The sequence below is a fragment of the Pinus tabuliformis genome, chromosome 1_2 (assembly GCF_031772625.1).
Source record: "Pinus tabuliformis cultivar Carrire ecotype Pingquan chromosome 1_2, CPIR1, whole genome shotgun sequence".
Classification (NCBI taxonomy): domain Eukaryota; kingdom Viridiplantae; phylum Streptophyta; class Pinopsida; order Pinales; family Pinaceae; genus Pinus; species Pinus tabuliformis.
In genome coordinates, this window is record NC_142298.1 from 233,573,073 (window position 1) to 233,645,161 (window position 72,089).

Sequence of the window (72,089 nt, forward strand, 5' to 3'; positions counted from 1 at the left end):
TGTCATGAGAAATAAATGTCTCCCAAGATATGTTGAGGAGACTAAGATGATGAAGCACAATCATCTTGATCAGGGAATAATGATAGAGACTGCTCATCTGCTGAGGGTATGGCTTTTTCTGCACAAAATGGGCCATCTTCTCAATATTCCTGAACAAGAAATAAGGGAGGTTTAACATCTGCACCCTGGTAAAATGCATGAGAAACCTGATGTGGTAGGTGTACAGCCTGTAAAATCTGCTCTCACAAGTGAAATATTTCATGATGATTTTCATCATGGGAGCATACTTGTCCTTAAAGAATCTGAAAGGAAAAAGTATTTTCGCCTCATTTTTATTCCTGGGTTTGATATAAGGCTCATAATAATATTCATCCAGGTCCTGTGCCTTGTACCACTTCTCCCCTGCATTTGGAATCCTAGTCGCATCTACAATGATGGAAGGTGAAACTGTAAATGTTACCCCAGCAAGAGTCACCTTGTTATCCTGAAGATGGGCTACAAAAAGTCTTGTGAGCTTAGGGTAGTGTTGAACTCTCTCTACCTACTCACAGAACTCATAACACCATAGATGTTTGAAGCAAGTGACAGCTAATTGAGAGGCTTGCAATTCTCTGAGGTTTGATGGTTCTTCCCTAATAATTTTGCCTCCTTTGTGTGGTTTTCTCTGATGCCTAGGTCAATCTGTTCAATTGTCACTGCCTGTGTTTTCCTCCTCCTTATAGTCTCGGTCTTCTTTGTCCATGCTTGCAAGGTTCGAGGTTGTACACTCCAAGAAAAGGGATAAAGGGAATGAGCAAGAGTGATTTAGGAGTGAGGGGATGGGAGATGACCTTATGAGGTGTCTTGGTAGACTAGAAAAGGAAGGGAAGGATATGAATTATGAAAGTGAGAGGGAGGGCTTGGTTTGTTTGAGATATTGCTATTTGGGAAGAGGGATAAAGGGATGTGGATGTTATGGAATGATATAGGGAAAGAGTTTAGAGTTTTAGTGATAGGTGATAGGAGGAATAATTGGGGTTTAGGGTTTAGGCATAACCAAGGGAGAATTTAGGGTTTCACATTTTCCATGGGGAATTATGTTTAAAAGTTTGATTGCAAACCAAAAATGTAGTATGGGAGGAAAAATTACTTGTATGAAGGAAGAGAGGACACCTTGGGAAGTTTTTATGAAGTTTGAGGCCTTTTTGGCCCTTCTGCTCAACGCGCAGTGCCAAACCACAGACGCATAGCACAGTGTAAATTTACACTGTGGAAATCTCCAGACGCGTAACGCCGGGCCCAGACGCGCAGCGCCAACTCTCCTTCCTGAAACATGCAGTGCTAGATTGTAGAAGTGCGGCACCACTTCACCATTGCTCCAAATGCGTAGCACCACCCTCCAGAAGCGCGGTGCCACTTCTCCTTTGCCCAAAACTCACTCAACCTTTCCTCTTTTCCTCACTTTTTGACTCCTTGCTTTCCAAATGAGAATGATGAACTTGAAAATGAAATGTGAGACCTTATATAGGAGTAAATTTTGATTTTTTACTTGAAAACCCCACTTTCTAATGTTTCTTAACCTTCATCAAAACTCTGTTTTTAATGCCTTTTCTTCTTTGTTTCTTTTCAGTTGGATAATGCTCAACTTGAACTAGTTTTTGTAGTGTTTCTTTGTCTTTCAGCAAGGAGAGATTCTTTGGTGCAGCTGGGATCATTTATTATATAAAGTGACTTAAAATTACATAAGAAATACAAATTAACTCAAAATGCTCTGTTTTCACCTCAAACACATGTTTTTGAGGTGAAAATTACATTAGTTTAAAAGATAATTATATAGTGACTATGACCTATAAGCCATCATTCTTGAATTATTTATCATCCTCATACCCTTTCTTCCCTTTATTTACACTTTTAAATCATGCTCTTGACCTTGGAAATGAAACCCTAAGACCTAATGAAAACATGCCCTATGACCTAATGAAAGCATGATTGCAAATTGACCATGAAACCATAAATGAAGAAAACCTGAAGAAGGGCCAGCAAGTATACTCTATGAGGGAGAAATTAGATTTTCTGAAGAGAAGACAACCATTAGTGGATCAGTTTGACATGACCTAATGAAATGATGTAAGAAATTTCAGTATGAGACCCCTAAAATGAAAATGCAAAGAGAAAATTTGATCCCTAACCGAAATATGCAGATACTTACACTAACAGGTGCTATGGCAAGCACCATCAGGGAAACCAATGTGGGGAGTTGCAAACATCTGCAAAGCAAGAAATGGATAATAAACAGGAAAGTTGTTTGAAAACTAACACACAAAACCACACTGCACAAAAATGAATGACACACTAATGTACACAAGTAACCATGCAAGATGACCTAAGCATAGTACTTCTTGGGAGAGTCCATGCTGGGACTCGGGTAATCAATCAACACATAAGGACACCGTAGTTTTACCGTTGACATGACGAGTAAGCATAAACTCGGCCAAATAATGGAGTGGAACTCATATAAGTCTTTGCCCCCATGCCCCTTGGGTGAGGGAGGGTTACAAGTCAAATGGAAACCCCATTGCAACAATGGGCAATCAGTAAAAACTCGGGGTGGGAGAAAAATCCTGAATCCATGATGCGATAAATTTGCCCTGAGTTGAAAGATCTTGATCATGTCAGGATAAACTGAAACATCAATAGACAGCGGAGAAGAGAACTCCTCAAGACACATAGACATGGCCACTGGGTGAGGTAGGAATGACAAACAATAAGGAGTATTGGTCCAAGGTGGTTCCTCGAGAGACATGAATTCCATGATACCTTCATTAGCAAGGAAGTTCTTGGCTAAGGGATCAGGTGATTCGAAAGTACCAAGCCACGGGGATTGAGAGTATGTATCAAGAGAGGTCTTTGACATAAAAAAATCAGAGGATGCATAAGTCGAAGCCGAAACAATTTCCACGTAATTGACTTCAGCAGGACTAAGCAGCGTAACCTCACCCCAGGTATCAACAAGATCTGGTGAAGGTATGACCCAAAGATCAGATTGGACTGAGATGATGTTGACAGAGGCAACATTAGGAGGTGGGAGTGGAAAATTTTGCATTAAGGCAGAATCTTTGAAAAGACCTGCCCCCACACACCCATAGGGAGCACCAGTGTGCTTGATGTACGGAACATTGCCATTTGAGGAGGAAGAGGAAAATAAGGATTGTTGGTATATAGTTACAATATTCCCTTCATGGGGAAAATGAATCACACGAAATAAAGAGGAGGCCACGGAATGCATAGCATGGGTCTAGCTTCGGCCGAGTAGAAGATTATAATTGAGATTGGCGTCAACAATTTCTACCTCAACTTGCACTGTCTTGCCTTCTAGATTGGTGGAAAGGTTAGGTAAGACACCAAAGGGTCATGAATCATGCCCATCAAATGCTTCCAAAGTGTTTATAGATTGGTTCAAAGCAAGAGAACCAATAGCCTTCCAACATGTGGTCAACATGATGCAGGTGGAAGCACCTTCATCGATGTCATTCCGGTGGATGGTCTTCTCATTGGTGATTACTCAAATGAGAAAGGAAATCTGATGAGGGAGATGTGGAACATGGTTCTCTAGATCAAAACATATCAAATTGGAATCATTGGGATCGATGCCCTTGATAGATGACAGCAAAGATTTCCACTGCGATGGGCAACTTCAGAGCACCTTGAGAGTTAACATGGCTGACGGCACCTGACCCAAATCCTCAAAAATATTGTAGTGCTGAGCAGCTCGAGCATTGGGATTATATGAGGATTTCCATAGCACACCTCAAGAGGGTAGCCATATAGCGGAATCATAGTTAGGGCACTCAATATGAAGAGGGCCAAACTCAGGGTAGAAGAATAAGGTACGGCTTCTTTGTCTTTCCTAGTTGTTGAAGCAGGATTTTGATAATATTTCGATCTAGTAGTCACATTAATAGGCATACTCATCATGAAAACTTGAGATCCAAAGGAAGAATATTGGGTTTATTCTACCATTTGGGTCTGCTGAGACAGAAACGACTCTTTGAGGACAGCGGGGGTCCCTTTGAGCAAGTGACTAACTTCGGATCGTTAGGGACAATCATTAGTGTAGTGATCTTCCTCGAAAATGAGACAAGGATACTTAAGTTTCTGTTGTGAATATTCACCAACAAATGATTTGGGAGGACCCTATTTTGTGGCATCGGCTTTACCGTTTCCTTTGACATTCTTCTTTCCTTTCGAGGATTTGTCCACTGCAGTAGACTAGACACCGTGGACCTCTGAGGTTTTACCAGGGCTAGGTGGATTCTAGGATGAACTATTAGGAACAAAATTTGAGACCAACTTCTGTTTGGAAGAAGATTTAGCAGGGGTCTAGGATACTGAACCAATAAATCCATCAACAGGAGGTACAGCTTATGACTTTGATGTTGTGGGATCGGTTGATGACTGCGGAGCATCAGGTAATAACTCATACAAAGTGCCAAACTAAGAGTAAACTAGATCCAAGTACTGGGCACAAGCGATGGCTTTCTCTTCAGTGACGCATCCACCCATAGCTATATCGTGAGAAATTGGGGCCACAAATGATTTGGTGAACCATTCAGTGAGAAACTAATTAGAAATCTCAAATTTGATCAGGCGATGTCTACGTCTCCATTCATGGATGTGATTAGAGATGTGTGTCCCAGTATCTTTCTTAAGCGATGTGAGCAAATAGGTTCCAGTTTCGTAGTGAACCAGTAGCTGGAAATGCGTGAGGAAAGCCATGGCTAAAGAGTTAAAGTCATGGTAAGTACTTCGAGGCAGCTCGATGTATCACTTAGCTACAACACCCGTGAGGGTTCGTTGGAAAAGACTGAGACGAATGGAATCGTCAACGTACGAGTTCAAAGAGCACCATAGGTGATATGTCATCACACGAGCCTGAGGATCTTCTTTTTCTTTCCCAATGAACTTTTGACAATCACTTTCTATCTCAGACGGCATCAAAGGCCAGTATGGCGAATGAAGGATTGGATCATTCGTAAGATGAGATACATTTGGAAACTCAAGTGTGGCCAAGAATGGAAATTAGGTGTTAAAAGCCATGGGAGGTTGATAAGCGGGTTTGAACGGAGGAGACCATCCCTGCTAGTAAGGATTTTGGCCCCAAAGTGGGGGATTTTGGCCATATGGCATTTGAGGTTGCCCCCATTGCAGATTACCTTGACCATAGGGAGGATCTTGACCTTGAATACCTTGGAACTGTTTGACCATAGGTTGCTGATAAGCAACCTATGGGTTAAAAGTTTGTTGAGCCTATTGACCTTGGACATATGGATATTGGACCTACTGTCCTTGAACATACAGGTGATGAACCTATTGCCCCTGAACAAGAGGATTTTGGACCTGTTGTCCTTGGGCATAAGGTTGATACACTTATTGCCCTTGGACATAGGTACTTTGTACCTCCTACCCTTGACCAAAAGGATTTTGAACCTGGTGACCTAGGGAATTAGTGTTTTGTACCTGATGCCCTTATTCAGTAGGATTCTAGACTTGCTGACCTAGGACATTAGGATTTTGAGCATGTTGTTGTAGGACTTGACCTTGACGCTGCCCTTGCAAGGGTTGACTCAGTTGATATGTATACAAGTGTTGTTGATGCCCTGGTTGGTTTTACTATTGCAAGGGTTGACCTTGCGGTTGCAAAATTTGTCCCTGAGGCTGCAAAGGTTGGCCCTACGAGGACACGGGATGGGAGGTGTGCAAAGCATACTGCATCTACTGTTGCATGGTTTGTTGCAACTGTTGCAAGGTTGACCTTGCGGTTGCTACAAATGACCTTGTTGCGGGATCATTTTCCTTTACGGCTTCATGAAGAGCCCTTATTGCAACAAAGTTTTCCCTTGCAGTAAAAAAGGTTTCCCTTTTTGTTGTAGAGGTTGTTCTTGTTGTTGCAAGGCTACTTGAACAATGCCCGGGAAATTTCTAAACTGAATCTAGCCATATCCAGGGTGAATTTACTGTCTAGATTGGAGGGTGTAAGGTTGATTGAACATTCCTTGAGAACCATATGGAACATAAGGAGTTTTATATTGGATTGGAGCCCCATAGGGCTACTGATATTGAACATTGCTCAATCCAGATGGACCAACGGAATTCTGAACCTATTGGTACTAGACATTGCCTGATCCAGTAGGATCAACAGGCTTGTGAATAATACCAGAAGAAGGTTGGTTCATACCAAGCATGTGAGCTTGTGAGCCACTCACATTGGTGGCACCTGACACCATAGAAACATTTAGGTTTTTCCCCCCAAGTGGTGGCACAACCTGACCACTAACTAGAGGGATGGAGGAACTGATAGAGACATTCTTCGAAACTACCGGTTTTGCCTAACAGGTAACTGGGATTGATGATACGAGGGTATTCGGAATGGTGGGTTGCACCAGGATTGCGGTAACAGCCTGTTGGGAAGTCGTGTTTGCAATGAACAGACCTGAAGTAAGCATGGCGCTTGAAGCCCAAACAAGGTTATGGCAAAGTGATGAGGCACTAGGTGTACCTGAAACCAACTGTGCCAAAGACACATAGTTGGGTGGAAAACTAGCAGTAATACCCCCTGAATAGGGGAAACCCTCAGGAGGAAAAGGCAGCTCTTCCTTCTAGACAGTGTGTGGAGTAGAAACTTCGAACTCTTTCGAAGAGGTGACTAGAGCATCGCATTCAGGTTCCATGTCTAGAAACAAATGACAATGAATGGCTGAAGAAGTACAAGGGGATAGTTCCAAAGGAACACTCAGCTGGTCATACGGATTGTAAGGAAACAACGGTGATATCACAACAGGGTCAAACATAGGATTCGGAGGGTATATAACTAGTCCAAGCTGATTGTCAATGGTCGGCGAGTTCTCAGCAGTTTGAACGAGATTGTCCGGAGATTTCGAGCCATGATCAGCAGATGACCTAGTATCAAAAATAGGCGGAGGGCGAGATGACAAAGGTTAAATGCTCAGAACAATTCCAAGTTCAACACCTTGGCCCTAGAGTGACTTTGGTAACTTAGGAAAAGTGTCCTCAAACAATCTTTTAGACAGAGGAGAGGAAGAGGAACTGGGTGAACCAAATGGTTCAGCCACGATGACCTTGTCTCAGTCGACAAAAAATTAAATTCAAGGCTTTAAAATTTTATTTAAGGGAAACTCATGATTTGGTCTCAGAAAAGACTAACAAGGTGTTTTCGGATCGTGGGCAATCAATTATTAAGATGCATAAAATATTGTTGCTCTTTCATTTTTTGAGAGTCGAGAAAGAAACAACGATGAATCTATCGCTTTTGATTGGAAACGAGCTCGAAAGGGCAAGTGCTTGAATGATATTTTAAGTTTAATGTGTCAGAAAGATCAAATGACTGCTCTAGATGATCTAGGTAAACAAGATTACCCAGCAACTGTAAACTGCAGAATACCTCCTGACGAACCAAGAAGTACGAGCAGCAATCTCCCATAATGTTGTGTTCAGTGTATCACATTTGCAAGGTGGCTGACTCGGCTTCCTAAGGATAAAGGATTGCAGCCTAGAGGGATCTCCCATTATATACTCGATGGTACAAGGAGCAAAAATCTATACTAGTGTTGTCTAATTCTAAAGCTAACGGCAGTTGCTAGGTTTATTGTCGTTAGCTAGGTTTAAATATGTCGGAACACATCTCTAACCTAGACCTTCTAGATATGATCGTTAAATGTCAAATGTGCCTTAAGTTAATTGAATTCATTTTAAAGTTTATCTTGAGTTATGTTTCAATTTTCAGGTCTTAGCGATGCGACTCAAAAAACCTTAAATGCAACTAAATGAGACAAGACCCTTTCAATTCGATGAAATTCCTACACTAGAGAGGGTAGAAACTAATCATTCAAATGCAAACAACCAAGCAACTGAAAGCGAAATTATCTTTCACTACCATACTTTTTCGAAAAATAAACTAATTAAAGATACATTCCAATTCCTAATTTCCTGATAAGCACATATCTAACAGTCCTTTCGAAAGCACAAGTGTTCCTTTCCTTTTCCAAATGCCAATGCAATTCTAGTCTTTAAGTGATGCAATCTATAGTAGCACAACAATGCAACAAACTAGAATTCCATACTTTTTCATGAAACAATGAAATAAACTTTTCGCATGCAATTCTTCAATGAAAAGGTTTTCGAGACAATAAGCTCTTAAAGCAGATGAAAACATGAAAGGAGAGGCTCATTCAGACTAATGAAACACCGACTTTACCAACGACAAGAAAAGCAATGTGATCCATGCCAGAAAATAAATGTTTAGACAAGCAAACAAAAACTTTTCAAACTTGCGTAATAGAGGTCAAAGTTGTAAAAGGACCAAAAACGAAATGCAAGGAGTAAGTACACCTACAACCTGACTCACTGAGTTCACAAACAGTTGAATGGATGACAATCTAGATGCCCTAGTGTCGTTGACCACCCAATGACTCAAGAAATCAAACAGAAAGATGATAAGCCAACAAGCAAACAAAACCAAATGAAAAGCAACTTTCTAGTCAGGGAGAAAACAATCTAAAAGGCTTACGGGGCCAAAATCATAAGAGCAAAATGCACTGGACAAGATTGGGGACAAACCCTAATCTTCACTTACAGGCACCAAAGTGACTGCCTAACTAACAACAAGCGCCATAGGCTAGTCGGCGTGACTATTCCTCAGCATATCACGCTGATCAACCCGATTGTTAGTGGATTAAGCGCGATGATCGAGGGAGCCAAGAAAAAAATAAAATAAAAGTTGAAACAGATACCAAATCTGCTACTATGAATTTCAAACTCAAGCCAGTAAGCAAGAGAAAAGAAACAGAACCAAAGGGAAAAAGAGGAACTAGAAAAGTTCACATGAAGTCATGAAATCCAAGAAAAACAAAAGGATTGTGTCCCCAGCGGAGTCGCCAATTTGTGGTGAGGTAAAATTATAAGTGTGGACAAAAACAAATTCCTCTAGCCCGATAATGGGTCTAGCCACAACAAATACATTCTATGGAATATTTCCTTATGTTAGAACCAATTAAGAGGGCCTACCAATTAGTACGCTTACCCCATTTGACGATGTCCTTGCTTGCTCACTCCAGCTATCTCTTGCTTCCTTCTTCAAGCACCTGAAACAAGTAAACAACAGCAAACAACAACTGTGATAACAGACAAATTGTAATTCAACCTACTTAACAAGTCAAGAAACATTAATCCATGAATATGTAAGATGACAAATCATGTAGGAAATCAGTCGATAGTTGCATATATATTGATATCAAAAAGAGATTACAACCATTGTCTTGACGTTGTGGTCCTCCTTTGACAAGACCAAGTTCCCACACACTTCTTCTAGAATTCCATTATGGACTCAATCAAAAATAGTTTTAAGGCTCTTACCTTTAGGCTTCACTACAAACCAAATCACACTTCTCCCTCACATAACTAGATAGCTACAAATATGAATAGCTTGTTGTTTACTCCAAACTAAAATAGCACTAACTCACCAACATCAACACTCCAACACTAACAATAGCTTGTGCTTGGGAAAAAGGTAGGTTTATATAGGATGAATGGATGGGCGATGGATCCTCTTCTCATGGGAGAAGGTCTTATCTCTTGAGCTAGTTCCATCATTATAGGGGAAAGTAGCCCAAACTGACATCCTCGACCCCATCTGGCCAAACCATTTACTAGACTTCCATTACAAAGCTTCTAGAGCTGAAAGCTTCGTCTCTTAATTTAAAAAACTTTTCATAATAGGACCGGCGCGACTGGAACACAGCTCAGTCACTCCGGTCGGCGCTAGGGATAGTGCTAATCTCTGCACATCGGTGCGGGGGAGACAAGGGCCATTAGCGTCGGTCTTGTAAACTGGGAAAAACAGAAGTTTCAGGGGAAATGGTGCAAAAGGGAATTGATCTGCTCATGAAGAGGGACATAATGGGAGTTTCTTCATGAAGGAAAAGCATGTGGGGTTCACTATAGAGGTCATCCAGGATCAAGGAACGGGGAGTACAGGATAGTGAAAACATGTTGTGTAACAAAAGTCTATCACAATGGTTCAACCATTTCTAAGTTTCTATTCCAAGTATTTATAGAAAATTCTACATTCTAGATCAGATTTCAAATCAAATACATTTACAAAATAATATATGTTTAAAACACAGATATTTGTAGGAAAAATAGGAAAATCTACTAAAATTTTGTTGCACTATTGAGGCGATGTAGGATTCTAGTGTTGGTTGTTGCGACTTTGCTGGAAATGTTGTTCCTTCAGTTATATTCATTTGATCAATTCTAGGAACCGGTCTCACATTTCTTCACTTGCGATAGAAAATATAACCATATTTCTAACCCTTTTCATCCACCTCTATGTAAGTGTCAAAATTTGGTTTATTTACAAAAAGGTGGTGGACCTCATGTTGTATATTTAAGTCAAACTGAATTCCCTATATGAATGCTTCCCCACTGATCATTCCTATAGCTTTTGCATATTTGGAAGTATCAACACCTATGTTGCATAGTTTTTCTTGATAGTTCTCTAATGGGATCAATTGGCCATTAGAATTACTGAGAGTATGCAAGCCTTTTTCCTATAGCAATGTAAATTTCTTGTTGAACCTTCGAACTTGTAACCCAAGATCTTTGCATTCATTTTCCAAAAGTATCATCATATTCTTCTTGGTCAAGATCCTCTTGACCCCATGATCATTGTTGTTCTATCTAGAATGTTCAAGTCTTCTAGTTCCTCCTTGGCTTTGAAATTCAGCAGCTTGACGACCTTTTGTGCCTCTTCTGGCCTATGCTCCAAATCTACCTTGTATTTTCTATCATTTCCTTAACTCTGTGTACAAGTTCCTCTTGTTCAAAAATGATCTATATTGAAGGCCACATGTCTATTATGTTGACATTTATGTTTTTCCAAATGTTTTTCTTAGCCTTTGCTAACGTTTGAATTACAAAGGACTGGTCTTCATACTTTGGTAGTTGTTGCATGAGTTTGTAATTTTTTTGAAGTTTTGATAAGTATGCATACTCGGTTTTAAGTTTACTTTCCTCCATCTTGGCCAATTTTGCTGACAATTTATATTTTTTTGACTGAACAACTAATAATTCATCTAGAGCTCTAGTAATATCTTCTATAGATTCTGAAACTGTAGTCCTTGTTGAAGTTTTTACCCTGTACCTATGCCCAATGTAGATATTCCTACTGCTTCCCACTATTTTTTTTCTTTCAACATTGTTTCCATGCCCTGCTCCATATTTTGAACCTATGCATTTTGTTCAATTACAATAGAAAAGAGTTTTATTTCTCTGTTTCTAAGTTGGAAACCTCTTTAGCTTGAGTATGTTCTGTGGAGGGCAGCTTCAATTGCTTCCTCAATTCTTGAATGTTTGTTCCTTGTTTTTTATGAGCTATTATGCTACTTTTATATCCTCCAGATCATGTCCTATCTTTATGATAAGATATTAAAGAGATTTGATCATGTTATCCTTAACAAAAGATGACATTTTTTCAATTTTAAACTGAGAATTTATATTATTCAAAAAAGACTGTAATTTGGAAACAGTGAATGTTGAACTAGTGAGTGATGAAAATATCAACTCCCTTGTTTGTTTATGTAAATCAATCAGATCAATTTCATGTATTTTCTTGGTATAAATTGAAAATATAGAGGCTTTATAGTCTTCAACACTCTTGGGGGCTGGCACAAGAGGTTCCATGAAGGCCATCTAGAACTGTCCCTTTTATGAATCAAATGCAAAAAGTAGTCTGTGTTGAGCTTTAGTTGTCTGCTTCCAAAACTTAGAGTAGGTGGAAATAGTTAAAGATTCATTCTTTAAATTTATTTCTTTGTATCTTGATAAGATACTCTTCTGAGTAGAAACCTATGAACTAGATGATACTGGAGATTGGATTGTTTCTTCCACAGTCAGTGATTGTATTGTTTCCTCTACTTCACTAGAAGGAGTGATAAGGGCCCCTGATAAAATCATTGTGGTTGGATTTTTTGTGTTCCCTTCCTCTGGAGTTTCATCCTAAATAGTTATTATTTGAGGCATAAATAGAGGATTAACGGGAGAATCTTATTTTTGAGTAGTATTAGGGTCCTTCTTCTTCATTTTAAAAACAAAAATATCTGGATTATCATAATATGTAGGGGACATATATTATCTCTCTTTTTTTTCTCCTCTTTGGGAATAAGTGTTTGCATGGATGATTGGCTGACAAGTTTTTCTTCAGCTTCTTGTAGAGTACCCTCTGTAAATTCTTCCTGATTGGCATATTGTTCGATCTCAGGCCTTGGTGTGTGTGCATAGGGAGTACTTTTTTGTTCCAATCTGAGCTTGGAAATGATGCCCTGAGGATCATAAGACCAAGAAAAACTGAGTTTGAACTTCATGTGACTCAAGATTTCTTCTATTTCCTTTGTTCAGCTCTAGTGTTGATGATGTATGGCCCTATGTGAGTTTTCATCTTGAATTGTGCTTTCTTCTTATAAGAGACAAAATGCACTTCATCCATATTTAACATTTTCCTAGAGTATTCCAATGCAAAGATCCTAATAGGTACAAAAAATGGTAGCCTATAAGGAGGCAATTCTGATCCATAAACTCTAATCTCAATGTAGTTCTGGTATAAATACCAGTCTCCAACTTTGGCTTGCTCTATTAAGTGTAAAAAATTCTTTATCTCTGAAGAGATTCTTGGGATTACATCACTGCTTAACAAACATAGTGAGGTATATAAAAATTTGTCAACATAATCAGTGAAAGAATACTCCTCTGAGTTATTTCTAACTAGAGAAGTCCAGTGAATGATTGACCAGGGGTTACCTTCGCTATCTGTATTTTGTAAAGGAAATTTAAATTTGTCTAACTAGTAAAATAGCATAAGGTAAACTAGGACTGATTAATACTTAAAGACACCTTCTTCTTTAAAATTTACAAACTGGTCATGGATTGAATTAGCCAAAAACTGACTATAATTGAAAAGGAGGGAGGGTTTCTTGCCAACTGCAAAAGTAGATAGAAAACCTAACACTACCTCGTCTACCCATTGATCACTATGGTATCCGAGCACTCAAGTTACCATATAAATCACCTGTTTGGACATTTCAGGGAAAATTGAAGTTGGATATGGGGGATTGGTCCTAGGTAATTCAGCATTTTCAAGAAGAAAATTCTCAAAAATTTGGTAACTCTGAGGGAATGTGAGTTTGTTATATCATTCCATTAGAATATCAGCAAAAAAAGGGGCATGGGAGGCCTTATATTCAATTTATAAGGATTTGCAGATACTTTCAACGGAGATAAAAAAAATGACGTCATTGTTCTGAGAAATGATTGTACTTTGACTTAGAAAGTATCTTAGGTGGCACCAAACAGAAATCTTAGGAAATAAGTGAGTCTGGGGGGAAAAAAATTGTGGGACAAAGGATTCCCATACACTTAATTCATCGCTTTTATCTATGTACTTCTATTTTTCCTAGTTATGGACCTCATAGAGGTCAAATTCAAACAAGGTTTCTGTAATTTTGTACAGGGTATCTGGTGGGCCCCAGTATTGCAGCAATAATGTTGCAACTCCTGGAACTCCCTTCTTTAATTTTATCAACCCGGTAGTTCGTAACAAACTTGGAAGCGACGGTGTTGTATGCACAAGTACTAGCTCTTGTCGCAGCTGTCACTTGGTCAGCTGGCACAAGTCCACTAGGAGCTTAAGCCAACTTCTATGAGCTCTTAGAAGAAGCTTTTTAACTGATGAATGAAAGCTAACACAAAGAGGTTAATTTACTTGCAGAAAGAAAATGGAAAGCGGAAAGGAAATGCAAACCCTAGCAAACCCTAATTTTACCAGCTAGCCCTACTAATGTGAAAAAGAGGATGCAAGCTACTGAAAGAGATGTCATTGACTTCTAGGAAGGTAAAATGCATGTGTCTAAGTTATCACTATCTGAAGAAAACATCTTTTTGTATTTTTGAATAAGTTGTCATAATTCCATGCATACAATTTAACTGTTTTTTACTGTGCAGAGGTGGATTGGCGAGAGGAAATGCTTGGAAGAGGTCGGGAAGGTTCAGAGAGGGCCTAAGGGGTCCCTAACACCCTTCCAAAGAGTTTCACAAAGTTTGGCTATCAAGAAACCTCATTCGTGAGCTTCTACAGGAAGTCTGCAGGGGTTCTACAGGATGTTTCAGAAATTTCTACAGGATGTTCAGAAATTTCTATAGGATGTTTAAAAATTGGATTTTGGAGGATGGGTGAGTGAGGGAAGATGCATGAATGGATATGGAGGTAGGATATGGGTCTGAAGTGGCCCAGGGACTAGTGGATGGAGTGGTGAGAAGGTGTAGATATCTAAGTTGGCTCAAAGAAGGCTGAAACAATGATGTACAAAAACTAGGGTTATGTGAGCAAATGTGGCAAACGTGAGGTAAGGATTCTAAGTAGAGGTTGGAGTGGATGGTGTTGATGGAGAATAAGCAGATGAAGGAGTGGTATAGGTGCTCTGCAAGTCTTTTTTCCAATCTGAACCAACAAAGACTTGTAAATTCAAAAACCTAGTTACGTTGACCTAATTTGCTAGCTGTCAGTAAAGAGAATGAACAGAAGTGTGACCTGCAATGGAACCATGTATTTTAACTCATGCAACTAAGCAAACGAAAGTCTGAACTTGTAACCAACTTCTACACATGAAGATCAAACACTATTGATTGCATGGCAAAGCAAAATCAGTGTTTTTGTGGGCAGCAAAGTCATCCTAGTCACAGCTCCTGATCTCACTGAGGGAGAGGTGAAACCACAGATGTTTGTTGGCCCTTTTCTTGAAGATTTTTCTGTTAGCAACTGATCAACTAAATCTAAGCATGAAAAGTTAATTTACTCATCAAAAACAACCTAAATAACAAAACAAGATTTAAATCTAAATAGCAGATTTTATTCTAAGAATGCAGCAAAGACACATGAAAGTAAACAAAGGAGGTACTGGGCACTTGAGATGGGCCCAACCCCAAGAGCTACAGCCTCCTAAGAGAGTTTTAGAGCTGGTGCAAACCTGGATTCATCTTTATAGAGCAAGAAATGTTACATTCCAAAAATTGTCCACAAGGAGAACTTGAAAATGTGCTGAGAGCAAAGCTAATCTACTGCCTAAAAATCGAACTACAAACTAGCTAACTTCTGCCTACACCATGACTACAAAATGACTATAAAGTGACTAACTGAAATGAGGCCCTAAGCCCTCTTATTTATACAAATTGAGGACCCCAACAGTCCTCCTAAACTTTAGGGACTCGGCTGCCCAAAACTTGCAGTTAACAACAGTCCTACTTGACTTGCTTGGCTGCCCTTGTGTTAATTGATTTGGTGGCCCTTCAACTCTGAGCTAATGGTGGAGAATTTGAGGTAAGGGCCCATAAATGAAGGGGACACCTTCCTACAAATCCTCTCCACGAATTTGGCTGCCAAGTGCTCATTTCAACCCTTGATTTTGTCTCCAAATTGACCAAAAAGGCTACGCAAAGCACACATTAGACTTGTTGGCATAATGACTAACCCAGTTCACTCTATTAGCATAAATATAATCAAAAACATGCAATAAACTACTGATAATGGTGTATTAATTCGAATTAGGAGGTTGAATGAGCCCAAATAATTATCCATTTTTGGGGCTCATCATCACCCCCCTACTGAAAGTGTTGCTCATCCTCTGAGCAACCAATCTATCTCCTCATCTTTGATGGCCCTGGTGGCCTCCCTGTCATGCCAAGATTCTGAAGTGTTGTCCTCTTCGTGGTCAGGAAACCATGCTTTTCTCTCTGCTTCTTCCCACTGCCTGCTCCATTTCCTAGAGAATTCTCAGCTTTGGTATGATTGTGCAAGTATATTCAATCAGATTGTGGCAATGGTGGTGAAAGGAGATGAAACCAGTGGAGGATGGAAGAAAAGAGTGGTTGCATGCCTCCTCAATAGACTTCAAGCTTCAAATCCCTCTCCATAATTGATTCTGGCCTGCCTAAAGGCTCTACAGGATGTTTTTGGTATAAATACAGAACTTCCTGTAGAAAGTCTTGTAGCTTCCTATAGAAGGTGGAACCATGACTAGATTGTGTCCGAACCCTGAAAAAATGAGTGTTCATGGAGGGGATGGATGTGAGGATGCCTGGGAACTTGGTAGGGACCCTTTTGCTTGTGTTGGGAGGCCCCCTTTCCACATTGTGTTCCTGCAACCTGCAACAATTTCCAGGGATTAAACTTGTTTTTTTTTTCTCTCTGTTTCTTCCTTCTTTTTCTTTCTTGCTTTTCCTCTTGCTTTTCCAGTGGCTTTTCCTGTGATGGTTTGCCCTAGGTTTTCTTTCTCTTAGTTTCCTTACCCTTAGTTTTCTTCTCTGCCTCAATATCTTGCTTCCTCACGCTCTGTTTTGGCTTTTGCACTGATCAGAATGGGAATTATGTATATGGTTTCCTCCCCAGAATGTGGAGGACAGTATCCCTCAAGTGTTTGTTCTTTGCAAACCATTCAACCATTCCTATCATGTTTTTCACTCTATCGAGTCTTGCCATAGAAAAGATAATGGGCTTTTTACGGTCATTCAAAATACACATGTGTTCAGCTGTCTGTTCAAGATTGAACAAGAGTTCCTCAATTGAACCATGTAAAGCAGTAAGACGATGTTGCTTCTCTGTATAAGGGAAATAAATCTGCATGTCTGCTCCAGGAGAAACAATGTTGAATTTGGGATCAAAAACATCAATTCCATGAACCACATGATAAAGACCAGGAAGGGTGAAAGCAGTGTGGCTCTCATACTGTCCAACAGTATCCTTGCTTCCAGCAATCTCTTGATATGTGCTAGTGATAATAAAATCTACATGATTCATTGCAATTAGATCTGCAGTAAACTAGCAAGAGAAATGGTATTTTCCTTCATATTTTTTCCAGTATATGTTTGAATCTGGGTATTTGGTCTTCAAAGCATGGGCTATGTTGCATTGAGTGATTCCTTGTCTATGTGAAATCAGAGATGCAACTAAATTTCCATCACTGTAATTGCCAATGGTCATGTCAGGTTAACCTTTTAGCTCTGTCGTTACTTCATTTAATACATCCTCTGAAAATCACTCTAACTAAGGCCACACATCAAATCGAGAAACCCATTTCCGCAGAACTCCTTTCTATGCTCTAAAGGGTACCCAGAGTATCCTTGAATTTTGTGTTCCACGAATTCTTTCAATTCGTTGATTGCATGGAAGAGTGTTTTTTCCAAGCCCACCTCTCTCAGAACTCCAAACTCGATGAAGAAAAGTCTGGGATTCTCTGCTCCAGAATGTTGTGCCATACTTCCTGTAGAAGACCCCCCCCCCCCCCCGTTCCAGTAGAATGTTATTCTACCTTTGAGTGAGCCCGATATGTGAGAGAATTTCGAAAACAGGTAGAAAAACTCAATGGAGGATGATAGGTTAACCGATTGTGCACACTTCAGTTGAGGATGTGGAAAGTGCAGATGAACAGCAGTTCGTGAGTTTCAGCCAAGCCATCTTTAGTTGCTGCATGATTTGTGGTGAGGTGGAAAAAACATGTGTTGGCCATGCAGATGGAAGTGTTGTCACGAATCATCATGTTTGCTACCTGTGATCACTCCATCAATCGCGTTGAAGGTTAAACAGTCACCATTACTTGTTTCCAAATTTCCTCCTGAGATGGCTGAGTGCGCGTGTCTTATTCACCCACTGAGCACTGTTGAACTGGATGAGGGTGGCCAGTTAGCTCGCCACCGATTTTTGTAATCCCAACCATCTCATTGCTCATGTTGTTTCGGAATTACATTCATGCAATCAGAGGAATGAGTTTTAGTCATGTACCTGAAGTCAAATGGTTGTTGTGAGGTGCTTTTTGCTGCTGCATGCGTTTGTTTCGATGGTTGCATGATGGCTCCTTTGTGCTATAAGCTCTCTGTTGTCTGATGTGTGGTTATTTTTCTTGTGCAGGTATCCTCTGGCCGGATCTAGGCTGCAGGAGTTCATTTCCACGTTCAGATCTGCACCCTCAAGCTGCGCCAGATAAACTTGTGCCTTTTTTACTTTCACAGGGGTCCTCACCCACTCCTTTAGAGACAGAGCAGGCAGGTCCGCAAGTAACATGAACAGGGGGTGCAGGACCGCAGGCAATAGTGAGAGAAAGTGCAGAACCAGAGGTTTATTGATTTTTAAGGTCTTTCTCTCATTTTCAAAGCTGGACATGAAGAGCTGAGGTTTGAGACTTTCTTAGGAGGACAGTATGAATGATGATAGACCCATACTGACTGCAAATAGTCATGGTGACAATATTTTGTGTAACAGATTGCCCCCTAAAGTGTGAAGTCTATAGTAGATGAGGATTTCGTTTATCATCTAGGAAGAGTGAAGTACTTTATCATTTCGAGGATCATCTTGTGGAGAGCCCAGTTGGAACCTGTAAAGACATTCAATGCAAAATATATATATGAGATCATATCATCACTGAGGTAGGCATTCCCATACTCAATCAAAACTGACTAGAAAACTAACTACTGCTCTGATATAGGAATGATCTTGTAATACATCACAAGTATAGACACATGTAGACATAGTATGGACGCAGCCATCTGTTTATGAATAGTCCACTATATAATGAATACAAAATTCCTCGCAGCCTGGATGGTGGAAACTAGATCCAGGGTCTTGATTTCTACTTCCCAAAATAGTACGATTCTAACCATGTGAATGAATGTGTTGAAGTCGAACATGGTAGAAACCACTTGATTACCAGTCAATTATGTAAAATGTTAAAAAGTGTGAGAGAAACCACCAGTAATGTCAATGGCTCTCAAAGTACTCAGTACAATCCATGAGATGTGAATAGATGTGTTGATGTCGAACATGTCACGGAATCCTTTGATCGAAGGTCAATGATGCAACCTATCGTCAAAAGCGAGAAACCTGCCATTGAGGCATGCAGATCCCAAGGTACTGACAATTTCTAGACCATCTTTCTAGATAATGAGCTGAAGTCGATAGAAAGCGATCCGTCGTAGGCAAGCCCGCAACACGAAATCATAGATCAAGTTTGAAGAAATTTAGTTGCAAGGACTGACTCAGGGATGGTCAAGATGGATGACAGATATTTTTCATATGAATGTTTTATTTGCACTGACCTCTTGAACACATAACGACACAGCAGATGGTTTGGTGACAATTGACCCAAAGTTAATACCCAAAAACCGGCTGAAGACTTTCAATATGGTTTGATTAACTGTTAGGCAAAGGATTTCCCAACCCAGGTGAATAAAAAGTGTCGTGTTCAAGAGTGGTTAAATTTTTTTCTGAGACACAAAGTATAAAAAACAGGCTCATTTTTCTCTCTTTTCCCCCACCATTTCTGGCAAGTACCTCTTTATTTTTGACAAGCTTGAGGAGGATAACATCTGCTTGATTATAAGCTCATCCTTCGGATGAGTCCAACTTAGTTTAAATTCGAACCCTAAGAAGGAGTGGTCCGTTCCTGTTTGTAATTGAACAGGTCCTTTACTGTTAAATTTTAATGAGTCTAGTATAGGAGAAACTCGGCGTTTTTCAATTTTAGGGAGTCTGAAAAAACTTAAGAAAACTCCATGGTTGTCCTTTTTCATAAATTTGTGTCTCCCAAGCCCGAAAAAGTATAAAATAATACTTGAGAGAACCACGTGACCATTATGATCAAGGAGTACTTTTCATAATTAGTGGTCCTGATCTAAAAAATTAAAAAAGCAATCAACGACACGTCGTTTTATAACCAATATCGAACTTGAAACGACAAAAGCCCGGCAATCTTTTCACGTTTATATGGTTAGAAAAGAGTTGTAAGTGGACCATCCTTTTAATTCCGTTTTAGAAATTTTAAAAAGGAAAAATTCGGCAATCTTTTCATATTTTACGAGTCAGAAAAGAGCTTAAAGAGGACTCGTCCTAGAGGAACGAGTGGTATAAAGGGTAGCAACTGGTTCCGGCAATGGAGGAACTGCTCAAAACATGTAATGATTAAGAGGCTGGCTAAAAAAACCACTCATAGATGTGGTCCCTCAAGAAGGGTAAACAACCAAGTGAAAGCATATGATCAGCCAAAGAGATGGTGGTGATGGAATGAAAACAACCAAGGCTCATCTAACAGAATTTAACGGATAAAAAAGGAAATCACGAGATGTAAAATGGGTATGGCTTCATTTTTACACAAGCTTGAACCATAGATAGCTTTTCTTGGATTCGGTTTCATGTTTACACAAGCTTGAAACAAAAAACTATGCTTGTTATAAGTTCGCATGCCCCCAGCATAATGACGCAAAACGAGGTACATGCCCCCCAAGCTTCATTGCATTCAACCAGGTGGATGAAATGAAGGTTTACTTTCTAGATCTTGGAAAGACTCGAGGGATTTGTTTCATTTTTTTAGTGAGGTTGACACAGGAAAATAAGTATCCTCAAAACCCTTGTTTCATTTTTCAAACGAGCTTGAGACAAGATAAGGAACTATGCTCATGACTCCTTGTTTCATTTTTTAACGAGCTTGACACAAGACAAGGAACTATGCTCTTAAAATCCTTGATTCATTTTTTAACGAGCTTGACACAAGACAAGGAACTATGCTCTAAAATCCTTGATTCGTTTTTTAACGAGCTTGACACAAGACAAGGAACTATGCTCTAAAATCTTGATTCATTTTTTAACGAGCTTGACACAAGACAAGGAACTATGCTCATGACTACTCTCTACAATCTACCTATATAACCTATCCTTGTTTCATTTTTTAACGAGGTTGACACAAGACAAGGAACTATCCTCGAACCTAATTCATTTTTTAACAAGGTTGACTGAGTAACAAGAACTTTCCTTGAGTCTAACTGATTCATTTTTAACGAGATTGACACAGGAAAAGAACTGTCCTCACACCTGATTCATTTTTTTACGAGGTTGACTCAGTAACAGGAACTATCCTCTGACCAACTGATTCATTTTTTAACGACGTTGACACAAGTAAAAGGAACTTTCCTCGAACAACAGATTCATTTTTTAACGAGGTTGACACAGGAAAAGAACTGTCCTCATATTCACTGATTCATTTTTTAACAAGTTCGACACAGTAAAAGGAACTTTCCACGAAACACCCTGTTTCATTTTTTAACGAGGTTGACACAGGAACAAAACTATCCTCACACTGACTGATTCATTTCTTAACGAGGTCGACACAGTAAAAGGAACTTTCCTCGAAACAACTGATTCCTTTTTTAACGAGGTTGACACAGGAAAAGAACTGTCCTCATGACAGCCTGTTTCATTTTTTAATGAGGTTGATACAGGAAAAAACTATCCTCGCAACACCCTGTTTCATTTTTTAACGAGGTTGACACAGGAACAAAACTATCCTCACAACACCCTGATCATGGCTTCCAATTGGAAGAAAGACATGTCAATGGACACACCTTGATCATGGCTTCAAAGAGGTATTCATCATAAGGAAGAATAGTTCTCTAGAAGTAACACATGTCAAGGGACTCAAAAGGGATAAGAACATCGCATTCAAGTAATCCCATAAAGTTTTCCATGTCAATTACCGGATCTAAATCAAAGGAAGTTGAGCAAACAGTGACAGGCTCACTTACATTGGTAACTGAAAACATGGGACCAGTTGCCACATAATTAACCCATGGTGGGATAGATACCACTTTAGAATCAGGAACACTTAGGGGTGTCATATTATTGGTATTTGAAACAAGACTAGGGAACGAAATCTGGTCTACAGTCACAATATTTCCATTGTGAGGGAAAGACATCATGCAAAAGAGTGTCGATACGACAGCTTTCATTGCATAAACATAGTCTCGCCCAAGGAGTAAATTGAAATCCAAGGGACCTATAACTACCATAAGATCAATATAGATAGTTTTACCTTCCAAGGTAATAGAAAACTTAGGAAGGATCCCTAAAGGTTCACTAATGGTTTTGTTAAAAGCTTTCAGATTCTGCGTAATAGGTGCAAGCTGAGGGGAACCCAAAGCTTTCCAACCAGTTGAGGATAAAATACTAATAGAAGCACCTTCATCTACCTGTGTGCGGTGCATGTCCCTACCACCAACCTTGACAATGATTTGGAAAGGGAAGGAGGAAGGAAGACGAGTTTCTTTCAGTCTATTCCAATCAAAGGAAAAGACCTCGGTACTTGGAGGGGGTTCTGTAGAAACAGGTGAAATGCCCCCCGGTGTAGAAGAATCTGATGTAATAAGAAGAACATGAGTGGTATGAAGTTCACTCTCTAAAGGGAGAGTGGGATCGACCGAATGTGAAATTGAATCGACCACTTGATCAACTAATGGATCATCAACCTGAGTGATATGAGTTTCACTCTTCAATGGAAGAGTGGGATCGACTGTACTTGAAATTAGATCAATCACTCCGTCAGTTGACGGTAGGTTGGGAGAAAGTTCACGGTAACCAGTTGGAAATCCTGGCTGTGGAGCAGTAAGGTTTTCCAACAATTTTGAGGCTTCATCCATGTGAGGGCAAATGTGAGTTTGATGACTCCCTTTGCATAACTTACAAGGAAACCTAACTTTACCCTTTTTCCCAGGAACTTGACTATCACTGGTTGATGGATCAATGGAAAGTTGATGAAATTTTTCTGACCCTACTTCCAAGACCTTTGGAATACCAGGAAAATTGATAAGGAAGTGGTCACCCTTACAAATCCCGCAAGGGTATTTGGGTTTACAATGCATGTCGGAGTTTTCCTCAACATAACTAACACTTACAGTCGTGGTTGGTTGGTTGACTTCTTTCTTATCTTGCGTCTTCTTCTTCTTCTTCTTCTTCTTCTTCTTCTTCTTCCCTTTCTTCTTCTTCTTAGCCACCTGGTTACTAACATCGAGGCTTTTACCAAGTGAAGAGGAAGAAATGGAGGAAGAAAAATTAGGTGAAGAAGGTAAAGGGCCAACAGAAGGTTGGTGATGTTGAGATGGTGAACTCTGTTGAGGTGAAGCATTCGGTTGAGGTGGAACAATTGGAGTATTTGTGGCCAACGAAGTTGAAAATAACCATATCGGTAAACCTATTGTAAATCCAGGTAGTGACAAAGTAGCCATGTAAGGAGGACCAACATTTCCAAAGTAAGGAAAAGTACTAGGATTCTCGTTAAGAGGGGTTCCTTGGTTGGTAAATTCCGGAACATTTTCCATTATATTCAACTTCAGTGAATTTTATTAACAATTTAAAACTAAAATTAACAATTCACAATTCACATTTAACAATTAAAATTCACAATTCACACCTATGGTCTCTAAAAGTAAAAACAAACAAATTAACACGCGCTATCAAATCTAGGAGTCAAACCACACACAAACAGTAACTTTCCGTATCAAAGACACTAGTTGGTGATGAAATCCAACATCGCAGAATTAAATACAGAAATGGCGGTTGGAATAGTTACCCCGACAACCTTCTTAATGAATAGACTGGCTCAAGTTTCTCCACTAAACCATCTCGAGTGAAGAGAACCCCCCAGAAAATCCAAGTGAGTCTAGTCGGCGGCTGCTCCAGGTACATTGGGATCTTCCCTCCACCATCACCTTAGGAAAGAATCCTATAGAACATGGTCACTAAGGTTACCAACGGAAACAAATATACTTGGGGGAACAGTCTACGATCCGATACGCACGAAAGGGCAGAGTAACAAGCTCAATCCTCTTGAAGGCTCCTTGACATAATCCAAGTTTTACCAACAAGTGACCCCAGCCTCCTCGACAATGGTTAATCCGAGGTTTACCTTTTTTAATACGTGAATATCTTCTATCGTTCCCAATGAGGAAGGATTGATTCCCACACTGGTTCAGATATGATTTCGTGCTTCTCCTTTAAGAGGAGCTTTCCCATAGCATAGATGTAACAATTGGAATTTATCTCCTACCGCAAGATACAACTACTTGTTTGTTTTACTATCTTAGAGAGTTAATTAAAACCTATTCCAAGACACTAGGCTAAGCTAGATTGGTGGAAAGAGCCCTAAAAATGTAAATATTACTAGATGAATTTTAATTAAGCGCTGTGTTATTTAGGTTGTTATTACTCAAAAGGATAAATGGATATGAAACCAATGGTGTTATGACCTGACCCAAAACTAAATGCAATCGAATATGATAATGTAATCTTTCAATTCGATGAATCCTAACTAAAGTAAGGAGAGAGTTTCCTTCCACTTCCAACAATGAAAGAAAATTATAACTAAGGGAAAATATAACAAATTCTCTAATGCACTAATTTCATCAAGAAAAACTAATGCAAATCAATTCCAAAAAGTTTTTTTTATTTTTATTTTTGTGTGTTAAAAAGAAGAATGAAAATATGTAAATTCAAATCAAAGAAAGCTGATCTAAATCTACGATTGATTTTTCAGAATGTAAACTATGCAGTTGTAATCTATGCACAATTCATTTGAAAAGTATGCAAATGTAATCTACGCACATTTTTCATTCATATTCTGAAAATGAGAATTCTAATTATGCAAATGTGATCTATGCAAGAGAATTCTCGAACACAAGATGATTCTAATGTAATCTAAGAACCAATCAAGTGCAAGACAAGGAAATCGGGTGAGAGTTCCAAAGATCAAAAAATAAAAACACTCAAAGGCGATTAACACTCATACACAATTTAGCCCCCCCCCCCGCGGCGAATGAGGGGGAAATTGTTTTTTCAAAAACAAAAGCAAAAAGATGAAAAATTGTGAAAAGATTGATACAAACCTCCAAGTAATGACCAAAGGAAATCAAATTAAGAATTTCTCAAAAAAGAGACTCAAAACACCCAATTGATAAAAGCTTAAAACAGGAATGCCAATGGACTTAACCTAAGAAAATTTCCTGACAAGTCACATGCAAATCTGGGCAGAGGCTAAAAACACCTAAACAAATCCTAAGCTGACTGAAAGAGAAAATCTTAAGTTTTTCACAATTTTGACAGGTTCCACAGGCTCCCAGTTTACCCAGGTGCGGGACCGCTCTGTGTGTAAAGCAAAAGTGCGGATAGGTCCGCACTGTGTTACAAGTAGGGGTGCGGTCCTCTCCCAAAAGTATGAAAAACAAAAAATAATTCAAGATCTACTAAACCTACCCATTCCCACACACATCAAGCCAAAAACAGAAAACAAAACACAGTTTCTCAAGTCAAAGTAAAAGAAAATCAAAAATTTAAGTCCCCAGTGGAGTTGCCATTTTGTCACATGGAATGAGTCATTCTTGCGGACAAGACCGACCTCCCTAGTATCTAATGATATCTAGCGACAAGCAATCCAATAAAATTATATATTTCTCTAAATATGCAATTTATAAACAAAGGCAAATAAGTGTTTTAGGCCTACCTTGGGTCCAATGCAAGTTTGTGGAAGGCTCGCTCCATTGATCCAAATGATCTCCCTTGTAGAGAATCTGCAAACACAAACAAGCACACAAATTAAATAGCACCTGAAAAGCCAATATAATAAAGCATACTTATCATGATGATCAAGGAATTCATGAAACAAATGACCTAAGACAATTTGTTGAGAAAAATGAATCTGATTGTATTAATTCAAATCAAAGAAGAACTTTACAACCTGTGCCTTGATGCTGTACAATCTCCTCCGAGGGTCCATCAAGAAGTCTCCTCTACTTTGACAAGTTTCACTCTCTTCCCAATGAAGCCAAAAGATATGTGATCTCTCCTCTTAAGTTTAACTAGGAAGTCTCAATTCCACTAGCATTTACCCTCAAAAATGTTCAGCTTCTAACCTCTCTAGCAACCAGCCCAATGCCTTAATTTATAGTGCAATGGAGGGAAGTTACTAGGTCCACCTTCAAAGGGATAAAGCCCTCCTTCAAAGGGATAGCTCCTCTCATCAAGGGATTAGCTCCTTCACTTTTGGGATGCATGAACCACCTAGGAGCGAACCATCCACATCAAGATTCCTTCTAGAATCATCTAGAATTAACCCAAAGTGAGTTTTTAAGAATAAACTTGCGCCTTTTTGAATTTCACAGTGGTCTGCACCCACTCCTTTAGAGACAGAGTGGGCAGGTCCACAGTAACATGAACAGGGGGTGCGGGACCACATGCAATAGTGAGAGAAAGTGCGGAACTAGAGGTTTATTGATTTTTAAGGTCTTTCTCTCATTTTCAAAGCTTGACATGAAGAGCTGAGGTTTGAGACTTGCTTAGGAGGATAGTATGAATGATGATAGACCCATATTGACTGCAAATAGTCATGGTGACAATATTTTGTGTAACACCTCCCGCAATGGTGACTGAATCCTTTCACCTTTCAGTTCCGCGCTATCATTTTTGGTCCCCGCCTATGTTAGTTACTCCGGAAAACGGTGGCAGCTGGTGTAACCCCCGGGCATCAATGGAGACCAACCTTATTGACTACTATGAGGACCCCCTAGAGGGCATATCCATTTTTGGAAGGAAGCTTAGCTTCGAGGCTTACTTCCCATTTAGCAGAGAACTTACCGAGTTTATCGCTCCACTTTCGCCACTCACGGGACAGACCAGTGCAGTTATCCACCTCCCGGAAGTACCTGTTATGTGGCTGGCCTCAGCTACTCCCCCTCTAACACCAATCCCAAATAATTTCGCTTCAATTTTATCTGTCCTAGATTAGGTAGCGGGGTCATCTGGCATATCCTCCCTCCAACCCTCTACAACCTCTCACTTCCCATCCCAGTCTCTGCTCGGAGAGAGTCCACCCTATCTTGCTCCCTCTTCCTTGCCCTTGGAGCCTGCACACCCCTCTAGCTACTACTCAAACATCCCTCCCCTCTCAGATACATTCCCTATTGGTCCGGATCCATCATCCCCAAACCCTAACCCTAACCCTCTTAACCCTAATCCTCAAGAAACCCCAGAATGTGTTGAGGACGCGGAGCCAAGTCTTGGGAAGAAGCAAAGGTGTGTCAAACCTAGGGCACAAGAAGTATTTATTGATTGGGAAGAAGATTTTCAATGGAAAGATACCATGGACATGGCGGTGACAGTCCTAGTAGGCAGAGTTAGGGGAAGGAACTACACTGTGGCAAGATTTAAGTAGTGGGTTGTGAAATCTGGGGCCATCACCTAGTCGATCTACCTTTTGTTCAAAATTTTGTTCGTGGCTGGTTTTCTTTGCAATTCGTGCAAGAAGAACACATCAATTGGATTTTATCCTCTTTCTGGCACATAGAATAGGCCCCAATTATGTTAAGTAAATGGAGTCTGCTTTTTGACCCGGACAGAGAACAACTTGGGGCGGGGCCAATTTGAGTCTACCTCCCTGGGCTGCCACTCCATTTCTGGACCAAAGACATCTTCAGGAGAATTGGGAATTCTTTGGGTACATACCTAAACTGTGATAGATCCTATCTCTCTACTAGGGTTATGGCCTATGCATGGAAACTGGTTCACCTAGACATTAGAGGAGGGTTACAAGAAAAAGTCCCTCTACGATGGAGGAACTATAACCATATCCAGATACTGGACTATGAGGGAGTCCCCTTCTGTTGCAGACGTTGCCACAAGGTGGGACACCTCTACAAGGACTGCCCTCTTCTCATGAAATCAAAGGCGATCAACAAAGGGAAGACCTCTCCATCTGGGGGAGCTCAGCCACAGGTAGATCACTCGGATGAGGCAGAAAAAATGGACACTGATGCAGATGGATCTAGGCTAGCCTCGACAGCTTCGAAGAAATGTGTGAAAGCACATCTTCGACCACCTTCACCTCCACTGACTAGGTCTAAGGTAGCCACTGGAGTCGTGCTATCTTCGAGTATGTCTAATCCTATCCCTTGCTCTGCATATAATAATTGTACAACTACTCATAAGGATAATTCTAATGGAGCTCGACAGGTCTCGGATAAGCCACAACCTAGCCTAAGTCACCCTATTTGTCCCCTCAATTCTCATGTACCTTGTCCATCTTATACTCCCCCTACTACCTCTGAGGAGATGCCATGGGAATTGAACCCTGGATCAGATCTCGCCCCTCACCGATACCACCTCTGATCTCATTCTCGGACACTGACGCCATATGCTATTAGCATTAGACTTATCCCTCCCTCAACCACTCTGAAGCTCCCTCGAGGTAGACATTCCTCCCAGTCAAAATCTAAACAGAAGGCAGGAAAGGAGGTGGCCACAAGAAAACAACTTACCCTTGATAGGGTCCTTAGAGCACCGAGCCCCCTGGAGTCGTCTCCCCCATGAAGGTACTCTCCTTCAATTGCAGAAGGATTGCTAGTCCCAAGAAAAAACTAGCATTGCGGAGGCTTCTCTAGAAGGAGTCTATTGATTTGGTCTTCCTACAAGAAACCCCGAGTGTTGCCGATACCATTTCCCCTCTAATGGAATCCATGCTCCCAGGATGGCACTTCCAAGATATTGATGTAAATGGCCACTCGAGGGGCATTACTATGGGTTACAACTCCCGCTCAATTAATCTAAAGGGCACTTGGGGGGCCATCGACTTCATTGGGGTAGATATATACTCTACTAAACTGGGATCAAAGATTAGAATGTTAAATATATATGGGCCCTACCACAATCGGGAGAACTTCTAGGAGTAGCTTTTATCATCCAACATTTTACAAACTGATAACATCATTCTAAGAGAGACCTAAATTTCTCTCTAGGCTTCTTGGAGTCTTGGGAGCACCACGCACAAGCTAACTGCTTAGCGGTCTTCTTTGAGTAGCTCCTAGATTCACACATTCTCATTGATATCCCATCTGCAAAACTTGTCCCGACCTGGAGGAATAGAAGAAGTGGGGAGGATAGCCTTGCCAGGAGACTTGATCATTTCCTCATCAAGGAACGATTCCTGGAGCGAGGCTTCACTTATCGCCAGTGGGTGGGATTGGGTGGGCTATCAGACCATCTGCCTATTTACCTTGACATCTGGGGCAATGTAAGTAAACCACGAGCACCTTTCAAATTCAATTCTATATGGTTGAAAGATGATTCCTATATATGCCTTGTCATAGAATTTTGGAAGGCCCACCCACCTGTGATCAGAAGGAACATAACAGAATGGTTCGTTGCCAATATGAAGGAATTGAAGAAGTTATCCAAGATATGGGCACATAATAAAAGGAGTGCAGAAGTGCATCTGTTAAACAATATCGAACTAGATATTTCCAGTTTGGAGGAAAATAGTTGGGGCACCTTCCCTTCAAATGAACTCAAGAATAAGCTTACCAGGGAAAATTTTAGGGGCTAATATTCGCAAGTGGGCTAATATTCCATGCTTTTTTGAAAAAAACAATTCGCCAATTTCTATTTTTCTAAAAATGGATTTGCCCAAATTTTATAGTATAAAATTATTTTACCTTAGAAATCACCAATATTATATATTATCTAATATAAAATAATTAAAAAATATAAAATATATATAGATATATATATATATACAGAATTATCATTAAACATTTTAAAATTTGGATATTAGGGACTACTAAGATTTACCAAGGTTGCTAAATTTTAAGATAAACTTGCATCCTTAAACTTTTCCCTGAAGCTCACAGGTTTAACATCCAAGCGAGGAAACGTTCTCAAGGAAAGAGAGGAAACCTTGAGATTACAGAGTAGAGCTCTATGGCTAAAGGAAGGAGATGATAATTCCAAATTTTTCCATAAATTTGCAAATGGAAGAAAAGTTATTAATACTATATGGAAACTGACAAATGAGCAAGGTGTTGAGATGGACACCTTCCCTCACCTAGCTTGCCTGGTTACCTCACACTTCCAACAGGTCTACCAGCCCCCCCCTAATGCCACCTTAGCAGAGGTTATTATAGTAGCACAGCTTTTCCCTTGGTTTATCAAACAAGAGGATGCTATGGATCTTTATAGAGAAGTCACATTGGGGGAGCTCAAGGACACCCTGAAATGGTTTAAGAAGGATAAGAACCCTGATCCAAATGGTTGGACGATAGAGTTCTATCTAGCCTTTTTTGACATACTAGGACAAGATTTGCTCAAGGTCATCGAGGAATGCAGGATGATTGGCCGTATGCATGGGGCAATCAATTCCACCTTCATCACCCTCATCCCCAAATCAGACAATTCATCATTTTTCAATGATTTTCGACCCATCTCCCTATGTAATTGCTTATACAAAATCATATCCAAATTCATTTCAAATTGCCTCCACCTCATCCTTTCCACCCACATATCTTTAGAACAATTTAACTTCCTACAGGATCATCAAATACATGAGGCCATAGGAACAGCCTAGGAAGTATTGCACTCCATACAGACTAAGAAGATCAAAGGTATGATCCTCAAGGCTGATCTCAAAAGCTTTCGACCGGGTAAGTTGGTTATACATCAGAATGTTCCTTACTCATCTAGGATTTCCTATGGGAGTTATTAAATGTATCATGTGATGCATTACTAATATATCCTTTAGTGTCCTAATAAATGGAGTTGCATCTCCTTTCTTTGGCTCTGAAAGAGGACTCAGAAAAGGTTGCCCATTATATCCCCTTCTTTTCCTCCTAGTCATGGAAGGGCTTAGCAGATTGATCAAGGACATGCACCATGGAGGGAGGCTCTTGGGAATCAGGATATCCAACAGATGTACAATAACGCACCTCCTTTTCGTGGATTATGTGCTAATGTTTCTTAATGGGAGGATAGGAGATCTAACCACCATCCAACACACCATCAACCTATTCAAAACCACTACAGGCATGATCATTAATAACTCAAAATCCACCATTACAATTTCGGAATGCTCTCCTCATGAGATACATTTTGCATTACAAAGGTTCCCTTTTACCCTGCTGTAGCTAGATGAAGGCCTTCGGTACCTGGGATATAGATTGAAGCCACTCAGATATAAAATAGTGGACTGGATATGGTTGATTTCTAAGCTCAAGAGAAGACTCAATATATAGTATCATAAGCATCTTTCTAGAACCAGAAGATTGGTGCTCATCAAAGTGGTTCTTGAGGCCACCCCCATTTATTAGATGTCTCTCACATGGATTCCAAGAGGCATCCTCAATAGAATACAAAACCTCTGCTACAAATTCATGTGGAAAGGAAAACAAAGAGGGAGAATTTATGCATGGGCAAAATGGGATCTTCTGTCTATCCCTAAGAAATGGGGTGGTTGGGGTATAAAGAAATTTGAAGATGTCTCCTCTGCACTTGCAGCCAAACTAGGGTGGAAATTAGTCACCACTAACATCCTCTGCACCAAAATTGTAGCCACTAAGTATATTGAGCCATTAAGGCCATTGGACTGGCTGAGACAAATAAGCTGGAACAAATCTGGGGTCTCAAACATATGGAAAGCGGTTCTTAATTCATTGTCACTTATACGTGATGGCCTTACGTGGAGAATATTTGATGGGACATCTTTTTGCATAGGTCATGACCCTTGGATAGGATGTGGGAATGCACACCTACTACCTGAAGGCTTACTCCAGAACCTCAATGAGAAAGGTATCACACACTTAACTCACATTGTGGACCAGGAGAGATCAACTTTCCTGCACCAAGCGTGGAAGTCAGCCCACAGTCTGCTCCTACCTATTCAGTGGCACCAATCTTGGAGCACTTACACAACATCCCTCACTAAGTCTCACACTCTTATAAGAGAATGGGAGGATGAGATTACATGGACCATCGCAAAAAATGGACGGTACTCTCCAAAAGAGGGGTATCTACATCTAGCCAATAGACACAAGCCTCACCACATAAATTTATGGTGGAAGGGAATGTAGCTCAAAGCACCTCATCGAACAAGACTACTCATGTGGTCCATACTGAAGAATAAGGTACCGACAGGAGACAACTTGAACAAAAGGGGGCAATATGAACCTTATTGGTGTTGCCTATGTAAGGACAGCACTGAAACCTTGGATCACATGTTTCTCTCATGTCCCATCACTAATTATCTATGGAACTCCATTCTATATCACACACCCTTAACCACCATTTGGAAGGGATAGACGATTAGGGAGGTATGGGAAAATTGGTGTTCATCTGCACCTACTCCGAAAGCTAGGAACCTCCCCCTCCTCATTAGCTGGGAAATTTGGATAACCAGGAACCGCACCATCTTCCAGGATTCCGCCGCCCATTGGCCATCCATCATAGCTAGAATCCTTGCCAACTACAACATTATACCCGAGGACGATGCCAACTCTCCTCCCAGAATTATCACCCCTAAGACCATTCATCCCTCTTAGCCTTAGGCATATTTTGATGGATCAGCACAAGAGACTGGATGTGGTGGAGGGGCATCTCTATATATAATAGATTCGCACTTCTACCATATTCAAATGGGACTTGAAAATGGCACTAACAACTATGAAGAGCTCATCACTGTTAAAAATCTCATTCAATTGGCAATCGAAAAAAATTGTCATAAACTTCAATTTTTTGTGGAGTCGAAAATTGTTTACAGCTGGATTAACAAAACATCAACATGTCATGCTTACACATTGCGGCACATATTGGATGAGGCGCACAGATACATTACATATTTTGAAAATTTTTCTTGTCACCATATCTACAGGGAATAGAACACACTCACTAACAAACTTTCCAAAGTGGCAACGATTAGGCCATGCAACCTCTCGATGATCTAGGAGCAGCGAGAAGGAGAACACTACGAGTACTACCACCGCCCATACATGGACCATGCAGCTCAATCTTAATAGGAGCCTGAAAAAATTTGATATTCGACCTATTATTTTTTGTTTATATTTATTTTCTTATACATAAATGGTACATGTTACAAGAATACTCTCTGCGTAGAGTAACAAAATTTTGAGTTTATTAATCAGCACTTTTTGAAGGATAGTCTCACTATGTGGAGAACATTTTTGTTATTAATCATGGAAAAGCACACAGCCTACTAAATCATGCATATGCTCATAGCATCTACAACATGTAATTTTCCTATCTTAATGAAAATTATGATTTTTCCAAGGGGAACAAAAACTTACTTCAACCATTTAACCCAATCCTACAACAAAAAATTGTCAATATTAAATGCAGAAATAGAAAAAAAAAGAACAAGAGATCCATGTGAATAAGAAGAAAAAAGAAGAAAATTAAATTATACAAAAGGGCTATGAGGCTCCTGGGATGGCCAAGACCTAGGAAAATCATATTCCTATGAAGGATACCAATCTTTAGAAGGTGAAAACGGTACCAATCTTCATTATTTCCATCAATATAGTTACATCCTTGCAAGAAATGAAAGTGGAGAAGTAAAAATACATGTTTTCTCCACAAGAAGACTAAGAAAAATAAACCTCTAGAGGTAAATTCGACTAGGTACTTATAAAAAATGATTAGGAAGCATTACCCATGACAGGTGGAAGCTTCCCCCTCCAAAATCCCTCAAATAGTTGATCTAGTTCCCAACACTAGGAATTTGCATTAAATGACCGGGAACACATTCCTAGATTTTCTCAATCATTGGATTTCCAGAATTTGAGCATAATTTCATGATATCTTGTTGATTTATTATTCAACATTGATCCTCATGTAATAGGGATAAAGTCCCTAAATTATCTCCTCCTCCTAACCTTCATAATCTGTCCAATATTCTCACAATATTCCTCAAAAATAAATAATATTAGGCACAAATATACAATTATGCATAAACCTTCCTAATGAACATATTAAAGTTAAAAATACATTATCTAATGAAAAAAGAGAGGTTTAATGTGCTAAAGGATGGTCTTATGGGCCTTAATTTATGTCTAATTTGGAGGCCCATCATACCCCCCTATTGAAAGTGTTGCTCATCCTCTGAGTAACTTAGTGACCTCATTGTGCCTCATTCATGGCCCTGGTGACCTCTCTCTTGTACATTCTTGTCTTTTTCCCCTTATTCAAGATGGGTTCTTGAAGATTTTTCACTTTTGAAAGGTCTTCCATGTCCTTTTCCAATCTCCTGCTACCTTTTTCCACCATCTGGACACCTCTGAAACCCTGAAAATGCCCTTAGATGAGATCTTGTAGCAAAACAGAGCATCTTGTAGAAAACCTTTAGTATTATGTAGCACATCACAAAATCTATCAAATATTGACCAAAATTGCACCTCATGCTTATTTTTTTCCTCTTACCTTTCTATAAAATCTTCTAGGCCTTGGACAAAAACTAGAAAGAGATTAGAGACCTATTTGAAAACCCCTTTTCATTGTTGCGGTTTGAGTTCTATTTTGATGGTGAATGCCTTCTTTCCTTTTGTTTCCTTTTTCTTCTCTTTTGTGGCCTATATTATTTCCTAATTGGCTTTGGAGTTCTCTATTTTTATTAGGTCTCTCTTAGGAACTGCTATTTTGGATTTTAGCACAATTGGTTCCTTTCTTCTTTCTTGAGTTTTTCTTTTGGCTAATTTCCCTCTTCTCCATATTTTTTTGCTTCTCTTCTCCTCCTTCTTGGTTGTGGTATTTATATGGTTTGATACACCCCCCATAGCCTCCAATACAAATTTCCAAAGTTGGCAAGGAAACTGTCTATTTTTGCTAGAAGTTTTAGATATTCCTGTGTAATGAGGGTTTTTATGACAAAGGAAAAAACAACTTTCTTATATTTCCTGGAGGAAGGTTGATTTCATGCTCACTCAAAACGAATTGCAATTCCCCTTCTTATTAGGCTCAATTCAAAGGAAACATCCATATTTCATTTCTTTTTATTTGTAAACATTTATCAAAAGTTTCCCATAGGCTGCACTACTGAAGAAATAATAATAATAATAATAATAAAAATTAATTAAATAAATAAATAAAAATAAAAATTAATTAATTAATTAATAATAATAATAATAAATAAAATATAAATATAAATATAAATAAATAAATAATAATAAAAATAAAAAATAAAAATAAATAAATAAATTAAAAATTAAAAATTAAAAAATAATAAATAAATAAATAAATGAAAAAATTTAAAATAAAATAAAATATTTTACAGGCTTCTTGTTCACATATGGAAAGGATAAATATGTATTTACCCTTGCTTTGGGTGTTTTCCTTTGAATCCTAGGGTTTGGGAGTGAAATTCCTCAAAATCAGGGTCTTTTCCAGCAACTTTTGCCTTCCTATAGAATGTCTATTTTTCTCGTAGCACACAGTCTACCTTTCCTGTAGCAACCTTGTTTCTCCTATAGCATCATTGTTTTCTCTTGTAGCAGTGCAAGATCCTTTTGTAGCTGGTCAGCCTTGGCTCCCCAGGTGTTTGGATTTCTCTATGAGGCTTGGGTTGCTTCCCCTTAGCTTGGAGGGAGGTTATTCCTTCAATATAATCCTTATTTCCCTCTAATTCTTCCTTTTGCTAGCAAGTTGATTGCTTAATTATGATTACGGTTTTTGGGGGAGATTGAGTCTTCTGAGCCATCCTTAGCTCATAAAACCTTATCTCTCATGCATTGACAACAAATTTCTAGCTATAATACGCTTAAGAGAAGAGGTGAATAATATTGCATACCTGTACCTACCTAATGGTTGCGGAGAGGCATGCATACTATTGTTGAGTTTCTGATAGATCCATGCTTCTCTGTCGATGATAAATTTATTTTGTTTTCTTTTGTGAAAGTCTTCATATCTTGATGATTCTTTGACTGATAAGGTTGTTGTGTGCCCAATTTTTTGCTGGTGGAATGGATGAGTGATGAAAATGGTGTTGGGGGACCTCTCTCAATATTCCCTAAAGAATACAGGACCTTTTGACCCCTTTCTCCAATCATATCTCCTCCTATAGCTTCTTCTCAACCATCCTATAGCACTACAGGATCTTCTTGTAGCAATTACAGTCTTCCTGTAGCAATCTTGTTTTATGCATATATCTCAAATGATAGACTGGATTGACCTGAAATTTTCTGAGCATGTCGATATCATCCTTATCCACCTCCCCATAAAAAATATTGGCCAATGGATGCATGAATATCAAGAACAATAAAAAATGGTTGCAGTTGATGGGGGTCAATTTCTCGAAAACTGTGCACTGGAATTTTATGAAATTGCTTGGGCATGTTACCATCATCCATATGAATCTCCCCATGAATCATCTTGGAAAATGGATGCATGAATATCGAGAGAATTTAAAAATGGTTGTAGGTGATGGAGTTCAATTTCTCAAAAAGTGTGCACTGAAATTTGCTGAAATTTCTTTGGCATGTTATAATCATCCATATGCATCTCCCCCTTAAACATCTTGGAAAATTGGTGCACAATTTTCAAGATATGCCAAAAACAATTTTTTTCTCTTTGTATTGTTACTTCCTATAGCAAAACAGAGCCTTCCTATAGAATTTTAGGATAGCAAGGAAAATGAGTGGTAAAAGCTTTAGAATGATGAGTGGATGGTGGAAATAGATGAGGGTGATGGATTGGCACGGACTTGGTCATTATGTAGCATCTGAGCAAAGGAGAAGAAAGTCCAAGTTTGACTTCCTTTGACTAGGCTTTTGATCAACTTTTCTTGTGGTGGCTAACTTGTTTCTGTTGCTTGCAGAGGTTGGAGAGTGCCTGCATTCATGAGAGAGAGATACATGGAGCAAAGGTTTTCTTTTTTTTCTTTTTTTTCTTCTAGGCCTACTAGTTGTCTCAATGAGGTTTTCAACTAGTAGGTCTGCCTAGGCATGTCAAAGGAGGTTTTCACCTAGGATCTTTTATTTTTATTTTTTTCTCTTTTTTCAAAACCACCTAATGGATGTTTTCAATCAATGAGCCAATCTCAAGCACCTCAAAAGAGGTTTTCATCTGAGATTTTATTTTTTTCTCTTATTTTCCATTTTTTTCTATCCTACTCTACTTGAAAAACAAAATCTCTTTCAAGTATAAGAATACTTCCAATGGAGCCATGTGCACATCAAGATGGCATATAAACTAATGTGTATGCTCGAAATATATGCTTTGACATGTACCTAAATTTTAGAGACCAAATGCTTTGAATGAGATGAGATCGGTTATTGTTGGGTATACGACCAAAGTCCCACATTGACTAGAAGTGGGGAGGATCATGGGTATAAAATGATGGACAAATATCTCCATTGGTATGAGGCCTTTTGGGGTAAAGCCCAAAAACAAATCCATGAGGGCTTAGACCCAAAGTGGACAATATCATACCATTGTGGAGATATATGTTGTCCAAAGTCCTAACAGTTATTGTTGAAGAAGAGTGTGTTGTTGCAACTTAATGATTATCTAGAACCATATTTCAATATAGTTGTGATGCCCCCGGTCCACTTGCTGATTTGGATAATATTGGATGTCTTATGCTTTCATGAAATTCAGATCTTCTTCTTTTTGTTGATTTCTTGAACACATAGAGGACCTAATGGTGAACATGTTGTAACTTCCTCAATCTCTGATTATGATGTCTTCTCTCCATCAAGTGCAGCCCATGATCCTTTGGTATTCTCATTTGAATCTTCTTCTTCTAGATGTGGTCCTTCAATGACATCAATCAAATCTCTTTTTTGCAATACCTTTCCTAATATAAGATGAATATCATTTATATCAAGAGGATATGTTTGGAAGCATTGTGCCTCATCATTGTAAGCGTGTTGGTCTACTTCCTTGTGTGGGTTCGGAAATGGTGGTACAGGTAGTTGAGTGGGAGTGGATATTTGAGATGGATGTGGTTGGGGTTGTGGTTGTGGTGGAGGTGGATGGTAGGGATAACATGGATTTGGGTATGGAGGATATTGAGGAAAATATTGAGGATATTGTGGATGTCTCCCATAAGTTCCTTACCAACCTTATTGCCAAGATTGGTTTTGGGGTTGAGATGGCCAAGGTTTCCAAGGAAAAGGTGTGTTCCAATTACTTTGAGATGAATGTGCTTGAAATTGTGAATTAGGTTCTTGCTGCCATGGTCTTCTTGGATCTACATAACATAGCTTCTTTGGTGATTGACTTTCTCCATTGTCCTCTTGGTAAACTTCCTTCAACCTTGGTAATGATGGACAATATTTAATAGCATGTGATTCTGCATGGACAACACAAATATCAACATCTTATTTTTTCTCATTTTCCATTCTTAACATTTCTACTTGTTTGGTTAGATTGCTAAAAAAAATTGTTTTAAAGTTATTAAACAAATTTCCAAGTTTAGCTTGACTTACCGATCTTAATGTTGATTTACTTACTCTTTCCCTTCCTCTTGAGATGCACTTGCATATATCACAAATTTCTTCAAATGATAATTGGTATACATCACCTCTACTCGTGAGATCAAGGAGATCAATCCACTCATCTCTAATTGTTCTAAGTAAGAGGGTTTTTAGTGTTTCATATCCTAAATGATGTAATTTTCCCCTCTTAACATTATACATGAACCTCTCTATTAGATCCTCAAGGCTCTCATCTTCTTTTTTATTCATTCTGAATATTTCTTCTTTAAGAGCATGGTCTTTATATTTTTCTAGAAATATCATTTGCATATCATTCTATGATCTTACTGAATTAGTCCCTAAACTCATGAACCATTTAAGATATTTATCCTTCAATTTTTTTGGAAACAATCTCAACTTTTGAGTTTTTAATAAGTAACCATAAGATCTACAAACAATTTCAAATTCAAAGAGAAAGGTTTATGGATCCTTTTACCTTAGACCATGAAAGTTTGGAAGAAAATATGGAGGGATGTTCTTCATGTTCACACTAACATCAATATCTTTAATGGTAAATCCAAGAGGGTCTTCCTCATTTTCATCTTCTCCATCAATTTCTCCTACCCTCTTTGTCACCTCTTCTTCTTCTACCTGCAAAAATGAATGGTGATGTGGCTCTTACTGCACCACGTGATCAAATGGGGGGGGGGGGGTGGTGTTGGAGAAAATTTTTTTGAATAAGAATGCTAATGCAATGCAATTTTATGTTCTTGAAATGAAAGATGCATAATGCAACTTTTCTTTTTTGCAGAAAGTAAAACGAAATGAATCAACTAGGGAGGAAAACAATGCATACTCTGACATCTCCCCGGCAACGGCACGAAAAAGTGATGAGCCTCAGTATTGCAAAAAGAATGTTGCAACTCCCAAGGATACCAACTTTAATTATCAACCCAGGTTTCATACAAACTTAAGAGGTATCAGAACTATATGTGAAACATGCAATGTGTCCTTCCTTCCTTGCCATGATCTAATGGAGTGAATGCAATGAAATCAAATCCTAAATTAATTGTAGAAATGGAAATGCTTGAAATGGAAACCTTAACCTATTGCAGGAAATAAAATACAAGGAAACAAAACCTATTCTAATTGCATAAAATAAATATCATTAACTAAATATCAATCATTTCATTTCAAATATTTTAAATCCATTGACAGAGTTCATTGGATGTGGCAATCAAGAAGATCATTATTGTATTATCCAATTCATAAATTTGTCCATTAACCCAAATTGTTGAGATGTTTTGCAATGGTAAAAAGGCAAGTCCTAGGTGATCTTTAGCCTTCCCTAATCATGGATTTAGGGCCTAGGGATTATGATTCAACCCTAAGGGACAAAAACCAAGCTTTGTGAGAAAATATGGGCAAGTATATATATGTTGGAAGAGTGCTACAGGAAGTTACAAATTTTCTACAGGAAGATATAATTCATCGAATGACAAAGTAAATCAAATTCAAATGGGATGTGAAAAATCTTATTATTGAATAGGATGTATTAGGTCTCCATTCCATGTGGAAACACTCAAAAATTACCCTGTTAACACATGATAAATAATAACAAAAAATTACTAGTCTAAATCTAGAAATTTGAGAACTAGTGAGTTAGTTAATCTATCAAATGCATAAACTAATCAAATGAAAATGAAATGGGGTAAAAAAATTTATTAAATTGAATTTTTTTATGATCTAATTCAAGTGGAATAAACTCAATTGAATCTCATTAGCATGTTCTAAAAAATAGCAGAAAATTACTACTATTTGCCACAAGGAACCTCCAAAAATTTATATTTGTGAATAAAAAAACTAATCCAAGTAGCTAAATGATTACTATGACCTTCAAAAGATGTTACAAGGATGAAATCATGCTTTTTATCCTACAAAATAACTTAAACCATTTAACCCAATCCTAAAACAAGAAATCATCAATACTAAATGCAGAAATAGAAAAAAACAAGAACAAGAGATGCATGTGAATAAGAAGTGAAAAGAAGAAAAGTGAATTACAAAAAAGGTCTATAAAGCTCCTGGGTTGGCCAAGTCCAAGGAAAATCATAGTCCTATGAAGGAGACCAAGATTTATAAGGTGAAATTGGTGCTAATCTTCATTATTTCCATCAATACAATTACATCCCTGCAAGAAATGAAAGTGGAGAAGTAAAAATACAAGTTTTCTTCACAAGAAGACTAAGAAAAATCAACCCCTAGAGGAAAAATTGACTTGGTACTTATACAAAATGATTAGGAATCTTTCCCCTCCAAAATCCCCAAATAGTGAATCTGGTTCCCAACACTAGGAATCTGCATTAAATGACAAGGAACACATTCCTAGATTTTCTCAATCATTGGAGCTCAAGAATTTGTGCATGATTTCATGATATCTTGTTGATTTATTATTCAATATTGATCCTCCTGTAGTAGGGAGCAAGTCCCTAAATTATCTCCTCCTCCAAATCTTCATAATTTTCCCAATATTCTCGCAATATTCCTCAAAAATAAATATTATTGAGCACAAATATGCAATTATCAATAAGACTTCCTAATGAACATATTAAAGTTAAAAATACACTATCTAATGCAAAAAGAGAGGTTTAATGTGTTGAATGATAGTCAGATGGGCCTTAATTTATATCTAATTCGGAGGCCCATGAGTGACCCAAAAAATAGCCTAGTGGCTGCCACGTTTCATTAGTAGTTGCAGATGAAACTACTTTTCACCCCCCCCCTCATGTTAACTGTCGAAAGCGCAAGGGGGGGGGGGATGGCCTATATGTTGTAGATCTGGGCAGAGAAAATCAACGTTATATATTTCAGTGCAATTTTTATTAGCAAGCAACAAAATAACTTTGTCGTTTTATAACTTTATCAAATACATATAAAAGGATAATCGAAATAAAGCATAGTACCAAGGTTTTGAACCTTAATAGAATTTTCATTTTCTGAATTTAAAGTGGCATTTCAATTTGCTCACTAATTTTATTTTTCTAGGGATTCATTTCTTTTTTATATTTTTTCATTTTTTCATATTCATTTTTTTATATCCTTTTTTATTTTTATTTTTCTTTTTATTTATATATTTTTTTAGATTTTTTATTATTCTTTCTTTTCTTTTTGACATGTAAATATAAAATATAAAACAATGTTACAACATCAGTTCCATTTGGGGACTGCATCTCCCTGTGAGATACAGAGAACATGCAGATCCATTTGCCTTCTCCTTGGGCTATGGAGTCTTTGTTGTGAAAATCACACTTGCCATGAAAATGTAAATAAAATTGGTAATGTAAAATGAACTATAGTTGTAACATCTTTCAGTACTAAATGTAGTGCTTGAGATATTTTCCATTGATAGGCAATGAAGAATATCTTCCTTCTAGGTTCTACAGAATAAAAGTATTGTTTCCTTTAACCTCTGCAATGCTGAATGGCCCCAACTAGAGATTATCAAATTTACCATGTTTCCCTTTTTCTTCTCTTCATGCATCCCATTTCAAAACTAAATATCCTTCCCTGAAATCTCTTTCTCTATCTTTCCTATCAAACAAACTTTTCATCTTGTTTTGATATTGACAAAGTTTGTATTGAACTTCATCTCTATTTTCATTTAATTCTATAATTTGATTGATTCTTCTAGAAAAATCATCAGGCTCTTCATTTGACTCTTGTAAAAACTTCATGATAGGAAAAGCTAGTTGTGTAGGAAGAATGGCCTCAGTGCCATAGACAAGCTAAAAAGGGGATTTTCCTGTTGATCTTTTGGGTGAAATTATGTTGGCCCAAACTACATACTTGAGATGAATGTCCCAGTTTCTCTTATGATCTGCAAGTACCTTTTTTATCACTTTTACTAAACTCTTGTTAGATGACTCTACCAATCCATTCCCTTGAGGGTAGTATGGAGTAGAATGATGCAATAAAATATGATATTTCACACAAAATTCTATCATTTTAACACTACTAAATGCCTACTATCTATTGAGGACAACTAAATCTAGATAATATATTTTCCTCAATAAATTTAACGACAACAGTATCTGTAGCATTTTTTACTGGGATAGCTTCTAACCATTTTGCAAAGTAATATGTGGCAGTTAAGATCCATTTGTGCTGATTGCAGGATGTTGGATGTATCTCTCCAATGAAATCTAATCCCCATTGTAAAAAGGGTTCCTCAATCAAAACTGGAACAAGGGGGGTGTTGCTAATCTTTGCTTGCCAGCAAAAATCTAACATGGAATGCAACTTTTGACCTTTGCCCCAACCTGTGAAAACAACTTTTTCCAATAGAAACCTGCTCTCAAAATCTTGTGTGTTGTTTCTCTCTGAGCATAATTACCCCAACATATTCCTTCATGAAACTGATCAATAACACCTTCTATTTCACTCTCATTCGGGCATATAAGTAACATATTTAATGGGTCTTTCCAATACAAGTTGGCATTGATGATACAATACTTCATAGCCTTTAATCTAAGAGTTCTCCAATGATTTCCTGTGAAATCAAGTGGGTACTAAAAATCACAAAGAAAATGTACAATATCAGCATACCATTCAGATAACAAGAACTTTTCCCCAATATGAAGTGGAAGAGGAGATGAGTTTGTAGATGAAAAAGTTTCTTGTGGATTCTTGTCTACTAATCTTGGAGAAGGTTCTTATGGAATATTCTCATCTGATCTTGGAGAAGGTTCTTATGGATTCTTCTCTCCTGATATATGCATGATAGTGCTTATTCCTGAAACTTTACAATTAGATTCAGCCAACAGTTTGGCTAAACCTTGTCCTTTTACCAGCTTAGTAGATTTGATGTCTAAATCAAATTCAATAATTTTAGATATCCATCTCCCTCTCCTACCATATGTATCAAGTTGGGTCAAAACAGTTTTGATGGCATTATTTGGGACATAGGCAATAATATGGGAATAAAGGACATAAGTTCTAAAAGATTTTAGAGCTTGTTTTTCAATGGTGTCATATTTTAGCTCTGCATCTCTCATTATTTTACTAAAGAAGGCAATTGGTTGGTCATCTTGGTTATCATTATTTTGCAGTAAAATAGAAACTAAAGTGGTGTCAGAGGCAAAAGAGAAAATGCTAAAGGGCTTTGTATAATTAGGATTGGCTAGTACTGGGGCTTCAGAAATAGCATTTTTTATTTGTGTAAATGCATATCTAGCTTGCATTGTCCATTTAACCTCATGATATTTCTTTAATATATTGGTGATATCTTTAATAATGTTAGCATAGTTTGGTATAATTTTCCTTAGAAAAATAATCTTTCCTAAAAAGGCTTGAATTTATTTTTTATTTCTTGGTAGACTAATTACCTCAATTACTGAGACTCGTTTTGGATCAATTACCACTCCTTATTTTGATTATTTGGCCGAGTAACTTTCCTTCCTTTATGGAAAACAAATATTTCTTTGGGTTGAGCGAGATTCTGAACTTTATGAACCTGTCAAAAACATTTCTAAAGCACTTTAAGTGCTTTTCATCGAAGTTTGAAAACATAATTATATCATCCAGATAAATCACAATAAACTTATTAATTTTAAAATCTAAATCCATTACCCTTTGAAATTTTTCTCATGCATTGTTTAAGCCAAAAGCCATCCTAACATACATAAATGTACCACTCGGAGTTGTGAATGTTGTTTTTTCTTTGTCTTCTGGAGCTACCAAATCTGGTCGTATCCAGAAAAACCATCTATCATAGATATTTTATTAGAACCTTAAACTCTTTGGAGTAATTGATCCATTTTAAGAAATGGATAATTGTCTTTCAAGGATAATTTTTCATATTTCTAAAATCCACACACAATCTAGTTTCACCATTTTTCTTTCTTATAGGAACTAAATTTGCAATCCACTCAGAATATCTAAGAGGAACAATAATCTTGGCATCCAGTATTTTCTTTACTTCTTTTTCAATGGTTGGAAGAAAAATTGGATTTATTCTTCATAATTTCTTTTGGAATGGTTTGGCTTATGGTTTTGAAGGGATCTTGTGCTCAATGAGACTTGTGTCATAAGTTTTCAGATTCTTGATTCATGAGTTTCAATGTTATAGTCTTCTACATCCTCTTTTTGTGTATTAAATAACGAATTTTTTAGAACATCATTACTGTCAAAAGGCTTTTCAAGAGGGATTAGACCCTTGGGAATGTAATTGTTTGGCAATTGGAGGATATTATGTTCAGTTATCTTATTATTTAATTGTGAAGCTTCATTATCATGAGTTTATTTATGATCAATAATTTGTTCTTCCTCAATTTGTAAGGCTGAAAATTCATCAATTTCCTAAAGGAAAATATTCAATTGTTCATCATTTTCAAACACTTGCCAGTGTCTAATATTATCAAGGATTGAGGGCCTATATTTTACTAGAATTTGATATTGTAATTACATTGGGTTAGGAGTTTTAAAAGAGCTTGCAGAAACTACTAAAGAGTCTACATAAATGTTCTCATCTCTTGGGATTGTTGTAATGTTGAAGGCTATAAAATAGTTCTCTACAGAATCCCATACTTCATTTCAGTAAAATCTAAGCCTAGGATGTGTTATCCGCCACAATGTGTCAGGCTGAGAGGAATCCACAAACCAATATTTTAGTTTGGTAGCTAGCCCTACCAAACCAGAGAGAGCTCTCTCTATGGAATCACAGCCAGCAGATGACTGAGATGTAAAGGATTTTAGGTTAGATAGCTAGGCTCAGGTGTATTTTGGAAAAATTATGGTTTTTGATGTTGGATAAGGGAGAAAAACCAAGTACCTAGGTCAGATGGTCAAAGGATTACAACAGCAAAGATATGAGGTGCAAGGTAGCAGCACTTTTATGACGGATTTTAGGTTTTGTCAGTGTAGTATGGTGTTGAGAAGAAGCATAAATGTCTTAATGAGCATGAAACATGAATTCATTAAGCAAGAGTGAAAATAACATATAATAATTTTCCATCAAAACAAAGCTTAGTGAAAAATACTTTTGTTTATAAACTATAAGGAAAACTATTGAAGAGTTGATGAATGGAAAGAGAAGATAAATATAATTCATATAAAGTAATAACAGAGGAAAAACAACATGACAAACTTACTGCACAAGAATTCCTAAATAATAATTGTAAATTGTGTCCTTTGATTTCCAAAAATGTCAATTACATGCTACAATGGTTCTCTCTTCAAATGTCCAACCTATGGAAAAAGATTCTCTTCTATATCATATAGGAAAATACAACATATTACATCTCATCAGGTCGAAAATTCTATTCATATTTCATCATAAATGGCTTTGATGTGTCCTCACCTAAAAACTAGGATAGTTGAGACAGTTTCCACAATTTAGGCTAAAGTTTAGGAGATCATATCTCCTCATTAATTAAAAATTTCCACATAAAGTGAGGCAAAAACCAACCAAGAAAACTAAAGTAACATTAATAGATCACAATATCTCAAATTTTCCACCATTCATTGCTCAAAAAGTTACTAGACTAGATGGGTCGCGCCAAGACTAAAAGGGTCGCACCGGAAGGTCGCACCAGCATACACCAAAACAGGAATTTTTACAGAAGGGTCATGCCTATTGAGAGCTGATTTTGGAAGAATTTTAGGAGTCCATTTTTCATTCTAAAATATGGGTCAAGGAGCCCTACGTGTCTACTTTCCAATGAGACATCAAGCTCCAAAAACTACCCATGGGAATGCCTCCAAAACTTGATTTTTCCAACCCTACTCAGAAGCGTCGCGCCAGTCCAAATTTAATGGTAGAGAAATGAAAAAGGTGAGGTTTTTGAGTTTATCATCAAAATAGGAAGCTTTCATGCAAATATAAGCTGAGATTTGGCGTTTACTCATCATTATGCATTCATCCATGTAGGAAATATTTTGGTATGTATAATCAATTCTGAGTCACTAAAAACACTTAAATTTTGAACTTTGAGACTTTTAGCTAACTCAAGGCCTAGAAGTAGGGCTTCATATTCTGCTACATTTTTAGTAACATCAAAATCTAAATTAAAGGATTGGGTTATGTTTTCTTTATCTGGAGAAATTAATACAATTCCTGCTCCAACCCCATCTTTAGAAAAAACCCCATCAAAGTATAACTTCCAGACATCAGTTTTTATACATTTAGGTTTATTCACGATCTACTCAATGGTAAGTTGGGAATTTTGGACATCATTAGATGATAATTTGAAACATCCAAAATCTTGATCAATTGTGTAAATCAGATCATTTATTGCTTGATCATCCTGACAAATAGTAATAATGAATATTACCTCTCTATATAACCTAAGATGTTCACCCCCATATATAGGAATTGTAGTATAAGGCATATCCATCTATTGATTTCCTCCTAATTTGGCATAGCATGATCTAGATAAAAACATTCCAAATTTTGGGGGGATATCTGTGACTACAATGTCTAGCACTACACTCTTTACAAGGATTTGTGCTAAAGTTACAACTAGGTCTTTGATCAGTCCAAGACAAGGGACTTTCTTGGAGTCAAAGTTGTACAAATCATGGTAAGGTCTGGTAATTTGCACTTGCAATTGATCCATGATTACTTTGGAAATAAACTTATGAGAGGCCCCAAAGTCTAACATATAGTTATATAGAAGAAAATCATGAACTTTGAGAGTAACATAAAAGGGAGGAACGTTCTCATCAATCATGTCAGAACTAGGAACAAAAACCACTGAAGGTTTTTCATCTTGTAAACTGATTGTGTCCCCTTCAGCATCTATATTTAGGATTGAATCCACTTTGATACTTGGTTTTTGTATCCTGGGTTTTTGGAGTTCAGATAGTGGACCAGGAATTTTGACTCTCTCTAACTCTTTCTCTACATTAAAAGTTTTTAGAACAGTCTTTTCAAATGTATTATGTTCAATGAGTTAAGTTAATGGATGAATCACAGTTGTTTAAGTTCCAGAAGTTTTTACTAGAGGCTCATTTATTTTGAAATTCTTAGCTGGCCTACCAGGGCCTGGTCTAGGCATTAAATCATACCTTCTGTTTAATTATGTTATTAAAAATTTTGAGAAGGCTTGATATTTATAAACCTGAGAAGTTTCTTGATTCTAAATTAAAGCTTGATCATTGGAAACTAGAATTATAGCATTATGTTGTGATGGATCATCAAAATAATTCATATCATTGGTAACTAATGGTCCAGATTCTTTAATTTCTTGGTCATCAATCATCAATGGTGGTTGAATTTATTGATCATGGTTGGGTCTTTGTAAGATCTGGGACTGAAAAGGTCTTTTGTACTGAGCTTGAGGTATGTTAGATGTTTGTTGTACAACTCTAGGTTGTGTGTTGATCCTTGAAATCCTATTTGAAATATTTCTAAGAAAGGAAGTGATTTCATCAGTTTTGTGATCCTCAATTTCACTTTTAGAGGAATAATTTCCTTCCTCCCTATCTTTCATTTTTCTTTCATCCTTTTTTAGCCTTTGCTTTAAGTTTAATGATGCTGATCTATTAGCCTCAACTTCAATGGAATTGGTCTACATGTCTACTAGGGTGACAGATGTTCTCTCTCTAAGCATAACAGCAAAATCATCATCAAATTCCTTAGAGAACCTAACTTTAGTAGTAGCCACTAGTGGTTTACAGTCTAGTGGAATTCTATTGTAAATTTTATTAAATCTACCGTAGGTTTACCAGGGTTTCTTTTTAGGTCATCAAATTCAGTTAGATATTAAATTGGATCCTTTTTAACTCCCCATTAGTTTTTAAATATGGTAATTAATTCATTCTAGTTAGGGATGGAGTTAGCTTGCAATTGTTTAAAACAAATCCTAACATTGCCTTCAAGAGATTGAACAAACAATCTCATGTAGACATCTTCATGCTCTATATTAATGTTATCAGCAAAATCTATGAAAACAGCCAAATTATCTTTAGCAGACAAACCAGTTTCACCATTGAATCTAGGTAAGTTCTTCAAATATCCATCTGGGAATTTATTTAGCTGATTGGGAAGAACTAAGGCTACATAAAAAGCCTGAATGATGGGCTAAATACCACCCATTTTATTAGATGAGGATGAGGAGGATGATGTATTTTGAGAAGATGATGATTGTTGGAAATAATACTGAGAGGGGGGGTGAATCAGTATTATCAGATCAATAAAAATTTTCAAATTTCATGCTCAGAAACATATACGCTACTTCAGTTAAGTGAACCAGCGTGTACACGCTACTGTGTCTAAAGCAACTAGCGTATATCCAGAAATCTTATGATTCAGTTAGCTTATCTTCAGTAAATGCATCAGAACATTATTAACCACATTGATAGTAAACAGGTGCAGTATAACAGAACAGTTCATCACATAAAAGCGACACACATGAACACCATGGTCCAAAACCATAGGCACAACTTCCAAGGACTAACCGCCACGGACCAAAGGTACTTTTCACATGTACGCGCTTTTCCTGAAGCCAACCTGCGTGTACACGCTGGTTTTCCTTAATGAACCTGCGTATATCTCTTTCTTGTCCTGTTGTACTGAGATCTGTCCTCTGATCAAGTTTCCATCACTTGTACCTGTCTCTAAGTGAGTTGCCATCAAGGACAACACTTGTATCATATTGCCAACAATCTCCCCCTTTGGACTTGATGGCAACCACCACACCAAGTCACTCTCCCCCTTTGACATCAAGGGCAAAGGGCGAACCAAGATATTCTCTTCTTTGGTATACCTTCTACTGTCCATACTCCCCCTGAGTACCTGCTGAAATCTCCAAATGTGCTCCCCCTTTGTGTATGCCAAAGTGTACCAATCTATCCATGCTCCCCCTGAGCAGATGCAGGTTCTAAGACCAGCAATAACTAACATTTATCATATATGATCTGTACCATACGCATAAGCCTGCAATACCATTCCTTTGATCAAACAACAAGATGTATCATTTAGTTTCATCAGCAACTTCCAACCATAATGCCAACAATGAATAATTTGAAGTGTATGCTCCCCCTGAGCGTGAGCCAACCATGACTGAACCATTTCCTGAGTCTGTTCTGCTGCCCTTTATGCTCCCCCTGAGCCTGAGCCAACCATGACTGAACCTTTTCCTGGGTCTGTTCTGCTGCCCTTTCTACATATACGCGACTTTGCAGCCTGTAACTCGCGTATATACGCGACTTGTCTTCATTATATCAGCGTATGCAAGATGGAATACTGAAATTCATCACTTTCAGATTCCCCTGTGTCTGTTGTGTCAGCTGTCTGAATTATGCCACACCTTTCTGTCTCTGTCTTCTTCAATTCCTGGAACTATGATGATGTATGGTCCTCTTGTTTTGAATTTTGAAATCTGCTCTTGCATTCCCTTGCTTTATGTCCATAGTTGTTGCATGTATAACATCTTACATATTTCATGTTCCTTCTATCGCAATCAATTGCTTTGTGTCCATATGCATTGCAGGCAAAGCAATATCCTCTGAAATACCTGGGATGCGATGATCTTTTGTAATGGTCTTGAACCATTCTACTTCTACATCTGGCTGCAACATGTCCAAGATTATGACATACATAACATTCAACATTATTCAGTGGAGGAAATAATCGTCTATCACGTCCATAGTTACGAGTAAGGGATCTTCCTTGAGGAATTTCTTTCCTTGGTTGTTCCTTGTTGAGCATTTCAGATTTCTCATTAGAGTTTCTTACCTCACCTTGTGAACTAGATTCACCTTCAACATATTCAGAAAACCAAGACCAGTTTTGATGGCAGGAGACCTTTGACTATTAAGAATATCGTCCAAGACTTTAGTACTATATTGAAATCGTAAAAGCTTATCCTTTTCTTCTAATTTACCTTTCAAGATATTTACCTCAACTTGATGTTGTTCTTTATTTTTCAAATATTTATTCCTTAGGTCTTCTTCAGCTTTTCTTCCTTCTTCCACTTGTTGCTTTAGTTTGATCACTTCATGTTCTTGATCTTCAAGAGCTTCTCTGATCTGCTCTCTTGATTTTTTAAGATCTTCTTTTAGAGAGAGGATCTTTGATTCAAGTCTCTGAATAGTTATGCTCTGATCCTTTACTATATCCTGCAATTGCTCCCTTACCCTGGTTTCTGTCTCCAATTGTTCGTTTAATTTGGTAACTTCTTCAGTTTCTGCATTCTTCTGTTCATGTGCCATGAGACTTCTAATATCTTCACTATTATTGGATGAAGCATTCTTCTTTTCATGTGCCATGAGACTTCTAATATCTTCACTATCATTGAATGAACTTTTAATATGGGTATAATAGCTTCTACCATCTTCTTCAGATGTCTTTCCTTTGTTATGAGGGCATCTAGCAGCATAGTGACCAACTCTACCACATAGAAAACATTTGAAAGGTAGCTTACCTTTGAACCGTCCAGTTCCCCGTTCAAGATTCTTAACAAAATTTACCTCATCTTCTTCCTCTGACGCTTCGAATGCGGCTTCTGATGGTATCTCTTGTCGCATTTCAAAAGCAGTTAAGATCCCGTGAAGCTGTGACATGGTGATTTTCTGCACATTCTCCTTTTCTTCTATGGCAGATACTTTAGAATCAAATTTAGCAGACAGAGATCTCAAAACCTTTTCAACTAAGACAACTTCCTCAAATTCTTCACCCAAATCCTTCATACAATTTACAATCTCATCCATACGCAGGAAATAATTAGCTATGCTTTCATTACTATGCATCTTAAGAGTTTCATACCGGATTCTGAGAGTTTGAAGCTTTGCTCTTTTTACCTGATCATCTCCTTCGTAGCTTGTAACAATTTTGTCCCATATTTCCTTGGCTGATTTGAAATGCATGATCTTCATAAATTCTGATTGTGTCAAACTACTCAATAGGACAGTAACAGCTTTGGCATTGAGCTCATATTGCTTTTTCTCTGCTGGATCTGTAGGAGTTGTTGATGGGAATTTGTATCCTCCTTCTACGATTCCCCAAACTTCTGCTCCAAGAGATTGTAGATATGCAGTGGTTCTTATCTTCCAGTGGGTAAAATTGTTCCCGTCAAAGACTGGTGGCCTGATGTGTGCCTCTCTTTCTGGATTAGCCATTCTGATGGATCTTTTCCTTCAAGCGATCAAGCTTCCTCTGAAGGACCTGCTCTGATACCAATTGTTGGAAATAATACTGAGAGGGGGGGGGGTGAATCAGTGTTATCAGATCAATAAAACTTTTCAAATTTCATGCTCAGAAACATATACGCTACTTCAATTAAGTGAACCGGCGTGTACACGCTACTGTGTCTAAAGCAACTAGCGTATATCCAGAAATCTTATGATTCAGTTAGCTTATCTTCAGTAAATGCATCAGAACATTATTAACCACATTGACAGTAAACAGGTGCAGTATAACAGAACAGTTCATCACATAAAAGCCACACACATGAACACCATGGTCCAAAACCATAGGCACAACTTCCAAGGACTAACCGCCACGGACCAAAGGTACTTTTCACATGTACGCGCTTTTCCTGAAGCCAACCTGCGTGTACACGCTGGTTTTCCTTAATGAACCTGCGTATATCTCTTTCTTGTCCTGTTGTACTGAGATCTGTCCTCTGATCAAGTTGCCATCACTTGTACCTGTCTCTGAGTGAGTTGCCATCAAGGACAACACTTGTATCATAATGCCAACAGATGATGGAGAAGGAGATGAAGATGAGATTATAGGAGTTGTAGGCGGTGAAGATGAATTGGAAGAATTTCTGGAATTTTTTATTTTTCTTGGTGTTTGTATTACTAACTTGTACTTCTGGGCCAAATTAACCTTCACTATCAAACAAAGTATTTGTATATACATAAAATATTTCTTCGGGATTAACTGAAGTAGATGGGTAAGTGTGAATTACTGAAAAAATAAAATCACTAAGCTTTAATTCTAGTAATTCTAGACCTAATTTTTCTTCTGATTTAGGAGATTCTAAAAGAGGCTCAGAAATCTTATAAGATTATAACAGATAAACAAGGAGATTTGACTGCAAACCAGTTCCTTTAGATATCAATTCTAACATTTTTGGTGGTAGATATGATAGTTCAGGAGGAATTGGAATAGGTCTAAAGGGATCTATTTCAAAAACAATTTTAGATGGATGTATAACAGAAGAAGAAGTAGAGGCTTCTAGTCTTTGTCCTGCAGAGGAAATTCTTACCAGTCCCTCATGATCTGATAGTGAAGAATAAATTTTTGGATCTAAGAGAGACCTAGTGTGTCTACATGAAGCCAATTTATTTTTTTGGAATTGCCAGGTGAATGACTTTAAGCTACTAACCTTTTATTCATCGTTAAAAGGTAATCTTAACCTTTGTCCCAAGGAAAATCAATTCAATATTTTTCGTTCCCCGGCAACAACGCCAATTTGATTGTGTACCTCTAAAGGTGATTCTAGGTCGGTAATTATGCCAGAGCATCTGTAATGTTTTGTTTCTTTTTAATTTTTTTGGATGACCAAAGCTCTAAATTGTTTAAACAAGTGCAATTTCTTAATTACTTATGATTTATTAGAAGGGTTGATTCTTCACCTCTAATAGTAATTTAGCTTTGATGAGATATGAAAGGTTTAAACATCAAACAGATAATTTAACTAGTCATATATAGTGGATGCATGTAAAATACTTTTACAACCAAACAATATATGGTTTTTTTTTTCTTTTTCTTTTTTTTTCTTTTTTTTTTCTTTTTTTTAACACAGTTAGTTACTTTTTTATATGTTTCAAAAAAGAGGGAAAGGAAGCTAATTCCTTGTACAATCAAGGGAGGGCAGGTTTAAAAGTAGTGCGTAAATGGGAGCACAGTCCCCACAACTATTTTTGTTGCCTAGAATCCATAAACTTCAAAACAAATGAGCACGTTTCGTGGTTCTGAGATGTGGGTTAACTTTCCAAAAGATGACTTGAACTCCAAAAAATGACTTAACTTTTGAAAAGACGGATAAAGTCAAAGACCATTATCCTTGAAAAATAGACATATACACAATACATGGTAATTAAGGATTTCTGCTTTTCTGAAGCCTTGGTGCTATCTTCAAAGCTTACCTTTATAAGACTCGATCTCCACTGTAGAAAATCCTCTGTTAGATCTAACCAGTCAAACAACTTGCACGTCCCACTTCTGCCGTCAATCCACACACAATAGATCCAACAGTTGGCAAGAGTATCGGGCGGGAAAATCGCGCGGAGAGTACCCACCTGAAAAGGTGGTAATCTCACACCGCCCTCATGATACGTGTCCATCAGTGAGTGGAATCGGGTATCTCCCTCCCAAAACCATTTACCACTGAAACTCTGCCTGAAATACCATTCCGGTTTGCAATCTCGCCTTTTCTTATTTTCTAACTCTCATGTAAGAAAGTGATCAATGGTCGTTGATCTGCCACTGTCGACGGCTGCGATGGCATTTCCGAGATCCTCTTCCGCTACAACTGAAGTCAGACCTCAACCATTGATCTCCAGAATCCCATGATACCTTTGCAATGATTCTCCATCAGTCTTTGCACTCCTACGTTGCCGCATTTCTTCATTGATTTGTGGTTTCTGGCCCTAAATTATTGGTCTTTGTTGTGAAGAAAAATGTTGCTATTGATTTCCAAACTGTCTTGGGTCACCTGGGAGCTTACACTAATACATGTGGATCATGGTATACATTCTCATTCTTTATACTGGGAGAGGGGGTAAAGGGATACTTTCTTCATAAACTTCATTGTTCTCTTTGACTATGCCCACTGATCTATCAATTGCTTTGTTGGCATGGCTATCTGTGTCCTTATTTTGGCTTCTCAGGACATGATTTAAGGTTATATTTCCCAAACTTTTAAAACTTTCTCTGATCCTCTAATAGATTTTATTGATGGATATGCTTTTGAAGTCCCTATTGGCACCCAGAGTGGATATTATGATAGCAGAGTCCCCTATTATTATAGGGTTTTTGAATGTGTTTTTGTTTAAAAACCTTGTGCCTAGGAGGAGGTTGTACGCTTCAACCTTGTTGTTTGTCATTTTTCCCAGGCTCCATTCATAGGTTATTATTTTTTGTCCATTTGGGTCTAGTATAACTCCTCCTACCCCTGCTTTGCCTGGGTTATTTTTTGCAGCTCTGTCAAAAAAGAGAATGTGTCTCTTCTGTTCTTTTGTCCATTCTACAAATTCTTTTTCCTCCAATCTTAATTTCCAATTCTTGTTTGTGTGGGATTCTTTATTATTTGGTGTAATTTCTACTTTGTCTTTGTTTTCTAACATTTCTTTACTGTACCAGCCTTTCTCTTCTTGTTGTAAATTATTCTGGTCCATTTTTGAGATTCCATTTGTATTGATTATCTCTACAACTTGGTTCCAAGTTTTTGCTAAGATCTTGCCTATATCTGGCTTTTGTTCTTTGAAAATGCATTTGTTTCGGGCTAACCAAATTTTCCAACATAGGATTGAAGGGAGACATTTCCATATCCTTTTTATTGTTTCCTTTTTTCCTTTGTATATGGGTAGCTTTTATCCTAGTTTTTATGAAGAGTTTTCAACTGGATTGTTGGATTTATGTTTATTTCCAAAGGACTTGTTTTCTATTTCCAGCACTCTCTCACCACCATACAGTTAACAAAGAGGTGTTGGATAGTTTCTTCCTCCTTTTGACACATGACACATTTTGAGGGCCCTTGTACTTCCTTTTTTTTATTTTTAGAGGTAATAATTTTACCTTTGAGAAGGGTCCAGGTGAAGAATTTAATTTTGGGCAGACTCTCTGAATTCCATGTTGCCTTCCAAAGACTCCAGTCATTTTGATTGTGAAGATTTTGGAGGAGGTTGTACCCCAATTTCACTGTATAATCCCCTCCATTTGGGTCCAAAAAAAAGTCATTCTGCTCTTCTATGTTGATGGGCGCAGCCCCAGCCAAATGGACTTTTAAAATTTCAAATTTTCCACTAACTTTTAAGTCTTGGTGGAGTGGCCAGCTTTTTCCATCTAACCCAGTTATTCTGATCCCAATCCAGAATAGAATAAAGTGTGATAAGACTTTGCTCTTCCATCCATCTCTGAAGGCCCATTAAATTTTGTTGCTGATTTAAGGGGGTTTTCCCCATTATTCTATCCTCCACATAGAGATTGTTTTGCCATTCCCTGGATTTTTGGATATTTGATCTCTAATAAGAGGAATTATCCTTTTAACCAATTTCCAGATTTGGGTGCATGGCTTGTCTGGAATAGTATCAGTGAGCAGCTTTGTTCTATGACCATTCAATTATTTCATTGTTAGACCTTTTTCCCACTAGTGGTTGTTCCCATTTATCATTCTCCAGATAATTTTTGTCCCTAGGGAAATGTTCATTAGTCCTAGAAATATTATTGCTATATCTCCTTTTTCATAGGGAAGAGTAACCTTCTCCCATTTAACAAGGCTAAATTTTTTATTATCTTGTTTTCCTCCTTGCCAGAGGAAGCTTCTAATTATCAGTTCCATTTGCTTGTGGGCGCTTGTCGGATCCATAATGATTACATACTGATATATAGGCAAGGCCGAGAGAAGTGCTTTAATCAGTGTCACTCTTCCTGCCAGGTTGAGTAACATCACTCCCCAGTTCTGAATTTTTCCCCTCATTTTCTCCACTTGATTGTTCCAGACTTCTGATTTTACCACTTCCATTGCTAAGGGCAGCCCAAGATAAGTGAAGTGGGTCCAATTTATTTGTAGGGGTATTTCTTGAATTTGTGAGATACACTGCATTGTTGTTGTTGGAGTGTTCCAGCAATAAATTTTGCATTTGAAGTTGTTTAAAGTTCCTCCTAAGGCTAGGAGAAATTCATCCAAGACTTTTTTGAAAGGTTTTACAATAATTCAAGATGCCTGCCTGTGAGAAGGGTATCATCTGCAAAGAGAGAGTGGTTTATATCTTTGACTCCTCTCGAAATGTGGATCCCTGTTATTTTTTTCTCTTTTCTCTGATTTTCTAGCATAGCACACAGCGATTCAGCCATTATGATGTATAAGAATGAAGAAAGCGGACAGCCTTGCCTTAGCCCTCATGTGCTTTGGAAGAATTTACTGGGCCAACCATTGATTAAAGGAGCTATCCAAGGATTTGATATACATGCCTGGATAATCTCTATGAAATTTGTTGAAAAGCCAAACCTTTTGAGAGCTACTACAAGAAATTTATGGTTAACTCTATTAAAATCATTAGCCATATCTAACTTCACAATAATTCATATTTCCTTTCTTTGGATAATGTTGTGGATAGCCTCCTGTACAATTATCACATTGTCTGTGATTTGCCTCTTGGGGACAAATCCTCCTTGGTTCTCTGAAATTATATTCGGGAGTAATTTTTTCATTCTATTTGCTAGGATTTTGGTTAGTATCTTATAAGATGAGTTGCAAAGGGAGTTTGGCCTATATCTGTTACAATTTGTAGGATTGGGTTCTTTGGGAATGAGGGCTAGGAAGAAGGATTTAGTACTTCCTCCAATCTTTTTTTCTAGAAAGCATTTTTGAGCTTTCTCATTAGGTATTTTTTGATAATTTCCCAATGTTGTTTGTAAAATGCCATTGTAAACCCATCTAGACCTGGTGCCTTATCAGGGTGTATATTCCACACAGCTTCTCTGACTTCTTCCTCAGTAATTTCTTTGTCTGATTCCCTGTTTTGTTGGTCGCTTATCTTTTTTGTTATATGCTGCAAAATTTCTTCATTAGCTGCCTGTTGGTCACTTGTTGAGAGGAGTTCTTTAAAGTGTTTATGGGCTGCTTTTTTTACTGCTTCAACTCCTTTTATTTCTTGACCATTTACTTGAATCTGTTCAATCTGATTTTTTGACCTCCTTATTTTCATTATTTTATGAAAGAAGGTTGTATTTTTGTCTCCGGATTTTAGCCAGAGGCATCTTGATTTCAGTCTACTCTCCTCTTCTTCTTGCCTATTTTGCTTATATATTTCCTTTTCTTGTATATGATCTTGTTGGATTTCTTTGTTCTCTTTTTCCTTGCAAAGGTTTTCCATTTTTTTTCAATTTGATTTTCCTGGCTTTGTCCTGGAGATCATTTTCTCTTGCCCAATTTTTTAGGTGCATCCTAGGTTCCTTAGCTTAGTTTCCCAAACATACTGTGGAGATCCTGTGACACTTTGTTTCTAGATGTCCTTTATTTGTTTGTCAAAATATTCCTTACTATCCCAAATTGAATTATATCTGAAGGGAAGGGGTCCTTGATTTTCCAGTCTCCCCAAGATTAACACCACCGGCTTATGATCTGAAGCTGGGTTGTAAATAATTTTACTTTTCACAAGGGTGTAAGCAGTTGTTATGCTTTCATGAATAATAATTCTGTCCAACCTTTCTTTTATGTTTTTTTTTCCAATTCTTTTTTTGTTCCAAGTGTATTTTCCATTGCTTGGCAGAATGTCTATTAATTTGTGTTATTCTCTTATTCCTTCAAGATCTTCTCTTGACGGATCGTTGTGGAAGATTCCGCAAAAATTTTCTTCTGTATTCCTTATCATATTTAAGTCTCCTCCCAGGATTAAGTGTCCACTTTGTCTCTCTCATATTTCTTCTTTAACGGATTTCCAACATTGTTCTTTCTCTCTATAGTGATTTGGAGAATACACATTTAAAATGCTATATTGTTCTTTTGTTTCGAGATTCCTCAACTCTGTTCTAATCGAGTGTATGTTGATTTTTTGAGTCATTAGTTCCCATTTTCTTTTATCCCAGATAGTGTTGATTCCTTCTGATGCTCATGTGGCTTCTAACGCTACTTCTTCATAATTTTTTAGTTTTTGAATCATTTTTTTATTTTTTTGCTTGTTTAGTTTGGTCTCTTGGATCATATATATTTATGGTTGTTCCTTGACTAAAATGTCTCTAGCTACATTGACTTTGAAGGAGGTGCCAAGGCTGTGATAATTCCAAGAGACCACTATCATTATTTACTGTCGTGTTGGTGTGATCCTCCCTTTCCTCTTTGCTGAGTTTTTTCATGACTTCCTGTTTGTTTCCCAAGGAATGAATCCATAGGTTGTTGCGTTCCTAGGGCCATTTCTTTAGCTGTTGCCTCATCTATAATTTCTTTATTAGATTTCCTTCCCACCTTTTTTTGTTGATCCCAGGCTTGGGGAATTTATTTGGCTTTGTTTCTAGTGAGGATGTGGTCCATTGACGGAGGAGGTGGGGAGGATATAGGGTTGGGGGTGGATATGAGAGCTAAAGATTTAGGGTTTGAGGGAGGGGATCTAGGAGAGGGTGGATCAAAGGAGTCTTCTAGTGGCTCAAAAGGATTCAGAGTTGTGTGATCAGGAGGAGTAACCTTCGCTGGAGGCTGAGAGGTTGTTTCATTTGCTTCTTGGGACTGATACATATGTGATGTTGCCTTCTTGTTGGTAGGTTTTTTCCTTTTCACTTGTTCCCATGTAGGTTCTTACTCTTCTATGTTTTCATGCTCTACTTTTTTAAGACACCTATTTGCAAAATGACCATACTCGTGACATACCTTGCATTTAAATGGTATTTTCTCGTAGTCCAACTTCTAAATGTGTGTCCATTGGTTGACCTTGATCTTTATTTCTTCTGGGAGGCCTTTTCTGAGATCTACTTCCACACATATTCTTGCGCACGTGTACATGTTCTCTTTTGGCTCACATCTGTCAATATATTTGCCCACTGTGTTTCCTATAGCCTTCACAAATTCATCTCCCCATCAGTGGAGAGGAAGATGTGGGAGCCTGACCCACACTGGCATAGCGTTTGGGACATCCATCTCCGGATCAAAGTCTGTCGTCCATCTGTTCAGGTATATGTTAGGAAAACTAGTGTCTATTCAGAGCTACTAGTCCCACTAAGACGGGTAGCTATCTTAGAAACAAACAAACTAAAGTCACTTGTGTTTTCCTTTATGAGAGATAGATGAGAAAGAAGCAGAGAGTACCAACCTCAGTCTTTTTCTTGGCTCCTTGCTTGTTTCCTTTCCCCTTTGACAGAATCTTGCCACTCCTTCCTTACTTGTCCCGCTTCAAAGAGCACCTGTAGAGTCAAAGTAGCATAATACCATCAAAGCATAGAGATCTATCACTGTAAACAATATAGGATCATATATATATTGACCATGCAAATGCATATATCAACACAATATTCAGAGATACACAAGAATATGGAGGAAAACTCAAATAGCTTTATTGATAGAAGTAGTAGAAGAGAGAATTACAACCACTTGGTCTGACCCAGTGCCATCCTCCCAGCATGAAAGCCCTCTAGCTATCTTAGAAACAAACAAAATAAAGTCACTTGTGTTTTCCTTTACAAGAGATAGATGAGAAAGAAGCAGAGAGTACCAACCTCAGTCTTTTGCCTTACTCCTTGCTTGTTTCCTCTCCCCTTTAACAGAATCTCACCACTCCTTCCTTACTTGTCCCACTTCAAAGAGCACCTGTAGAGTCAAAGCAGCATAATACCATCAAAGCATAGAGATCTATCTCTGTAAACAATATAGGATCATATATATATTGACCATACAAATGCATATATCAACACAATATTCAGAGATACACAAGAATATGGAGGAAAACTCAAATAGCTTTATTGATAGAAGTAATAGAAGATACAACCACTTGGTCTGACCCAGGGCCATCCTCCCAACATGAAAGCCCTCTTCACCTCATACAAAGCAAGATAACCCAATAATGTCTTCAAAGAGAAACCAACAACACTTCCTTGCAAACTACAAAATTCCAGCCTCCAGCCTCTGGATCTATGGGATGAGGGATCCATATATAGATGTTTGCAGGGGGGTGAGTCAACTTTTGGGATTTTGATTAGTGTCATCTCTCTGATAGTTCTTGGTTCCACTTGGAGATTTCATGATCTCTTACTCATCCTTGGGCGAATTCAGAGAGGCAAGTGTCAAATGAGCAGCTTCTAGAATATTCTCAGGTCTCCACCTAGAAAACTGCTTGTGCCATTTGTGTGCTCTCACTCATCGCACCCTACAGAAGGGATTTCTAGTATGCATCGCACTTTTTGCATGTGTCAGGTGAGATGCATCGCACCCTTAGCACTAGGCAATCTATATGGTCTTGCTTTGACTATTTCTGAGTAGTTTTTCATGGAGAACTTCTGGTAGATGATGTAATCAGCTGACCTTGCTCCTTTAGGGTATGAAACAACATGTTTATGGACTAGAAGCCCTTGGTTTATGGACATATGTGATTGGGGTTGCAGTGCCCAAATATGTCTATAACAGTTTCCCCCTAAAGCATGAGGTCGTAAATCTTTTAATGTCGAGTGAAATGCTTTATCATGAGGATCCGAGGTTTTTCAAACTGGAAGGTGACCTATAATAAGTTACAATACAATACATTATTTTCATAATACTTTCATGATCTAGCTAAGGCAGGCATTCCCATGCTCAGCTTTATAAATTCATTTTCATGTACATAGGACAGAAAACCGTCTGTGTGGCAGACTGATGATTCTGGTAGAGCCATCATCCTTTGGCTTGGATGATTATCTGTGTAGCAATGATGTACATTTGATGTCTTTATTTTTCTAAATATATCACAGCCCAGATGGCTGAGACTAGATTCTAGGTCTTCAAACTCGTTCATTCTTCGTCTGAAGTACAAGTCGATCCATGTGAAAAGATGTTCTGAAGTCAAACATGGAAAGACATCGCCTAATTACCAGGCAATGATGTAAGCTATAACAAGCGCGAGAGGAATCACTGATAATGATAATGACCCTCAAGGTACTACAGTACAATTCATGTGGTGTGAAAATGGGACTTGACTTTGAACACCACGCAAAATCTTTCGGTCGAAGGCCATTGATGTAAACCTGTCGCCGGAAGTGAGAAACTTGCCATTGAGGCATGCAAGCTTCAAAGTACTGAAAGGGTTGTTCCTAGGTTGACTTCTTGGATAATGAGATGATATCGACAAGAAGTGACCTGTCCTAGGAGGGCATTAATGAATCGCACATCTACGACACAAAACGGAGCAAATGATTTTGTGGAAGAATGAAGCGTGAAGGTATTGCAGTGGATGAGACACAAGCTAGGTAGGTGAATTCTCTGAGAGACTTCTCTTGAACATATCGGCGACACTGAAATGGATTGGTAGTGTTAACCCCAAAAGTGGATGGTGCAGTGGACCAATGGTGATATGATCGGTGAACGAAATAACCCAACCCAACTCAATCATGGTGATGGAGTGAAAGTGTCATGTTCAAGAGTGACCTACTACCAATAAATTTTCTTCAAGTTTTCTTCCCAATTTTCCCCATTCATTTCTGACCAGTACCTCTTTATTTTTGTCAAGCTTGATGAGGATAACATATGCTTGTTCTATAATTTTCCCTTCGGGCAAACCTGTCGCTATGTTTTAACGAGCCTAGCGATAGTGAAACTCGCTCTTATCTAAATGGACAAGTTTGTCGCTATTGTTTTAACAAGTTTAACGACAAGTATAACTCGGTTCTTTTCAATTTTAGAGATTTTGAAAAGAGATGGAAAGGAAACTCCAATATTCCTTTTTCGTAATATAATCCCTTAAGTCCAAAAAAGTATAAAACAATGCGAAAGGGATGACTTTTCGATAGTTTTAACAAGCCGAACAAGATAAACGCTCAATCTTTTTGTGTAATAATCCCTGAGGTCCAGAAAGATTAAAATCTAGAGGAGGGATAGCACTTCTGTTCACTTTAATGAGCTGGAGAGGCCAATTGCTCGGCAATATTTTCATATTTTACGAGTCAGATGAAAAGAGCTTAAAGGAGACTCGTTTTTTGAGGAACGAGTGATGTTTTCGGATAGCAGCTGGTTCCAGGTAATGTTTGGAACTTTTTCAATCATGACAGTGTAAAGAAGGTGGCTAATAGGATCACTCGTCGTAGTTGTTCCTCAAAAGGGGTAAACAATCAAATGGAGGCGTATGATCAGCTAAAAAAGAGTGGAGGTGATGGTAAGAACACGACCAAGGCTCAAAAGCTGATGATAATGTGATCGCAATGGTTATTTACCGAAGGTGGGTTCATTTTTTAATGAGCTTAAACTTTGGTGGAACATATGCTCATTGCTAGGTTTATTTTTTAACGAGCTTGAACTTCGCATAAAACTGCTCGTGGCTTGGTTCATTTTTTAATGAGCTTGAACCATGCGACAACATATGCTCAGATTCGGTTTCATGTTTACATAAGCTTGAAATGAAAAAATATGCTTGTTATAATTTCGCATGCCCCCAGCATAATAATGCAAATCGAGGTGCATGCCCCCCAAGCTTCATTGTATTCAACGCAGTGGTGGGAATGAAGGTTTACCTTCGAAATCTTTGAAAGACTCAACTTGGATTTTATGAGATCGTAATCAAAGACTCGATTTGGAAAGGGAGTTGTTTCATTTTTTAATGAGGTTGACACAGTAAAAGAACTATCCTCATAATCCACCGTATTTATAGTATTTGATAGAAAATCAAAAACTGAAGGATGATTAAGGTTGCTGGAATAATCTTTATGGTGATTTGGAAGATGGGAACGATGGTGGTAATCTTCCCATGGTGCCTCTCCTATCATCATTGACTGAATGATTCCTTTGTCTATGGAATGTACATGCGTCCAAGGATCTGAAGAGGTGCCATATTCCTTAGACCTATCTATCCAAACACTCGATGAGAATTGATTTGGGTTTTCCCCCCAGGCCAAGAAAATTGATTGCTACAATATTTCTAAAATGGTGATGATCCCTGCTGACAAAATGTTCAGGAATCTTCTGAATCTTTTAGATATAGAAGATATCATATTGCAGGTTTCCACTGTGGCCACTTCCGCCAGTTTACTCTGAGGTGGTAGGGAAAAAGTACCCATCAATGTAGGGTCTTTTCGCAGGCCTACTCCGATATTTTGAAGTGAATGAGAGCTTCCATGGATCATTGGGATGCTTCTCGTAACTTGTGAACTGTTGGGGAGAAAGGTTTGTTGGTCGATGATTGTAATTCCTTATTGAAAAGGAAATGCAATCTTTCTGAAGTATGTCAACACAACAATGGTGTTATAGATATTTTTGGGCACTACAACCCCAATTAAACATGTCCATAAACCAAGGGCTCCTAATTCCCTAAAAGTGTTGTTCCATACCCTAAAAGAACAAGGTCGGCTGATTACATCATCTCCCAGAAGTTCTCCATGAAAAACTGCTCAGCATTGGTCAAAACTGGACCATCTCACCTGCTCCATGGTCAAAGTGCGATGCATCCCACCTAATAAACATGGGAGGTGCAATGCGTACTGAAAAGCCCTTCTATGGGGTGTGATGGGCGAGAGTGGACAAATGGCAGAGACAGTTTGTGAGGTGGATGATAATGGAATCTTCCAGAAACTTCTCCTGTGACACTTGCCTCTCTGAATTCACCCAGGGATGAGTAAGATATCATCAATCTCCAAGTGGAATCAAGAACTATCAGAGAGAGGACACTAATCAAAATCCCAGAAGCTGACTCACCCCCTGTAATCATCTATATATGGATCCCTCATCCCAGAGATCCAGAGGCTGGAATTTTGTATCTTGTAAGGAAGTGTTGTTGTTTTCTTGTTGGAATATCATAGTGTTGGGTGATCTAAGCTTTTCATGAGGTGAAATAAGGGCTTTCATGCTGGAGGGTGACGCTGGGTTAGAACAATTGGTTGTAATCCTCTTTGCTTATTCTTGATATTAATAAAGCTATTCAAGTTTTCCTCCACATTCTTGTATGTTTGATGATATATGCATTTGTGTGGTCAATATACATCTGGTCCTATATTGTTTATGATTGTATATCTCTGTTCTTCGATAGTATTATGCTGCTTTGATTCCACAGGTGCTCTTTGAAGCTGGGTAGACGAAGGAGAAGCGGTAAGGATCTGTCAGAAGGGAGAGGAATCTAGCAAGGAACCAAGCGCAAGACTGAGGTCAGTGTCCTTCATTCCACTCTTATCTACTTCTCATAAAGGAAAGCAAAAGTAGTTTTAGTTTGTTTGTTTCTAAGATAGCTACCAGTCTTGTTATAGACAATTTTGTGCCTTGCAGCAACAAGCATGAATTGTCAATAATCCAAGGGATCCAAAGTTCCCTAAACATGATGTTCCTACCCCTAGAGGAACAAGGTCAGCAAACCAACAGCTCTCAGATCAGTTCTCCACCTGAAAACACTCAAAAACAAGCAATCCTGAAATCAAAGCAGGTGCTCCACTGGGTTTCTGCGCTGAAACACAACTGCTCCATGGTGTACCTGCGTTGCAAAGCAGGCAGAACAAAGCCCACCTGCGTTGGGCGAGTTTGGACATGTGGCAGAGTGAGTCATAGCTTTGGAATCTTCCAAAATTGACACTTGGATCAGGTATTTCGCCTTGTGATGAGTCAGAGGCTTTGTTTCTCCAAGTGGAAGCAAGGTTCACCAAGTGGACTCAAGAACTGAAGATCAACTAAAGATTAACTGAAGAGAGAGAGGACACAAGGCAGGTACACATCAGTTGCAAGCTGACTCATCCTTTCTCAATTCATCTATATATTGAGCTCTCTCCTATGAGCTCAGGAGGCTGGAATTTTGTGCAAAGTAATGATATGTTGTTGGTTTCATTCTTGAGTTATTGGGTGATTGTTTGAGAGAGGTGAAGAAGAGCAATTCTTTCTGCTGGAGGGTGTTGCTGGGTTGGAGCCTGCAATGGTTGTAATCCTCTCAGAACCTTTATTTCTTCATTAATAAAAGCTATTGAGGTTCTTCTATGTGCTCTTGTTCCAATTATGTATTGTGATGATTGCATGTTTGGTTTACACTAATCCATGAACCAGTTATGATTGCATGCCTCTTGTAGTTTCCTTCTTTGTCATTGTGCAGGATCTCATTGTAGCTGGGCGAGCAGAAGGACAAAGAGCTAGGAGCAAGTGGCCAAAGAGGAGAGTTTGGATTCGACATTAAGCGCAAGGCAACGGTTAGTGCTTCCTCCATTCTCTTTTGCTTTCATAAAGAAGTAAACTTTCACTAGTTTGTTTTACAGTTGTTGCTAAGGAACTGTCACCCTTAGAGTGGGTTAGGGTCATCCGAGTCGGATACTTTTCCCTACAACAAACTGACGACTCTGCTGGGGATCGTATCTGTTTGATTGTGTTTGTAGTATCTTTGCTATTCATTTCCTGAACAAAAGAGTACCAAATCGAAAAGCTTTTGACTATATCAAAAGCGAAGTAGAGGGGCAGCTACTCTTGCTCATTTTCTGAGCAGATTCATGATTTGAAGAGCTGATCTACAAAGATCCTTGTAAGCTCTTAGTGATAGCTTTGCACCTTCTAAATCATCCCTTTGAGTATGCTTGACTGAATGCTTCTGATTTGAGCAAAAACCGTGCATTTTTGAGAAAATTATGACCCGGAGACTGTGAAAACGCAACTCTCGTTTTCCAAAGCAGGTAGTACACAGGCTACCTGCTTTGCAACGCAGGTCCCGAACTAGCTACCTGCGCTGAGAGCCAGTTTGACTGTGCAGAGCCTGCGTTGACCCAAATTTGCTTAGTGCATTTGGGGTTTCCTCTTTTCTCTTGCCTGTTTTCACTTAGTTTTGCTGCTAGGTGTCAGTCTTGTGCCTGTTTTGAAACCAATATTACTTGCCATCATTCTGCCTCTGTTATATAATGAAATTGTACTTGTTCTTTGTATTTCTTGCTCATTTACAATTTCCCATAACGAAAAGTAAACTATTCATGCTTTTGGCCTCTTAGATCTGAACCTGTGTTAGGCGTTTTGCTGGTCTAAAGAGTTAGCTTGTTTGCTGTCCATAGCTGATTAGTCATTTTACTTTCGTTAGTTTGGTTTGATTTCATGTATTTCCAGTGATTAAGCAAGTGAATCTTAAGGTGTCTTTTGATTTTGGACAAACTTGTTTACTTTCGCTTTAAATCGAAATCAAAGTTATATAACCACTTTCTTTTTGTATCCATCCACATTAAGAAAGGGAAAAGAAATTACATGCATTGTGCATTTTTCATTTGAAAAAGTTTGCATGATGATTTAGGAGAAAGTGCATTAGTTTGTGCTGTATGAACTGTGTGAAAAGAATTTTCTTTTCTTCTCCCCCAGTAGTTAAGATTTTCATCAGTCAAAAAGATTTGAAAAAGCTTGCTTCTCATCTTAGGCTGCATTTAGGAATTTGTCATATACATCTCGTGGTGAACCTTGAAAGGCAAACTTTAAAAAGATCAACTTAAAATATACTGAATGAACCTAACAACGCATTTGAAACATAACGCAAACATCTAGAGGTCTAGGTAGAGACGTGTTCCGGCGTCGTTAAACATAGTGACTGTCGATCTCTACGAAGGTGGGTGATTCCTCCTGAGAGTCGGTGGCACTAATACGGACTTGTGCTCCCACGTACCGCCGCGTATATATTGGGAGACCCCTATAGGCAATTATCCTTTATCCATAGGAAGCCGTGTCGACCGCCCTACTGATTGCGATGCAGTGAACACAGCATTCACGAAGATCGACCACCCGTACCGTAAAACGTATTCTGTGGTTTCGCGAAAGGTTTGGCACACCCTCTGCCTAGATCTCCAGAGCAGTTTCTTTTGGCCCTTTTCAAACTCTATAACTGAAAAGGTCCAACCGAGCATTTGTCACTTCGGGCTCGTTAATACATCGAAGGCGACTAGAGTCATCTTTAGCTTTTTCTCGACTCTTAAAACATGAAAAAGCAAAGTTATGTTTAAAAGCGTCTAATAAAATTCATTCAAATCGGAAACACAATTTTTCCCCTTTATATTTTAGTTGATCGAGTAATCCGCAATCGTGGAAGAAAGTCAATTGAATATCCGTCGTTCTCGGAGGCTTGCGAGTCAACTGTCTTTGTCTCCGGGATCGAAAACAATCCGGACAAAGCGAGCTCGTCGAACCAGTTCAAAATCTCCTTTAAAAGTTAGGACAAGCGTTCCAACAACATCTGAGATTCTGGTCACTCCAAATATTTCTGGAAACCCTGCCTCTATAGAAGAAGTTCAATCGCCACAGAGGGACAGTAATACTGATCCTAGTCTGGGGGCAAATACTTGTATGACTGAACCAGTTCCATCTGTAACCGGTCCAGAGAGTTTTGTTCCTCAAACATCCGTCGCGGTCGATACAACCCCTTCTTCGGCACCGGAAATCTTTTACGGACCTGACGGTCTTCCTCTTCCACCTGGCCTGATTGCGATAGAGGAAATTATAGAAGAACCGCAAGTATCCACTCCAAGGCAGTTTGGAGTAGGGGTCGCTCTATTTCCTGCTACAACAGAAGTTTGTCCATCACCAGTGGAAGTTCCTGTAGAATCACTAGGTGATCAATTGGATAGACTAAAAATGACTGAACAACCGTCGACATCTAGGACTGTGTCGAATGACACAGCGACGGCAGAATTACCTGCTGCAAATCCAACAATGTTCGCCGGCATACCATCTGTCCCAACTAGCTCGCAGTCGCTAGAAGGAGTCCAGCAAGAGACTATCTCGACAGTATGGTCTGTTCCTGTTTGTTCCGGAGTAATGTCTAGTAACTCTCATGGTGAGGCTCATCAAATTGACCCTTTTGGGAATCTAATTAGGCCATCCAGTCCTCCAAGGCAAGCAGTTGCCTTGAGTTCTGGGTTGCTACCGTATGGGGGGCAGTACCCATACGGGAGCTCTCAACCTTATTCAAGTTATGGCGGAATTGCAACGAGTAGTTGGGTAACTGTGCTATCCCAGCCACCGAGAATTGTATATTCTATGCAACAGTGTGTACCTGTGACAAACATCCCAACTACACCGGCTATTGTGACCGTGTCGCAAGTTCAAACAATGCCTGTTGTGTGTCAACCTCAGATTGCTCAGGTTCTCATACAACAGCCACTTGACCCTGCGACCCAACCACAATCACCTACTGGTGGTACAACACAAGTACAGTTGGGTACAGCTACCCCACATCTTGGTCCAATGGTTAGTGTAGCGCAACAACCCATGGTGTCGCAACCGTGGATAATGCAATACCAACAGCCGCAATTCCAACAAGTGTACCAAGGTTCTGAACAGCAAATATTTGCGAATACCGGACAACCATATATTCAAAATGGTCAAAATCAACCACTTTATAGTGGTCAAGTCCGTCAACCGTATTCATCATACCAACATCAACTCCATTATGCTGGTATGCAAAGACCGACTGTTCAGGCAATTCCATCGTATCTTGGTTACGCTTCACCTAACTTGAACCAGCAGTTACCATTCGTGGCAACTTTAGAGTTGCCTGATTTACATCGGTTAACAAACGATCCAATTGCTTACGCCCCTTGGTGGCCAGTGATTCCACACAAGCTCCCATCCGACATTCCTAAATTCAATGGAAATCCAGGTGAAGACCCGTCGAATCATGTGATGACATTTCATCTATGGTGTTCGTCGAACACTTTGAATGACGATTCGATAAGGCTTCGCCTCTTTCAGAGGACATTGACAGGTCCAGCGGCAAAATGGTATATAGAATTGCCTAGAGCTTCGTTCGACAATTTTGGCTCCCTTGCCACAACATTCTTGACCCACTTTCAATTACCAATAAGGTATGAAACAGGAACAGAGATATTGACTAACTTCAAACAGACAACCGCGACTCATATATCAGATCATATACATGAGTGGCGACGTCGACGAAGAATGGTTAAAACGTACGTTCCTGATCAGCTTTTAGCTGAGTGGTTTATAAAGTCATTACTTACTAAGGATTGCCCATTAAAAGTTGAGCTAAAGAGGTTCTTTAAAAGTCCTCATACCTCAACTGTGTCAAGTGATCAATTTCCTAACCCAGGTCAAAATCTGGTTGATAGTGGAAACGCTTCCCCGTCCCAAGTACTTATGTTGTCGATTTCGAAACAGCAAAATGATGCTTTGATTTCGACAAGGAACAAAGATTATGGGAATCCACAGGTGTCGAACGATAAAGGGACAGATCAACCTAGCAGTTCGACGACAACTTCGGCAGAAGTTGTACCCCCCATCACACATGAATTAACAATAAAACCGCCAAAGGGAGTAGTACACAAGTCGACATTCAATCCTCGTGCCAGAGCGGCACAGCATTACAACATAGTAGAAGATTTAGCGCAATCGCCATCTGCTATGTCGACTCTTGAGGTATTACAGCATTGCCCATCCCAAAGGCAGGCATTGTTATCAGCAATTGGTGGGGTGGATCCTAAAGATTCCAATCTGGTATCCTTTGATCACAAAGGGTATGATCCTCAGTTGCCGGCTCAATTAGCTTTCCTCGTCCAAGTGAAAGCCCTCAACAAAACAGTTCATAGAACGATTATTGATGAGGGAGCATCGACATGTATTATGTCGATGAGTTGCTGGAAAACTTTAGGATCTCCAACCTTGTCGCGATCATCGACAACATTAAAAGCATTCGACGGGAGGATATATACCCCTTACGGTATCCTTAGTAACCTGAAGGTTGAACTAGGGGGCAAAACAGTAGAAATAGATGTTGAAGTCATCGATGGCAATCTTGACTATAACATCCTACTGGGAAGACCATGGATTTATGCCATGCAAGCTGTTGTGTCGACTTATTTTAGGAAGATCGCATTCCCCTTTGAAGGAGGGATTACGGTCGTCGATCAACAAAACTTCCTCCCTAATGGTTCACAAGTTACAGGAAGCGTTCCCATGATCCATGGCAGCGACCGGTCGATTCAAGACATTGGAGTAGGTCTGTTGAAAGACCCCACTATGATGGGAACTTTCGCGCTACCACCTCCTATATGCATAGGAAATGTACCATTTGTAGCAACATGCAATATGGTATCCACCTTGAAAGTCACAGATGGCAGAGTCGCTATGGATCATGCAATGGTTTTGCCACCAAGCCCCATTGAAATATTGTAGCAATCAATGTTTCATGCATGGGAGGCAAACCCAAATCAACGCTCGTCGAGCGTTTGGGTAGATAGATCTAGGGAATATGGTACCCCATTAGATCCTTGGTCGAAAGTACATGGGACTGACGAAGGAATCTTACAATCAATGATGATTGAGGAGGCACCATGGAATGATCACTACCATTGTTCCCTTCTTCCAGAATACGAAGAAGATACTCAGAAGGATCTTTACCACCCTTCAGTCTTTGAATTCCTAACAAATACTGTAAACACGGTGGATTCCGAGCGAAACTTATCAAATATCGGAGAGACTATAGCCATAAATATCTCGACAAAACCTGATGTTGTAGAGAATATTCATGTTGGCAAAGGTTGTTCCACTTCAGAACTGGAAATATATAACGCTCTTTTTCGTGAATTTAGAGATGTCTTTGCTTGGTCATACGATGAAATGCCAGGCATCGACTCGAGTATCGTTGAACATGAAATCAAAATGTATCCTGATGTCAAACCAGTAAGACAACGGCTTCGACAGGTGCACCCTAAGAAAGCCGCTGCCATTAAAGCAGAAGTTGAGAAACTTCTCCATGCTGGATTCATCTACCTGGTTCCTCTAACCGATTGGGTATCGAATATTGTCCCTGTTATGAAGAAACAAGGGACGATAAGAGTGTGCGTCGATTATAGGGATGTAAACCAAGCTTGTCTGAAGGACAACTACCCTACACCCTTCATCGACCAAATAATTGATGAATGCGCCGGATGTGAAATCTTTTCCTTTATGGATGGATTTTCCGGGTATAATCAAATAAATATCCGCCCACAGGACCAGTCAAAGACTGCATTTATATGTCCGTGGGGCACGTTCGCTTATCGAAAATTACCCTTTGGCTTAAAGAACGCAGGGGCAACTTTTCAGAGGGCTATGAATTACGCCTTCCATGACATCAAGAGCATTGTTCAACCATATCTCGACGATCTTCCAGCTCATTCACGAAAGCGGACTGATCATCCGCAGCATTTAAGAGCGATATTTTTACGTTGCCGACACTACAAGATAAGACTCAATCCTCACAAATGTGTGTTTTGCGTTGGTTCTGGACGTTTACTAGGATTTGTAGTCTCTAAAGATGGGATTCGTCTCGACCCCTGTAAGGTTCAGGCAATCATTAATTTGCCTCCACCTTCGAATTTGCTTCTGATTCAGAAACTCCAAGGGAAAGCAAACTTTCTGAGGAGGTTCATTCCAAATTACGCAGAACTTGCTAAAGGTTATACACGTCTTTTGAAAAAAGATGTACCCTTCGATTGGGACCAGGTTGCGCAAGCTTCCTTTGACGCTTTGAAAGAGTCCCTAGTAAAAGCATCATTAATGTACGCCCCAGATTATCTTAGGGATTTTAACCTGTATCTAGCTGCAGCAGATACAACCATTGCGATGGTTTTAGTACAAGAAGCCGATGGAGTTGAACATCCTGTATATTATTTAAGTAAAAACTTAAATGATACAGAAAGTAAATATTCTTACGTTGAAAAGCTAGCGCTCGCTACTGTTCAAGCGGTACAGAGATTTCGGCATTATATCCTCTTTAGGAAAACTACCATTCTGTCAAACTGCAACCCCATGACATATATACTGTCGCGACAGTTGCTGGGGGGCAAATATTCCAAATGGATAGCAATCCTCCAAGAGTTTGATCTGGAATTTTTGAAATCCAAGTCAAAGAAAGCTCTAGTATTCGCGGAATTATTATGCGATCTCCCATCATCGTCCAACGACGAGACTTCCAAAGAGTCTATAGTGGACGAGACTTTATTTCTGATATCTGCAAGTGATGAATGGTATGGAGATATAATTATCTATCTCCAAACCCAAAAGTTTCGGCCTGACACCTCTCACTCCGAACAAAAACATATACGTTACCAAGCCAAAGACTACATAATCGTCGGTGATACTCTTTACCGTCGTGGTATCGATACCGTT

The 72,089-nt window shown here is 38.6% G+C and overlaps 1 pseudogene; it reads right to left on the reverse strand.

Annotated features, from left to right (window-relative positions):
* Nucleotides 1-16,465: 16,465 nt before the first annotated feature.
* On the reverse strand, nt 16,466-16,897 carry LOC149205248 (sucrose synthase pseudogene; annotated as a pseudogene).
* Between the last annotated feature and the right edge of the window lie 55,192 nt (nt 16,898-72,089).